Source organism: Cibotium barometz, chromosome 1 (genome assembly GCF_041138505.1).
Source record: "Cibotium barometz isolate CiBa-2024 chromosome 1, ASM4113850v1, whole genome shotgun sequence".
NCBI lineage: Eukaryota > Viridiplantae > Streptophyta > Polypodiopsida > Cyatheales > Cibotiaceae > Cibotium > Cibotium barometz.
Genome location: NC_141046.1, coordinates 17,361,302 through 17,433,390, shown reverse-complemented (window position 1 = coordinate 17,433,390; position 72,089 = coordinate 17,361,302). Strand labels below are relative to the sequence as shown.

The following is a 72,089-nucleotide window of genomic DNA, read 5'->3' as shown; positions in this document are numbered from 1 at the left end:
CTTATTTCTTCATGACCTTGAAAAGACAGCTGGCTTGAGAATGGATGAATGCTTGGGCATTATATGCACGTGATGTGAGGTGGACCTTGATACATCCAACCTCAGTCCTCACCTAGATAGTGCTATATTACTCCTTGGAGAATCTATCGCAGAGACAGTTGCTTTGGTCAAGGAAACTGTGGTTGAGACCACGGAGCAAGCCCTAGTTCCAGAGGAGGAATTCACAACCTTACAAGACAAGCTAGAGGCTGAAAAGGATACCGCTGGAGTAATGGAGGAGACCAAAGCACCAAAAAAGGATGAGGCTAAGTCCTCGTTTGACCTCTCCGCCCCCACCAGCACTTTGGCAAAAGAAGACATTGAGCAAGAAGTAATAATCGACCTTTTACAACCTAGAAACATTTGTAATTATGTATAGGAAAATATTTTGATTTTTCCTTTGATTGCAGAGGGTGGTTGAAATTGACGCATTTGCTGGGAGAGGCAGCGACAGCAAAACAGAGACCATGCCAAGGTCCATGGACATGATGCTGCGTTGGCGCACTATCTTGGTCGACTTCCTGTATGGATGGCATCGCTATTATCCACAGGGTCTACACCCCTCAATCTGCCTTCACTCTCTTCTTTTTGAAAGCCCTCTCTAAGGTGCTCTGTGTAGCCTCTGTGGCACAGAGCACCAAATGTATAGTTCTGATTAAAAAATCCCTTGCCTTCGATGTTTTTGGTTCTGGATTTAGGGGTAAGCTTCTTACTCGTATAGGTATAGCCAAAAGCATAGGCATAGAGGATCCTCAAGAAATAGCCCAATCACTCCTTGAGCACACTCTGCCCAATAACAAGAGAAGGAAGCTCAATATTGTAAGAAAGCTTTTGTAAAGATGATGTATCATTTCTTATTATGAATACAATACAATTTTTGCAAACTTATTTTCATCAAGTATATCATTGTTTTTTCTAGTTTGTACCATCAATGTTTTTGTAAATGCATCAGAAAAGACAAATGGAAAAGGTATACATAAGGTTGGTTCTATTGGGAAGGATGCCTCGAAAAGTCCCAAGACAGGGAAGAAGCAACAAGAAGATGCAATAGATCCAACCGAGTCAACTCATGATGAAGATGAGAAACAACCAAATGCAAGATGGGTGGAAGGTGTCATGTCTCGTGATATGCTAGGAGAACCAAACAGGAATTCAAATTGGAGCCCCATCATTAATTTTCCACTAAAGAATATTCACTTTTGCACACTTCATGCATTCATGAGAATCTTTTATCGATTGCTTAAGTGCCATATCGATTATGCATTGACAATGCCTACACAAGAGAGGAAAGTTGCAGCCCTTGGTAAATTAGAGCATCTTTTGAATTCTCTGGACTGCCATGGCGGAAACGTGAAAATTGGAGTGAATAAGCAGGCCTCTGGTATGTCATACGAGGTTGCTCAAAAGGTCTCCCATGACTGGATCAAAGGCAAGGAGGTTTTTGGAGAAGCCAGCAAACATAGAGAATTCAAAGAAGACTTGGGGACTCTGGAGAGACCTGTGTGCAATCATCACAAATGTAAATTGTCCAATGCCAGCTCTTGTAAATATGCGCAAATAGCTGTGGATAAATTTCAATAACATGGTTTCATATTATGAATCAAAGTAGCATAACTGCCCAAGAACGAGCATCATTCCAACAACATATCATAGAATTCACCAAAAGTGTGCTAGGTGCTTGGGGAGAGAGTAAAGTAACACACTATATGGTAAGTTGTATAGTAAAAAAATAAACTAGTGTTTTAACCTTGAATTTTTCTAATTAAATTCTGTTGTCATGTATTCAGCACATAGTTTATGCGCATGGTGCATATTTCATGAACAAGTATGGATCGCTCGACATGTAGAGTACCCAAGGGATGGAGAAATCACATTATAAAGCAAGAGGGGTTTATTTCAAAAATACAAGACATGGAGGTGGAGCTTCTGTAGGAGAAACACGTACAAACTATCTACAAGAGATGTTCAATTGGTTTTATCGCACAACCTTTGGAAGGGTATTGGTTAGGGAGCGGGCCCAACAATCTAAGCTTGCGCGAGAGGCACGCAAGGCTGCAAAAAGTCATGCTCGGCTTGACCCTGGGAACCTGGGGGAGTAGTGCCAGAACAGTGCAAATTTTGAGCCTGCACCGCTGCTATAGAGCCCAAATTCGCACTGTTTTGGCACAGCTTCCCCAGCCCTTCAGGAGTAATTTTGATGCATTGGATCATAAAAAATATATTTTTACACATGATTAAAGGTATTTTTACACATGATAAAAAAATGTATTTTTACACATGATTAAAGGTATTTTTATCTTGTAAATTACTGTTTCTCATAATCAATGTACTCAACTTGATTATAAATGCATCAAAAATGATTCTGAGTGGCTGGGGGAGTAGTGTCAGAATAGTGCGAATTTTGAGCCTGCACCGTTGCTGTAGAGTCCAAATTCTCACTGTTCTGGCATAGCTTCCCCAACCCTCCAAGAGTAATTTTGATGCATTTGATGAAAAATAATGTAATTTTACACATGATTAAAGTTATTTTTATCTTATAAACTATTAATTCTCATAATTAGTGTACTCAACTTCATAATAAATGCATCAGAAATGATCTTGAGTGGTTGGGGGAGCAGTGCCAGAACAGGGCGAATTTTGAGCCTGCACCGCCGCTGTAGAGCCTAAATTCGCACTGTTCTGGCATAGCTTCCCCAGTCCTCCAGGAGCAATTCTGATGTATTGGATGATAAACACTATATTTTTACACATGATTAAAGCTGTTTTTATCTTACAAACTATTGTTTCTCACAATTTGTGTACTCAACTTCATTATAAATGCATCAGAAATGATCCTGAGTGGCTGGGGGAGCAGTGCCAGAACAGTGCAAATTTTGAGCTTGCACCGCCGCTGTAGAGCCTAAATTCGCACTGTTCTGGTATAGCTTTCCCAGTCCTCCAGGAGTAATTATGATGCATTAGATGATAAACACTATATTTTTACACATGATTAAAGGTGTTTTTATCTTTTAAACTTCACAATTAGTGTGCTCAACTTCATTAATGCATCAAAAATGATTAAAGATATTTTTATCTTATAAACTTCACAATTAGTGTGCTCAACTTCATTATAAATGCATCAAAAATGATCCTGAGTGGTTGGGGGAGTAGTAGAGCCAGAACAGTGCGAATTCTGAGCCTGCACCGCCGCTATAGAGCCTAAATTCGCACTATTCTGGCATAGCTTCCCCAGTCCTCCAGGAGTAATTTTGATGCATTAGATGATAAACACTATATTTTTATACATAATTAAAGGTGTTTTTATCTTATAAACTACTATTTCTCACAATTAGTGTGCTCAACTTCATTATAATGCATCAGAAATGATCTTGATGAGTGGCTGGGGGAGCAGTGCCAGAACAGTGTGAATTTTGAGCCTGCACCGCCGATGTAGAGCCTAAATTCGCATTGTTCTGGCATAACTTGCCTAGTCCTCTAGGAGCAATTCTGATGTATTGGATGATAAACACTATATTTTTACACATGATTAAAGGTGTTTTTATCTTATAAACTACTGTTTCTCACAATTAGTGTGCTCAACTTCATTATAAATGCATCAAAAATGATCCTGAGTGGCTAGGGGAGAAGCCAGAACAGTGTGAATTTTGAGCCTACATTGCCATTGCAGAGGCCATGCAGAGGCCAAATTCGCACTGTTCTGGCACAGCTTCCTCAGTCCTCCAAGAGTATTTCTGATGCCTTGGGTGACAAACTGGCACATGATAGACACTCCATGTTAAACAAACATGATGACACCGAGACATTGTAAGAGAAACTTAAAATTTTAATTATCAAAAGGTTACAAATGAAATCCAGATAGGCTTGTTACAAAAAGGGGGGTTTGAAACAAAAGAGTTGCTTCAAAAAAAAGGTTAACATCTAAGATCTCTAGATCATGTCTCGCTCGCCTCGAATACGCTGAGCTAGTTGCATGTTCTTGGCAGATATGGTAATCCTCTTTGCATGTATTGCAAGGAGGTTGGTGTCTTCAAAAAGCCCAACAATGTAAGCCTCGGAGGCTTCTTGCAATGCTTCAAGGGCAATCCCCTGCACACGGAACTGTGTTCTATATTGTTGGAGAATCTCCTTCACTGTGTGAGCAAAAGGGGCTCTTCTTATCAGCAACTCAGTGTTCCTCTGATAAAACTTGATTTCTTGTAGAGCCCTATGCCCTTGGCGCATCCTTCTCCTTAGAGCTCTCTGTGTTGTGTTAGTGCACTGGCGAGGTTGGGACTTCCTTGGCTTGAAGAGCTTGACTTTTCTACGCTTCCGCGCACTTGCAGGAACCTCCTCTTAGTCTCTCTCATAGTCTGAATCCTCCTCCTCCTGTTGCTGTGGTACCTGTGTATCAAGTTCCTTCCAGGTAGGTAGGGCACCCTATCCTGGTAGTAGGGTCTTGCCACCTATGGTGCTGTGCAATGTAGGAAAGTTTTCACCAACCCAGTCGAACTGCTCATCATTGGCCTCTCTATCTTGATCTCTGGGGTGGCTGCATTGTGGGGTCTTCTTCTTCACACGCTTGCTCCCACTAGAAGGGCTTGCATATGTGTGCGCTGGTGTTGCTGTGGGAGGAGGGTTGGACTCTGGTGATCCCATTGGGCATGTCCTAGAACCCAAGGGGTCACTCTCTTCTGTGGTGTTGCCAGTATGTGGTCGTTGGGTGCCTTGCACTGTGTTTTGTGAAGGCATGCGGTAACACGTGCAGGGTTCTTGGTGCGTGCCATATCCATGTATGACTATGCTAACATGGTGATGTGCTGGTGTCCTTACGTGGGTGTCTGCGTAGATCTTGAGCTCAAGCTCTCTAAAAAAGTGAAATGAAAATGAAGTGAGAGAAGGATCTATTAATAGTTTTTTTTAGGAGGAAAAAAAAACCTAACTAAACTTATTTTTTTAGCCTTATTACATCTAGATTTATGCTGTGTTTCCTATGTTTTCTACATCTAAAAGTTGACCATCAATTTGCTTTTTGATTACATCTGTTATCCAGGGAGTCCTTTCAAACATCCATGTCAATACCTCATGTGTCTCCTTCGGTACCTCGAATGCACCAAGCCACCAGACCTCTTTCTCAGATTGCACACTAAAACTTGTTTTGGTAGTCTTTTCCCATGCACAAATCATAGCCTCATTCTTGAGTGTAATGCTCATACGTTCTAGCTTCCGACCTTTCACAATTTGGCACTCAACTAGCTTGAGCACAAATGAAAGCGTGCTCCCCAAAACTGTAAATAAACGATAATTTACAATATTCAAAACAAAATAATTGTCTTCATTTTCTACTGAAAAACATGAATAGTAGAAGCAATTGCAAGTTCTCACCTTCTGGTGAAAGACCATAGAACTTCACCATAGCTTGTTGTAGTCTCTCAATATGAACAAAGATGTTATTGTAAACATCATATTGAAATTCTGTACTTGTTGTCTTGATTTTCTTTCTGCTCGACCCTGTGTCTAATGTTAGTGTGCCCTCGGTGTGATAAAACTGTCCTATAGCTCACTGCACATCATCATTATTGATACGCTTGACATTGTGAATCCCCTTGAGTGTAGGAAATAAAGTGCCAATGATTCCTTGTCTTAGAAATGCATCTTTTATAACCTCACGGATTGCTTGGTACCCTTTCATGCTGATTCCAGCCGCATCACAAGCATGTTGAATTAATGAAGAATCGATGGAGGTGGTAATCTCGCTCACTATATTGCTGACAAACAGCTTGGCGTATTTTAGGATGATGAGGGTCAGTAATAATTGAGAGAATATCCTTGGTATTCAGAATGGCTTTGACCAAATCCTTCCATCCCTCTTCATTAGAACCACACACCTCTTGTGCAGAAAATTCTTGGCAGAACACAAATCATGACTATTTTGTCTAAATCACTGAGTGCATAATGAAATTTTATGTTACACTTACTTTGTTGTACAAATCCTTTTCTTCTGTGCTCCACCTTTAAACGCAAGAGATTCTATACCAGCCAATGTCTTTTTGCGTTCACGAGCACCATTTGGCGTTTCTTTGAGTCGTTTGATAAGTTCCTCTAGCCTTTGAATCTTTGCATCCTTCTCCACATTCTCTGCGAGGATCTCTTTCATTTTATCTGATGATGTTTTAAGTCCTTCTTGACATTGTAAAAGGCTGAATTGTGATGCTTGCAATTGAGATTGGAGAATATGGGTTTGCCAAGCTCCACTTGTAGTCAATCTTTTGCAGTATCCTAACAAGCCAAAGCTCTCCTTCACCAACAAATTGCATAAAAGATGATGAATTGTGAAAAGGAGGGTTTGCTCTTAATGGAGGGTCAATTGGATAGAGATGCCCATCAACCCAAAGATCTACATTTTTCTCCTTAGCTATCCTACGAGCTTGGACAGATTGTGCATCAGTAGGATGGGTTTTTTTAGAGCTGCCATACTCTTCAGGAATACGAATGTGTAAATCAACCTTCCGTTTTCTAGCTTCACAAGGGGCTATACACACAGCTTGCAAAGGCTCCATAACTAAGCAGAGGAAGAAGCTAAAGCAGAGAGAGAGAGAGAGAGAGAGAGACAGAGAGAGAGAGACAGAGAGAGAGAGAGAGAGAGAGAGAGAGAGAGAGAGAGAGAGAGGGAGTGAGTGAGAGAGACTGTTAAAACTTTGCTATTGCAGGTTTAACACAAATCCATTTTTCTAAGTAGAAAATGATATTTTTGATATACAAATATACTAACATGGAGTTTTTCATCAATAAATTACATTTATGAGAAAAATTAAAAAATAATAATTTTTGGGGTCCCCACAATTTCGGGATCTAACAGTTAGTTATGTTTATGGGGTTGTGGGGACCTGACATTTAGTTATGGATGTATTGGCTCCTGACAGGCTTCTGACGTGATCCTTGAATTACAAGCTTTTTGGAGGAAAATTTTTATTTTCATCATACATATTGGTTGGGTGGTGTTTTTTCCACCTCAAAATGTAAAAAAATAAAAAATAAAAAATTTTCACTTTTTGGGGCCCACCTAAATACGAGAATGTTTTGCTGATGTTGTGTGGAAGGGAGATATGGCGGGAGTTAATGAGAAAGGAGATTTCAAACTGACAAGAAAGATTCAATTTATAGAGTGAAGATAAAACATTCAAAAAGTAAGAGAGAAAGTATGAGAAAAGTCAAAAAGTAAGAGAGAGAGTATGAGAATATTCCCTTTAAAAAGTGAAACTAGGGGGGTATGGCTGATGTGGCAAGGCAAAAATAGGGGTCATCATAGCCTTTGTCTCCCTTAAGCCCAGCTTTTTAAGCTCTAATCCCTTAAAATTAGGAATCCTTAGGAGGCCCTTTTTGGGTCCAAAAAATTCCTAAAAGTACAACCATGAAATGAACAAAAATACTATGATGAAATGTAAACTCCCTATCATGATCTAGGTCCTAGTCATTTTTAGCACCCTCTCTAGCTCTCAACTACTCCAAAATGTGCTCATGGTTATCCACTCAAAGCCGAAAACACAGTCGAGATCCATGGTTTTTACTCTTCTATGCTCGATCAAGAGTGTGCCTAATTGCAAGCATTAGCTGAGAGTACTAAAATGCCTCTAACTTCCACTGCCATTGCTGGAACTTGAGACTCCCCCGATGCCGATCTGCTCGTAGAACCGGCCTACCTTAATTATGCTATGGGCATTAAAGGAAAACCCATGAGCATCTGTCATATCCTAGTGGAGGATGGACTTTGGCCTAGTGCAACTCATGAGATAGTAGTGTACTTCCTCACTATTGCCCTCATTGGCAATAAAGGCAAATACATCACTCTCTTGTAGTAAATCTGTCAGCTCATTCATAGTTGGCTATGAACACATGACCAACGTGCTCATCGGATAACACTGGATGTGAAAGACACTCAAGAGAGAGCATTGTCTGTATCCATGCATCTATCCATCCTCTCGAGGATAATCTCACCAATCACTATCCATACATGCTCCACAAAAGCATGCAAACCATGGTATGTGTATCATGGGGGCCACTATGCATGTGCTTCTGATGGAACGCAAACCCAAGGTTCCTGATACTATGTCACAATTAGGTCATATAAGGCCATCATCCACAAAAAATCTCATGATAATCCTAGCATTAGTGGAGGGATAGGATGAGGCTGCACTCCCATACAAATATTAGGAACACCACTCGACCACATGGCATACATCTATGAACCGCTTAGTATCTTGTCGCTTGCAAACTAATGATGTCTCAAAGTGCATGTCACACACATGCCCACACCATCATGGTCACCCTTCCCTTGACCAATCTCTAAGAAGCTCCAAATCACTGGGATATTGGATTGCATATGCCACCTATATACCCATAAAAACAAGTTATTATTTTCCTTAAGTGAATTTAGGTTATTTATGGATCCTTGAGAACTGTAAGTGCCACTTTAGAGCTAATAGAACTATTGTGCCGACTTGAATTGTGCACCATAACCAATCTATCAAACCCTCACTGTCACTTTGTGACCTTGTGATCTTGAAAAAAATTATCATAGAGATGGAAACAGTGTTGCACAAAATGTGCATCATGTGAGTGATCATCATCGATGATGTAAAAATGATACTCTTGAACAATGGCATGGGGGTGCTCACTTCTCCATCTACATGTGCCTCTACATGTATATGCTGATAGCTAATGTGGACCATAATAGCAACACGGTGAGGAGGGGGAAATGTGATTGGTTACAAAAATCAATTATGTAATATAGCTTAAATATGAAACAAATAATATGAAATATAACCATTACCTGCTCTGAGAAGTAATATTGGGATTGTATCTCTGAAAAGGCGTGAATGTGTAGTTCTCTATAAAATCGACCATAATTATGTAATATAGCTTAAATATGAAAGAAATAATATGAAATATAACCATTATCTACTCCAAGAAGTAATACTCGGATTGTATCTCTTGAAAAGGTATGAATGTGTAGTTCTCTGCAAAATTGACCATAGAGATAACCACAGCAATAGGGAATTCTGCCATGCATGCTTGGAACTGATGATCCTACCACTTGGCACAATGAGTGTGCTATATGTAAGGGTAGATTTGTTCCCTAGGTGTCACTGTGAAGTGATAATGTGGTGTATATTTGTCCACAAGCTACAACTTCCTTTACTACCCCCACCACTCTAAAGCTGATGTGACATACTTATAGGGCCACCATGCAATAAAATGGAGTTGCTGAGCGGAAAAACAGACACATTACAAAGATAGCATGAGCATTTATGATAGAGAAGAATATGTCGCATAGCTATTGGGTTGAAGCTGTTTTTACAACAGTTTATATCATGAACAAGAATCCTATTGCAACCATACATGATGTAACACCAGAGAAGAAATTCGCTGGCAAGAAACCTGATTTGTCTCACTTAAAAGTTTTTGGATGCATTGCCTATGTGCATGTGTCATATGAGTTGCGTGTACGAAGATGGATCCAAAGGTAGAAAAATGTGTGTTTATTGGATATTCCCTTAAGAAAAAGGGATATAGATGTTATAACCCTACTACACGTGAGTTGATGGTAAGCATAGATGTTATGTTTGATAAAATGGATAGCTTGTATGATGCTAAGGAAGATGCCGTTAGGGTTGATGTAACTGAAAATGTGATTGCACAAAATGCAAGTAAGCACAATCATAGTCATTCAGTGGACCTGGAGAGTCCTCTTGTGTTGGGTCTATTGATAGACCATGGAGTGGTTAGGCTGCGCCAAAATACCAGTCCTAAAAATGCAGTTGGGGTACATCACGTAAAGGCAAAGAGAACATTGGTGAGCCTCTTGGTATGCCTGACATTTCTGCATAGCATTCTTTTGTTGATGGAGAGTCTAGCACTTGGCTCATAGCAGAGTCTTGATGATGAGCTTGGGATTCTAGCTATCAGAACACACCTGGTGTAAGAAAGGCAAGAGAAGCTACAAAAATGCAAGTAGTGATCATGGATAATGCAGGTCAGGGAGATTTCGAAGAGCTGTTGATAGGTTGACATATGATTGTTATGTGGCTCATCATTATACATATATAGCTAAAGTTGTGCAAGATGTTGAAACCACATGTCTTGAAGAAGTTGTTGGGAATGTCAATTGGGAGAAATCCATGGATGAAGAAATGGTTGCATTGGATGCAAATGAGACTTGGGACTTGGTGCCATTGCTTGAGAACAAGAATGCTATTGGATGCAAGTGGGTGTACAAAATAAAGCACAACTCACATGGAAGTATTAGCAGGTATAAAGCAAGATTTGTTGCCAAAGGTTATGCTCAAACTTATGGCATTGATTATTATGAGGAGACATTCAGTCTCATTGCCAAGATGGCAACTGTGAGAGCTGTTATTGCGGTGGTGGCTGCATCAAAAGGATGGGTTTTACATCAAATGGATGTTAAGAATGTATTCTTGCATAGTGAATTGCAAGAAGAAGTGTATATGGAGGATTAGCCACTAGGTTATGACGATGTGGGTCACCCTTATTTTGTATGCAAGTTGTGTCAAGCCTTATATGACTTGAAACAGGCACCGAGAGCATGGCATGATAAGATGGCACAATATCTTATCACCATTGGCTTTCATGTGCAGATGCTGATCATTCACTCTATGTGCTGAAGAGTGATAATAAGGGCCTTGTGTTTATCACAATCTATGTGGATGACTTAATTATTAGGGGTGACAGTGGAGAGGAAGTAGAGAGTGTGAAATGTCTTCTCAAGCAGAAATTTGACATGAAGGATTTGGGTAAGTTGAGATGCTTTCTTGGCATTGAGGTTATTAGGATAACCAAGGGCATATGGCTGTCACACAGAGGTAGTATGCATTGGACATGTTGTCGAAATATAGTATGGCTGGTTGTAAGCCAATTTCTATGCCATTAGATTCAAATGGCAAGTTGAGTATAGTTGGGGTGAGATTTTGGAGAACCCCACTATGTACAGGAAGATAGTAGGTAGCTTGATCTACATGATGATCACCAGGCAAGATTTAAACTATACAGTTGGATTGGAGAGTCAACTTATGTAGGTTCCTCGGAAGCCACACTTGGATGGTGTGAGGCGCACATTGTGCTATGTGAAGTCTACATTAGACTATGGTCTCTTTTATGAGGCTGGTACGGAGTTGCAGGTGTTTGGATACACTGATGTAGATTGGGCTGGTAGTATTAGAGATAGGAGATCTACTAGTGGATTTATGTTCTCCTTTTGGATTGGTTCTATGACATGGAGCAGTAAGAAGCAGCCATAGTTGCCTTGTCGAGTACAAAGGCGGAGTATAGGGGTGTTGTAATGGCAGCATGTGAGGTAGCTTAGTTGCACAAGTTACTTGGTGATTTGGGGCTACATATTTATAGGCAAGTTGTTATCTATTGTGACAATCTTAGCAGCATAAAGTTGGTGAGGAACCCAATTTTTCATGCGCGGACCAAACACATAGAGGTCCACTATCACTTCATCAAAGAGAGGGTCTTAGCAGAGACATTGATCTCGTGTATGTTAGCACACAGAGAAGTAAGTAGCTGACATCTTCACAAAAGTATTGGGAGTAGAGAAGCTTCGCAGATTTCAGATTATGCTTGGAGTCTTAGAGATGGAGTTGAGCTTGAGGGGGAGTGTTGAGATGTCAAGCTCAACATGAGCTAACACTTATGATATACCAGGGTGACCATTTCCGCCAGCTACATCACTAGCGTGTTTGGTAGGATGCTGACATGATAGATCTTCGCCAGTGATTCTACAGCTGTGGACATGTACAACTTATGTTGTATTTCCCTTCTCTCTTTAATAGAACTTTGTTGTTGTTGTGAAGAATAAGAAGAAAATTTCAACCTCTCATCTTGTGTGTTCTCTTCTAGGATTTGGGTGAGTGTGTGTGCTTGTAAGAGTTGAATCTCTCTTCCTCCCTACATCTTTTCAAGGCATACCTATCTCATCCTACAATATTTAAATAGTTCTTCTAGGATTGACAAGGTTTGTTAAGTGGATACCCCACACCTTGAAGGTTTGGCTGGATACTCTCTTTGATTATATAATGATAGAATGGGTCTGGGAGGATTTGGGTGAGTGTGTGTGCTTGTAAGAGTTGAATCTCTCTTCCTCCCTACATCTTTTCAAGGCATACCTATCTCATCCTACAATATTTGAATAGTTCTTCTAGGATTGACAAGGTTTATTGTTAAGTGGATACCCCACACCTTGAAGGTTTGGCTGGATACTCTATTTAATTATATAATGATAGAATGGGTCTGGGAGGATTACCAATGGCAAGATGGAAAGTCCTTTTGGTTTCATAAGAGGGACCTCATTATCAACAATTCCCTTCTCAAAGACATGACATTTGTTAGAGAGTTAGGGAGACTAAAAAGTTATGATGTTATAATGGGTTTGGGAGGATTACCAATGGTAAGATGGAAAGTCCTTTTGGTTTCATATGAGGGACCTCATTATCAACAATTCCCTTCTCACAAAGACATGATGTGTGTTAGGAAGTTAGGGTGACTGTTAAACTACTTTTGTGACAATGAAGTGATGATCTGGATGATGGACTAGCATACCCTCATGAGAAGTTGCCTTTGTGGCTCTTCAAAAAAGTTTCCAATAACACATGATTTAGCAAGGCTAGGTAAGCCACTAAACATATATGGCTCCTCGATGCTAAGGGCTAGCCTTAGCTTGGCACTACCCTTGTCCAAATTTGATCTATTTCAAGCTATTGGCATCACCCAATATGGTGTAGTGTCTATTAGGAGGTTATATTCCAAAAGGCATATAGTAATGAAGCATTGGTCGAATGTAAGTGATGTGTTGTTTTTCATGTTTTTACATAATATGGTTTTAGGAACATTAATTTGCAAGTTTTGGAAGGGTGAAACCCCTAGTTTTCTTGTTGACTTGCATGCTTTTTTGGCTCAAAAGCTTTGATTTCCTTGCATTGAGTTCAGGGATTGCTTGACATAGGTAAATAGGAGTGAGAGACACTTTGAAAACCTTGGTTTGAAGTTCCAAACTTGTAGATTGAATTTAGTGTGGAGTTAGATTTTTCTTGTTGATTTACATTGCCTTAGGCAGGAGAAAAACGTAAAAATCAAACCAAGATCTTTTTATTTCTTGCATAAAATCCTCCTGTAGGATTAGGAGTCATAAAGACCCCCATTCAAAAGACCAAGAAAAATTAGAAAAAACCAGGTGCAAACCTACAAAACAACTCTTTGAATGCACAACCACACTTAGTCATGATAAAAAAAATTCAACCCACCATGAGCATAGTTCAACGCATGGTGGTTACAGCTAATTCCATGGTGGTCACAACTAGTTTTGTCATTTGGGTAATGAAGCATGTCTTTAAACCGTGTCCAAGCCTCACCTATTTGTGTCCTGGAAACGATATTCACACCTCAAAATCTATCTTAGTCTCATTTTTATCATGGAAATTCTTTTCCTTGGAAATTAGGAGCACTCAAGGCTGAATAATTCTTTTCGTTGGAAAATAGGAGCACTCAAGGCCAAACAATTGCTCAATAATTTCCCACCAAAAACGTGAGGCATGTAAAGCTATGGAAAAATATCACTCACACCATGAGCCTAATTCCATCAAAACTATTGGGTTTAATAAAAGTTTAACTTGTCATGAGCTGAAAATGGTTGATTAGCAGTTTCAGATAGTTCCAAACCGTGTGACTAGTCTAGTACAAAGTCATCCATTTACTGTGGTCAAACCCATGGTATAGCTAGTTCTATCATACCTATGTATAAGTAATGCCTTCAAACTATCAATTTTTTTTAAAAAAAACATCAAACCCACTAGGGTTAACCTTCAAACTTGTGATCCCTTGAAACCATTGATTTAGTTTTCTCACATTGATCATCCTAACCTATCATTGAGTTCACATTGGCTAGTCTACCTTTGATTGAGCTTGAATTTTTTGGTTTTAAACTCAACCCTATGTATTCAAATCTATCCAAACCATATACAAGCACCCTATCAAGATTAAACTTGAACTTGCCAATCTTAAACATGTCATACGACTAGACCCAGTGTCCTACCTTCCTACCTTGAGTGAAAACTCATTCATGCCATGAACTGAAAAATTTATAGGTTTAGTCTGAGATTTTCTAGATTGAATCCACTTGTTCTGTTGTACATCATCTAATGATTATAAAAGGCCACTTTACTCGAGAAAATCTCTTATTACACCTCCAATCCAGGAGAATTGTTGAAAACAATAGTCTGACCCATGAGCTGTTGTAGCACATCAAACCACACTTTTTCAAACCCACCTAGCCTTCAACCACACCAAATAACCAAAATTCAACAAAGTGCAAATCACAATTGAGAATGTAAGCTTCTTGCCAAGAAAACCTCAAGAAATAATCTTGGGAAGATATGAGCCAAATAAGCCTAGAGTTAGGTGGAGGGCTTAATGAGAGTACCTCAAAACACAGTCTACACACATGATAATCCCAAATAGTGCTATAAACTTCATGAAAAGGGTTTTGTAAGATTCCTCCTCAGCCTGAATAATGAATAAGCTTTTACCTCAATCCCCTGTAATCATTCCCTATTTCTGAATGCAAAAAAAAATTATTTTTCCTTGTTTTTATAGAGAGAAGAAAAATTCTAGGGAGAGGTAATTCAATATTGAGATATCTTTAGATATAAAAATTCTCTTAATATCTAAAATATAACAGTTGTTCAAAATAAATTCTCCAATGTGCATTAGGAATCAATTAAAAATGATATAAGGGACCTTAGCCTAAGGGTCTAGATTTTCATAAATTTCTAGATTATGGTCCGATTAAGGTTCCTATGGGCCAATAGGATTAATCCAAGTGTTGGGATGATATAAGTCCAAAGAATAAAATAAAATATCCAAAAATTAGTAAATGCTCACATAAGATGAAGAGTTGATTGAGTACAAGGTTTATTAGTTAAAAATTAAGAGATATTACTAAAAAAATGAGATATTTTGAAAAAATGATGAATTTTTGACACCTTGGTAAGGAAAGGGGGACCTTTGAGGTAGGCACCTCCTTCAAATGTGTGGAAGGGTTTTTAATTCAAAAAAATTGTAATATTTTTATTTCTCCTCTCTCCTGGATCAAACTGGATCAAAAGGGGACCCAAACTGGTCCAAATCTTGTCCAAATTGAGTCAAACTGAAGCTAGAAAATTCTAGAACCTAGTTGGACTCAGTTAGTGGCCTCCCTCACCTATAAATAGACCCTCATTCTTTTGTATTCTCATCTGTGAGCTATACCATGCTAGTATTACATTAAAACAATCATATTTTCTATTATCCCGTAAATTTTCTCTACTTTTGGGGAGCTTGGAGCTTCTCTCTCTCTCTTCAACAACTATTGGATTTCTCTTCTCCACTTGCTAAACCAATTGATTGGTTGGGGGCTTCACTTCTAGAAAAAGAAGCAAGCTAATCCTTGAGGTAAGAATGAATTTTATGGTTTTTTGTTGATTTTCTCAAATGACTTCTCTTCTCAACCCCTCTCAAGCTTGAGAAGTTTTCTAAATGCAAGTTTTAAATTCAAATCAAGCTTTCCCTAAGAATCTTAATGTGTAATCAAGAAAAAGTTAATCTTTATGCTTATTTAGAATGCTTTCTTATGTATAGCTCTCTCTCAAAAAAGAATAGTCATTTCTATGACTAATTCTTTAGCAAAAGAATGCTTTTCTTTGATGATTTCTTATTCCAAAACCAAACTCTAGGCTTGTTAAGCTAAAGAATAAGAAAATGGTATTTTTATGATTTTGTGTTAACAAAATAATGGTTAATTCTTTTAGATTATTTATAAGTAGTTAAAAACTACTTTGATTAATTCTAAATGAGAAATAGATTATCCTATCAATTTTGGAAAAGAGAAATAATGAAATTAGCTTACTCTAGTGGAATAATCATAATTAAGTTTATAATTATGGTTAAAATTATGATTTAAATCCATAGTTTAGATTTAAGCTTAAAAATAGATCTTCTATCATATTTTTATTATAATGTTTTAAAAAAATAAAAATTATCAGTAATAACAGTGAAGCTATGGTAAAATTTTCAGAAAATAATACATATCTTATTTTTATGCATAATGCTAAAAGAGGACTTCCTACCATATTCTAGGATTGGACATCCTATCCAAAAAGAATGATTTTCATCATATTCATGGGAAATAATTTTTTAGTATTTATGCATAAATATTTAATTTAAAAAAAAGAATTTTTTTTTGGTAAATTTATTTTATGCATAAGAAATTTTTAAATGATAAAAGAGGAATTCCCATGACATTTGGAATTCAATCATTTAAATACAAAAAGAGGAATTTTTGGCATATTTAAAATAATGGATATTTTTATTTAATTTAAAAAAGAAAAATTTTAGATAAATTTATTTTATGATAAAGAGGAATTCCCATGACATTTGGAATTCAATCATTTAAATGCAAAAAGAGGAATTTTAAGCATATACAAAAAAATAGATATTTGTATTTAATTAAAAGAAGAATTTTTATGGTATTTTAAGAAGAGAAAGGTTTAAATTAAATTTTGGTGACAAAAGAGAAATTTTCACCATAATTTCACCTAGAAATTTAGGGTTGATAATTAAATTGGTAGAAAGAATATTCTTTGATATTTTAGATGGATAAATCACCAAATTGATATTTACCCAAAATTATATTAATGGAAGAAGAGTATTTTTATAAAAACTTGATATTCTCATATAGAACCATTTCTTAATCTATTATGGTTAGGAAGGAATGAAATTCATAAAGTTGGATTTTTCCTTACGGTTATAGAAGTTTAGTAGATTTTTATTTGGAAGAAAATCTTTAGGAATTAAAGTTAGAAGTAAACTGAATAATTTTGGTTAGACCACGACTGTGAGAGGGACGGCCAATAAACTACTTGCCTATCTCTCGAATCTGAGTCAAGCAAAAACCTCATGACCAATTCCGATTCTTGACACAAAGAATAAACTACCATTGAATTAGCATAGTTTTCTCTTAATTGAAATACAGAGTTATGGGCATGGTCGAGCATGCATCAAGTTGTGGTCATGAGCACGAATCAAGAGATATTAAGTCTCGTGGTGCGGGATGTCAAATGTGGCTGAGACGAAGCTGGATGTCCAGCTATCAGGCTATCATGGACTTCTCTCAGAATTCTTCCCTTTATTCCCTCATCATTGGGGATACATAGCCAATTATTATAATACATGCATCCTTCATCCAATGTGTACCCAAGAACTCGACTCATTTTATGAGGAGTCTTGCTTTCCTGCATTAGAAGGGTAGCAATAGGGGCAAAGAATTTGTCCTGCATGATTTTCTCCTTTGCTTCATTGATCAATGGATTTGACACCACTGTAATTGCAAGCAAGGAGGCTTTTCTGCTGAGTGCATCTGTAACCACATTTTCTTTCCCCGGTCGATACTTTATTTCAAAATCAAATTCCTACAGGGTCTGCACTTTACTGGCCTCTATATCCCGCGGCTTGTTACAGAGGTTTTTCGACGACCTCTCCCTCAGGATGCACCATCATTCCTTCGTGATTCCTGCTGCGCTCTCTGTCTCGAGGACATTAACAGTACTAGTGGATATGCTCTGGGATGTGGACATTTTTTCCATTTGTCTTGCATCACCCAGGAGCTACTACTCTTCTCAGCACGTTTCTGTTGCTGCGCACGCGTCCACCTAGCGACATACAGAGTTTTGGGCATTGACGATCTTCACCCAGGCTTCGCTCGAGTAGATGCTAGGACTAGTAGGCCTCTTGATTTTACCTCAGCCTACTGACTTGGCTATCCCAAAATTGCAAAATTGCTCTTGAGTTTCTGTTTTGCATGTCATAGGATATAATCCCACATTCTAAGCATGGAGTTGATTCCACGAGTTGTTCATCAAAGAAATCTTGTCCCTATTACACTAGTTAAATTCTAACTTAACATTATGCCATGGAACTAAATCCCATGCCATGGATCTCAATTCCATACGCATTTGTTGCGAAGCTTCAATGAAAATTGTGCCACAAAATTCAATTGAAAACTACACTATAAATTGAAACTAAAAATTGTATCGTAAACTAAACTGAAATCCACGCAAAAAACTAGAGAATTTTGCCACAAAACTGAAAAATTGCAATGTGAAATGGAACTGAAAATCATGTGTTGGAATTAAATAAAAATTTGTGCTGTGGGATCGGATATAAAATCAGGCTATGGAATTGGATAAAAAATTTGCACTATGGAATTAGATTGTAAATTGTACCATGGTAGAGACTAAAATTATTCCATAGAACTAAATTTTAAGCTACACCACAAAAACTCATTTTATGTTGCTCATCTAATTCTATGATGGCAAATTTGACCCAATTTGTAATGTAGCCATGGACAATAATTGTGGGCATGTACATATTATTAATATTAGGCATAGACATAAGCTTATGGGCCCATAAGTGAGATTGGGCATGGCTAAAGTTTAATGTAGTGTGGGTGTGTATGCAAAGTTTGAATACAATAGCATAAAGCATGTAGCCATGAAGTTGTCTTGGTTTATGTTTATGTGAGCAGATGTCAGCCTACAGCTATGTGGGCTATTGGTTTTGCAAAATCAAGGTGCAAACAACTTCACATGTTCTTACAAGAGCAACAGGAAATGTCGCAGGCACTTTGAAGCTTGCTAAGAAGGCACAACATAGGGTACAACTGAGTTTTATGTCGATGAGAAGTGTTCACATAGAAAGTTTGGCGTTGGTCAAGTGGTTTTCCTTAGAATCTCAAAGGATCTTGAGCTTATAAAAATTGAAAGAGTTTACAAGCTTTTTTTTTCGAGCCGAGGTTAGAGACGAGCAGACTCGTTCCTAGAGTTTAAAAGCTTACTCCTCAGTTTACAGAGCAGGTCTTATTTAATAAATAAGGTGATTATAAGGTCATACCTAGGTGTGTAACCAGCCTAACTATTGAGGACTTAAAGTTGCCTGGCCATGAGAACCGTGGGGGCCCTCGGGGGGATGTTTTACATTTACATGGGGTCTTTACTGGCAGGGAACGTTAGTAGCTAGTGGACATTTGAATTTCGAATTTGAAATTAACGACAGATAATTCGAATTTGGAGTCCGCCATGGGAGTATAAGCTTGGTGTGCCTTACAAGGTCCTCAGTGCGAGGGGAGAGAGAGAGAGAGAGAGAAGGGTAGCATCATCCCCATGGCTTATTAGGGTTTTTCTAGCATTTTCTTGAACAGGACTAAGAAGGCTGTTGTTGCATTTGCTGAGTTTTTCTCCATGATCTGAAAGATTCGCCTGTTTTTGCTGCCGAGGGCAAGATTGCACACTTTGCTTAACGATTCTGATCCGCATAGGTTGGGAATCTCTTCTGAATAGGGTTAGATCGCAGCAAAAGAAGAAAATAAACAGGAAAAAGCGTCAGGAGAAGCGGTTGATTTGCCATGGACACCGTCCTCATCGACCAGGAAAACGTCGGCGTTGCTCCCAAGAAGGTATGTCTGGCTAGCTTTAATTAAAGTTCTCTCCCTTTCCTTTCCTGTTTGCTGCATGGTTTCAGAAGAAAAGAATAAGATGAGCTTTGTCTGTCCTTCATCCACACTGCATCGTTAAATTTTCCCTGCTGACTTATTTATCTGCTTTTTCACGGTATTTCAACTGGTTGGTTAATATGTATCCTCCTAGGGTTATCGGTGTCACAAGATCTTGACTTACATTTGTTTTAAAAATGCACGATTCGACATGTGGTTTTGGCTTTCATGTGTTAGTTTTATGAACTGGATGGTTGTTGTTTTGTATCTAGGGTATCTCCTCTAAGCTTCTGTGCCCCTCTCTTGTTCAGAAGATCCAGAGTAAATCAGAAATGATGATTTACTCGTTTCTATGGTGCTCAGGATCATAGGCATCTTGCTAGCACACTGGTGTCGAGACTTTGGATGCGCTCCATGACAAGCATAACATCAAGTAGCGCTTCTCTTTCTAAATCATGATTTTATGTCTTTTCCAGGGTTCCAAAGCTAAGGCTGTGAGAGACAATGTGCCTTCAGCAAAGCTTCCCACTAAACCCCTTCAATCCAGTTCTGGTGCCAATATTGGAGCAGGAAGGCAAGAAAAGACCATTGAGGAAACATATCAGAAAAAGACTCAGCTGGAACACATCTTGCTCAGACCAGACACTTATGTGGGATCCATTGAGAAGCACACTCAGAACCTATGGGTGTACGAGGGGCAAACCTTGGTGTTTAGGAGCATAAGCTATGTTCCAGGTCTGTACAAGATATTTGATGAAATCCTTGTAAATGCTGCTGACAATAAGCAACGGGACCCTTCCATGGATTCTGTGAAAGTAGAGATAAATGTTGAACAGAACCTGATTAGTGTGTATAACAATGGAGATGGTGTGCCTGTTGAAATTCATGGAGAGGAAGGGATGTATGTGCCAGAGATGATTTTTGGGCATCTGTTGACAAGTAGCAACTATGATGACACTCAAAAGAAGACAACAGGTGGCCGCAATGGCTATGGAGCAAAACTGGCAAACATTTTTTCAACAGAGTTCATCATAGAGACAGCTGACGGGAAGCGGTTAAGGCGTTACAAACAGGTAAACATGTCTGCTTTTGATATGCAAATGTAAGGACCTACATGCTTCACTCCTCAGGTGTTCTGATTCACATTACTTTTGGTACAGGTCTTCAAGAACAATATGAGCACTAAGACTGATCCTATCATCACAGCTTGCAAATCTAGTGAGAACTGGACAAAAGTCACATTCAAGCCAGACCTTGCCAAGTTTCGCATGGCAACACTTGAATATGATGTTGTGGCCCTCATGAGCAAGAGAGTGCTCGACATTGCAGGTTGCCTTGGAAAGACAGTGAAGGTAGAGCTAAATGGTCAAAGGTTACCAGTAAAGTCATTCCAAGATTATGTTGGCCTCTACCTTGACACTGTCAACGTAAAAAGAGAAGAGCCACTTCCCAGGTTAGAAGCTCTTGTTTGATCACTATTTCATGTCATCTTTAAAGGGACACTGATTCCATGTGCAAATTTCTTTCTATGTATGCAAAAGCATTCCCCTCTTGCGAAGTAGTGTCAATGTTGTTTGCCTCATCAGTACAGAAGTATGGAAATGTTGGCAAAAGAATGACTTTCTAGACTGGCAATCATATATGATGTTGAAAAATGAAACCGAATAAAAGCTGCAGTTCAATGAGACAGCCATAGAATCAACATAGAATTTGGTCAACTGTTGGCTCTTCCACCAGTACATTGCCTTCGCAATGTCTCTGGATGTACGGAATGAGTAGCCTCCATTTTTGGTTCTGACGTATAGCAAAATCATTAATTGAATAACTGAGAACGTAACATGTGCTGCAATTGTAGTGTGAATGAACCTTAAGTAACACCAAGCAAGCAGCAAGTTTGTAGAATTTCTGTCAGGTGTAAAAAAAATGGATTGTTTGGAGTCTAAAAATGCCAATAAACACAGCACTGGTTTATTTTTATGTTGCGAAATACAAATATATCAATCTATTTTTTTAAAAACTACAATCACACATTGATTCTTGTGGATTCAGGATTTGTGAGCGTGTCAATGATCGTTGGGAAGTATGTGTCAGCTTAAGCGATGGACAATTCCAACAGGTATGTTGTTAAACTGGGATACTACTCGTTAAATAATAAGTACCTTACAAGTAACTGATTATACCTTTTATGAAATTTACAGGTTAGCTTTGTCAACTCAATCGCCACCATCAAGGGGGGTAGTCATGTACAATATGTGACGGATCAGATCGTGAACCATGTCATGGGTATTGTAAATAAGAAAAACAAAAATGCAGGGGTGAAAGCATTCCAGATCAAGAATCATATGTGGGTCTTTGTTAACTCCCTCATTGACAATCCTGCTTTCGACTCTCAAACAAAAGAAACACTGACCACACGGCAAAGCAGCTTTGGCTCAAAGTGTGAGCTCTCTCAGGAGTTCATGAAAAAAGGTATTGATATTAGCTCTTTTGAAGTGTATAAAGATAATTAACTGGTAAGGGAGATTCCCAAAATGCAACAGGAGTTCATGAAAAAAAGGTATTGATCTTAGCTCTTTTGAAGTGAATAAAGATAGTATAATTGGTAAGGGAGACTGCCAAAATGCAACAGGTCCCTAAGGATTTGATGCTGTTGTATCAGTGGCAAAGTGCGGAGTAGTTGAGAATGTCTTGACCTGGGCTGATTTCAAGCAAAGCAAAGAACTAAAGAAAAATGATGGGACAAAGAGACAAAGGTTGACTGGTATTACCAAGCTTGATGATGCAAATGATGCTGGTGGGAGATACTCTGAAGACTGCACCCTGATTTTAACAGAGGGAGACTCAGCAAAAGCTCTTGCTGTAAGTGTGTGCATCATGCTCATTTGTTGTATGAAGAAAGCCTCCTGATCATATGGTGAAAGCATTGATGGATGTGTCAATATGCAGATGAGTGGTATCAGTGTTGTTGGTCGTAATCGATATGGTGTTTTTCCACTTCGAGGAAAGCTCCTGAATGTACGTGAGGCTAACCACAAGCAAATCTTGGAGAACCAAGAAATAAATCACATCAAGCAGATCCTTGGCCTGCAGCATGGGAAACAATACAGTGATGTAAAGACTCTCCGATATGGCCACCTGATGATAATGACAGATCAGGTACGTGATCGCAAGTGTTGTCAACTTTTTTATGTGGATTATGCCTCCTAGCTTTCTCACCAGTCTAAAAATATGCAGGATCATGATGGATCTCACATCAAAGGCTTGCTCATCAACTTTATTCATACCTTCTGGCCATCTCTATTGCAAGTTCCAACTTTTCTTATGGAGTTCATCACTCCCATTGTGAAGGTTTGTTTAGAAGACCCATCTTGCAACTCCACTCCAACACTTTGTGCTTGCAACTTGGGCTAAGCTCTTGGGTAAGCTTTTATTACCAGCTACGCAATGTTAATGTTCCAACCTTTGTCCAGGCTACCCATAAAAATGGCAGGGTTTTGTCCTTCTACACAATGCCGGAGTATGAAGCCTGGAAACAGTCTCTGGATGGGCATACAACTGGCTGGAGTATCAAGTACTATAAGGTTGAACTTAACATTTTGGAGTGTACGTTTTAAATTGAGTGGTGAGCTTCTGGTTCTGATAGTTGCTTGTCACTACACTTTTTAGGGTCTGGGTACCAGTACTGCAAAAGAAGGCAAAGAGTACTTCAGAGACCTAGAGAAAAACAAGAAAGATTTCTCGTGGGAGACTGAGGAAGATGGGGATGCTATTGAGATGGCATTCAGCAAGAAGAAAGTTGATGCTCGCAAGAACTGGCTTCGTCATTATGAAGTATGAGATTCACTCTGTTTGCATGCACTGTAAACAATATTGCTGTGCAGTATTTTTTGGTGTTAGCCCAATGATAGCTGAAGAATGGAATTTTGATCATGTCAGCCTGGAACCTACCTTGATCAGTCGGTGAAGGTCATCAAATACAGTGATTTTGTCAACAAAGAATTGATCCTGTTTTCCATGGCTGATTTGTCGAGGTCCATCCCATCAATGGTAGATGGGTTGAAACCAGGCCAACGAAAGATCCTTTTCTGTTCTTTCAAACGTAATTTTGTCACACAGGCAAAGGTAAGATTGGCATATAATACTTCAATGTTTGGATCTTTAGTGCATAATGTATGTACCAATGCTTATGCTGTATTACTTCTTTTCAGGTTGCACAGTTTTCAGGTTATGTCTCAGAGCACTCTGCTTACCACCATGGTGAGCAAAGTCTTGTAAGCACCATCATAGGTATGGCACAGAATTATGTAGGAAGCAATAATATCAACTTGCTATCTCCACTTGGACAGTTTGGAACAAGAAGTCAGGTGAAATTCCCTTTTGCAAAGCTAGTAGTAGGCAATGGGCACATAGTTGGTGGATGTGCCAAAGAGTATCCAATACTGTTTTGTGATTTTTCTTCGCACACAGGGTGGTAAAGATCATGCAAGTGGACGATACATTTTCACATGCTTGTCTCCCATGACACGATTCCTCTTTCCAAAAGATGATGACATCCTCCTGGAATATCTTAAAGAAGACGGTCAATTGATTGAACCCATCTGGTAAGTAACTCCTGCTATGGTAGTCAACCGTTCAATGCTTCAAACATGGGCAAATGCTTCTTCTCCATTTGCCAGGGTTTTGACCATCTTGAACTTGTGGTTCAGGTACTGTCCTATATTACCTATGGTGCTTGTCAATGGAAGTGAAGGAATTGGAACTGGCTGGAGCACATTTGTTCCGAACTACAATCCAAGGGACATTGTGGCCAACATACACTGCCTACTTAATGATCAACCAATGGAGCCAATGCATCCATGGTACAAAGGATTTCAGGTATCTCACCATGTACTTAATATTGAAGAATCAAACTTTCTTGACATAGGTTTGTGCTTACGCAAATGTTGCAAGGCTAAGAGTTATTTCATTTATGCTAAGTAGGGTACCATTGAACACACTGTCACAAAAGAATCAGGGAGGACCTACACAATGACCGGTGTGTATGAACAAGTGGATGAGTCAACAATAAGGATTACAGAGCTTCCTGTCAGGAAATGGACTCAGGATTACAAGGAGTTTCTTGAAGGCATGATGAATCCCTCTGATAAAATAAAGGAGCCATTTATTAAGGTCCATTTCTCTTCCATGTTTGTCTAATCCATACCGCTTCCAGTTGAGTACATTTTAGGGAGCTTACGTTGCCTGTGTCACCATTATAGGATTACCGAGAGCACAACACCGATACCCGTGTGAACTTCGAAGTGCAGCTATCAGAGAATAACATGGCTGTTGCCCTTGCTGAGGGAATTCTAAAGAAATTTAAGCTAACGACTTCCATAAGTACCAGCAACATGCACCTTTTTGATGCCGGAGGCCATATTCAAAAATTTGAAACGCCAGAGCAGAGTATCCAGCAACCTTGCTGTGGTCCTTAAATCTAATTAATGTTCAATTGAGATAATTTCTTTTCTTTTATTTTGTGGATTTGTGGATGTTTTACATGGTTGGTTCCTTGACCACAGCACAGTCCTGGAGGCATTTTTCTCCATTCGCTTTGAGTTGTATGTCAAAAGGAAGGTAAGTTTCTCTCGACTGCAAAGTAGGTACAATTTAGGGATTTCTGCATCATTGTGGTCATGACTTCAACCTAAGCTTCCATCCATGTCTCAATGTGCAGGAAGTTCAACTCGAAAACTTACAATTGGAGCTCCTTAAACTTGACAACAAGGTTCGGTTTGTCCTTGGTGTTGTTAAAGGAGAGATAATTGTCAATAACAGAAAGCGAGCAGAACTTCTGGTGGAGTTGAAGGTCAAAGGGTTCACTCCCTTTCCCAAAAAATCAAAAACGGCTGAACCTTCGGTTGCTGGAAGTGAACACCCTGAAGGAGAGGAGGGCAGTGAGCTAGAGGAGCCAGTGAAAGGGGTGAAAGCTGGGGATTACGAGTACTTACTATCCATGCCAATTGGAAGCCTAACTTTGGAGAAAGTGCAGAGTCTATGCAGTGACCGGGACAAGTTGGAAGGAGATGTGGAAGAGCTAAAAAAAGCAACGCCTAAATCATTGTGGATCAAAGACCTTGAGGCTTTCCTTCAGCAATTGGATGTACGTTTCTTGTGAAGCCCACAAAATGCGTTCTCTTCTTTTTTCCTTAGAGGGATTTGTCTATATTCAAGTTGCTGCTTCTAAGAATATGCATGCTGCCGTCTGAATTAGGCCCAAGAGTTGGAGGAAGCTAAGGAAGAGGAGTACGAGATGAAGCACATGTCAAAAGAGGGAGGGCGGCAAACCAAACGTGGTCCTGCCAGAAAACCTCCAGCCGTATCAGGGGAAGCAAAGAGTGAGCAACTATTAACACATCAAATTTTATTCAGATTGTTGTACATGCTAAGCTTCTCTCTGTAACTTAATGCGAATGTCCTAGGTGATTCTGCAGAAAAGCTTGCATAATACTGCATGTTTTCTCAGCATTAGTCATCAGTTCATGGGATTTGCAGCAAAAGCTTCCCTAACCATAAAACCATTTCTTAGCACTAACCATTTTTGTGTTGTGCGTTGTGTAGCAAAAGCTTTGAGTGGAAATGCAGCAGCCCAGGCTAAGGCACCACCAAAAAAGGCAGCACCAGCTAGAGTTCCAGCTCCGGTGATTAACCTTTTCTTTTGGTTTTGAAACTTTAAGTGAAGTGCAGATACAAGGTTACTAATGTTTGCTATTTATTATAGCAGGCTGCCGTAGAAAGTGATGATGATGATCTTGGAATGAGCCTTAGGGAGCGCTTGGCTGCCTATTCCAAGGCTGGAGATGGTAATCAATAGCGACAAAACTTTTGATTTAGTTGATTTGATGGTCATTAGTCCTGAATTGGAGCTCTCTGTTAATTGCAGTATCTGTACCAGCTCAAGCCATAGCTGAGAAGCGAGAGACAGTACAGCGTGCGGCTGCTGCAAAATTGTCTGTTGTGGACATGTCAGATACAGATGAAGCTATGAGTGAAGAAGAGACGTTTAAACCCAAAAAGGGGGCTGCCGGAGGCAGGGCAAGAAAGATAGTAATAGAGAGCGAGAGTGAGGAAGATTATGATTCGGCAGATAACTCTGATTGGGACTCTGACAAGGCCACAAAAGGGAAGAAGAAGGCAGCTGGAGGTGCTGCTAAAAAGAGGGGTGTGGGAGCTGGTGCAGCAGGGCAGAAGACGAAGTTGCCAGCAGTTCAAAAGGAGTCAGCAAAGCCTGAAGGTATAGTAGCAGGTGCTGGTAGGAAACGGGGGAACAACAACAGCAGCAAGGCCAAGGGGCAGAAGCTGATTGATGAGATGCTGATGCAGGCCCCTCCCGGTACGACCACCACCGCCCAACAGCAGCAGCCAGAAGGCTCTCCCGCTCACAAGTCCCCTGCTCAGAAGGTGAGGCGCATGCGCCCTTCCCCTTTCCACAAGAAGAGCGGCTCTGCCATGACGAAGCTCGCAGATGAAGAGGCTGGCGAAGAAGAGGGCGTTTCTCTTGCTGCCATGGAAGCTCCTGCTGCAGCGCGGCCCAAGAGAGCCAATCGCACCGTTGTGCAGTACACCATCAGCGATGATGAGGAGGAAAGCGGAGGTGATGACCAATCTGACTTCGATGGTGAGAAGTCTGAATGAGAAGAGGCTTCAACGCACTCTTTTTTGAAGTTCTTCTAATCTCTCGACTGTCATCAACTTGACGACATTTTTACGTTTTGCACAACCTGCTTAATTGTTTGCCCACCAAACAATTTATCTACGTTACACACGTCGATCGCCAGGTCTAATCTGTTGGCTTCCTATCTCGTTAGATTGCCTTCAAGCAAATTCATGATAATTCAAGCAAATTCATGAAACGTCCACTTTTTAATATTAGAGGTGTTTTTGATGTTCGAAGGTATTTCTAACAAAGTTTTAAAATTTTCAAGTTACATGATGCAGCAACTAGTGGTTATTGTTTTGGCATGTATAAATGTGGCTATTTTAGGATGCTGTGGTAAGCTTTGTCTTGTTTATTTTGGGCCTAAGCTTGGACTCAATTAAATAGTTGATGCATGTGGTGGATGTGGGCTCACACAACCATAACGAATGACCGCTTAAAAACCAAGCTACTTAAATTTGTCGCCAGTCGTTGCACCCCTCTACTTTGTTAGGCTCCTAGTGATCATTGTATGAACATGAGTGAGCTCTGAGTCCAAGGTATTTATAGAGAGCCCAATATTCACTTAGATTCTTAGCCAAAATTTCCAATATTATTTGTGTTTAAGTTTTCAATTTTCTAAATTTAGCTTAATCAAGAAACACAAGTAGTATGATGGATAGCTAAATCAAGAAACACAAGTAATTTAGTACTTTGGAGAGGTCATATGGTAGATCGGTCCATGTTGATTGATCTACATTGAGTTCGATTACATTGGTCTACATTTGCCAACCTACATTAAGTCCAATTAGATCAATTTGTTGGCCAATCTACTTCTTAGGCTATACAAGATATTGCAGTTCTTGTTGAGACTTATCCCAAGTCATTTAAATAATCTAAGGATAATTTGTTCCAAGAAGATCTACTGTCTATTATTCACTTAGTCACATTGGGTTTTGTTGGACATTCATGATGCTCAAACACAAAGAGACTCCTTGACTCCCTCCTCATCTAATAGGAGGGCTTGCAAAATAGAGCTAGTTGTGGCACTTGCATAGTTACATAGTTGAGGGTAATGAATTGAATTTCAACACCTTTCCTCAATGAAGTAGAGCATAGAGCTTTGTACTTAGCCTTGAAAATTAAAGAGTCAAGGTAGCTTGTTTTTATTTAGTTATCTCCAAATCCAAAAGAGAAACAATAACATGTCATTTACCTCTTGCTATCACAATTACTTGGCCTTGTTCAAGGTCTTGTCATAGATTGATGTACTCCTATATTACTGCGTGTGTATTCTTGTTGATGTATTTTAACAATTGTTTCCTTGCCTCCAATGGTTCTTTTTGAAGGCTTGGCCAATTGAAGAGTTGATTTCTCAAAGTCTCATGTGATGAATCATTCACCAATGGGGGAGAATCTTTTGTCGAGAGCTTCCATAAAGTTTCAAAAGGGTGCCAATTGATTTGCACCAAATCATACCAAATGTCATAGGATCTCACGAACATATGTTTGTTGAGAGAGTCAGCTCCAAACATTAATCTCCAAATAAAATTGCATGACCCCAAGGTCTATTACTTTAAATTGTTTGCTTGATATCTCCTTAGTCAAATTAAACATCAAGTTTAAGAAAAAAACGATGATTGACAAGAGTCATGCTCTTACCTAACATCAATCTTCAAACATCAAGTTTTAAAAAAGTGATGATGAATAAGAGCCATGCTCTTACCAAACATCAATCTTCAAACAAAATTAAATTACACCAAGGTTTTTTATTTTAAACTTTGCCCAATACCTCCTTAGTTTGAGATATCTTCTTTTGATGGTTCGTTATTAATGTGGTAGTCCACATAGGACGATAATCATGTATCTGCCTTGCTCAAAGAAAACATAAAAAGTTACATAGCTGATAGGATTTTTGAAAGAATAATACTACCAATTATTTTGTTGATATGCTCAAAGGGCTTGTTTAGCATGTATAACATCACTTGGAGCCTACAAACTTTGGTTTTTGAAATGGTGATCACATGTCTTGATGGTTGCTTGTCGACACCTCTGTTTAAAAAAGTTGATTTTGCATTAATTTGCATGACTGGCCACCCTGTTGCATAACTAAGGCCAAGATTGTGTGAATTATAGTCAATTCGACCATGGGAGAGAATGCCTCTTAAAAGTCAAATCCCTCAGCTTGTGCAAATCCTTTTCCCATTAGCTAGGTTTTGTACTTCTCCTCTATGGATCCATTAGGTATGTACTTGGCTTTAATGCTAATAACATTGCTTTTTTGTTGATACTCCATAATGTTGTGGTTATTCTCATCACCAACATTCAAATTGCATATGGCTCATCAAGACTTGTGATCTCCCATTCCTTAACGATCTCTTCCATGATTGCATCATTGACGAGGTTTTCTTGGGCCCTCTTTTTCTCCTCTATCTTGTTTATAGGTCTACAAGATGGCTGAATGCCTTTTATTCCAAAGTTTGCAAATGAAGGTTTGCAAACATCCAAGTTTTAAGAGAAATTTATCCTCTACTTTAGCACGATAAGAATTCGATTTAGAAACACTGCTTTGATCTAGCAATTATGTACTTGAGAATATCACATAGAAGAAAAAAGCAACCCTACAATGGCTCACTTTAATTCCGTGGATCAATTTCAATGGTGGATGCATGTGAGGTATTATTGTGCAAATAAGTTTATAATATTGACACTTTAATGACCTTAAATCTTTAATAACATTGAGCATTCACTCGACATTTTTTTTTTCAACACATTGATTGATTGATTCTTCCATATTAGAAGAGTCCATAAGAAGATAACATAAAGTTTACAACACAATGTGTGATTATTAGAACATTGCAAAGACTCCCCTCATGTGAAAATCGTGACAAACCTTGCATACTCTTCCTATTGTAGCTCACCCAATAAAAGGCTTAGAATTCTTGTGATTCTTTTTAAGGGCTAGATTGAGCATGTGAAGAGTACTTCTCTATAGATTGCTAACATGGAAGGATTTGCATGCTTGTAAGGCACCTCAATCCAAAGGAAGTGTATGGTAGGAGGCCTAACAAAATTAGAAACCTTCTTCTAAACCTTTTGTTCTTATCATGGAATTCCCACATCTTTAAGGTTTGATTTTGGGGATGTACTTCTTGATTTAGGTTCTTGATTTTGGGGGTGTGCTTAACTTATGCATGGTCCAAGTGCATTTGGTTGGCAACTTGCAACGTGAATTACAATGCTAGGTGCTACATTGTTCACAAAGAGGTGGACTTTGTCTTTTCCAGAATTTTTGAATATTAACATGTGATAGTAGCTTAATAGTATGGTGACATGGTTTCATCTGGCACAAAGGGCTTTGATTTGCCACCATGACTCGACCTTTTGAGTGTGTGCATTGTCATTATATATCGCCATGCTAAATGTGTGCTCATTCGGTTGAGAAATATGGTGTCATGGAGCACAAGGTAGGGAGTGAGTGTCAGTCTAGCAAACAGCCACATGAGCAAGTATGAAATATCCCACATGAGCTAACAAAGCCAATTTGTACCCACCTCATATAAAAGGAGTCATTTTCAAGCAATCAAATCAAGCAAGCTCTTAAGTCTTTCTATGAGTACAAGTCTCAATTTTGTAACCTAATTAAACTTGAGTCTAAGCATCATTAGTGTTGATCTTTCATCATTATGAGTGTACTTAGGTTCCATCCACCTTAGCTTAGTGTTTTGCATTATCACATTTATTCACAACTTCCATGACACAAGTACTCACGTTTTTCAACATCATATTAGAGCAAACTTAGCTCTTATTAGGAGATTGAGTGTTTAGAAATTATTAGAGCCTTAGGGGCTAGCCATAGCAAGTGATTTGGGTTTATAGATTTTATATTATGTTTTATTAATATTAGAGCTTCCTCTATCTCAAGATTTAGCCTAGGAAACCTTGTTTAGCTTAGGAATTTCATCCAAATGTTGTTATTAATATTATGTTTTATTAATATTAGAGCTTAATCTATCTTAGGATTTAGCCTAGGAAACCTTGTTTAGCTTACGAATTTCATCCAAATCTTCTTCTATCAATGCCTCCACTAGAAAAGGAAAGGGTTGCAACTCTCTCTGAATCTGTTCATTTCTCTATAGTAAACTCTACTAGTAGTAAGCTCGATTCAGTAAGCAACTAAAGCTCTAAGCGGCCATCATAGTAGCCATCATTCTATTAAGCTACTCAACATAGGTGCATTGCTTATAGGGCTCTTTGAAGAAATTTTTTGAAGCAACATATTAATAGAGGGAACCTTGGCACATCAACAGTAAAGCAAGCAATGAATTTTGAAATCTAGAGAGAAAACAAAACTACAATAGTCAGCATCAAGAGCGCATAGCAAGAACAATTGCCGTTGCAGCTCTTGAGCTTGGTGGTAGACTCCCTAACAAAACCATGTGCAATCTATAGGTGACTCTAGCATAAGTACAACTGAGGTCTCAAAAATGCATAACACATGCAGCAATCGACGACTACAAATGACTGCAAACAAGTGTATAGTATATCTGACAGTAGCAAAGAGAGAAGGAAGATCTTCAATTGTAGAAACTTGGTTTGGTGATTGTGAGAGTTGAAGCAGCTTGCCGCCGTTGCCAATGCCAAGAGCAAGGGGAGTCAACCATCCAATCTTCTAGGTAAGGTTAAAGGTCACCTTTTAGGGCCTTGATGTAAAGGGTCCTCCTTAAGAGATAGTTTACATGACAAACAGAAGACATGGCAAGATCATCATGGAAGGAGTAACACCTAGGCAATGCACCTCATCATCAAAGCAACATTCATTAATCAAATCAATGTTCAAACAAGCCAAAGAAGTAGACAACGACAAAGAAGACTCCACGCAACAACAAGAAGAAGAACTATGTGGACAAGAAGAGAAGCTAGGAATCAACATCGACATGAGGAAGAAGTCTTCATCAAGAAAAGGAGAGGAGACCACATGGCACCTCACTTATCTAAGCAATTAATAAAAATAAAACCTCACTACCCAAGCCTATCTTTCAGCGTACATGTTGTAAAAAGGGATACCATATGAGTAGACACCCATCTCATCTCATTTCTATTGTTTCCACCACACCTTACCACCTTAAGTAGCTATGTTAGCACTAAGAAGGGGTGATGACATGTTGTAGCCAAGACTTACCACATGAGAGTACCAAATTAAGTACATGTGGGGGTATTGGAGTTATAAAACCTCACATCTAACCACCTTGCAGTAGCCTAATAATATGGCACCAAAAGGGGGTGTTTAGAAATATGGTGCCATGGAGCACAAGGAAGGTAGGGAGTGAGTCCCAGTCTAGTAAAGATCCACATGAGCAAGTATGAAATATCTTACATGAGCTGAAAAAAGCTAAGTTGTACCCATCTCATATAAAAGGGATCATTTTCAAGCAATCAAATCAAGTAAGCTCTCAAGTCTTTCTATGAGTACAAGTCTTAATCTTGTAATCTAATTGAACTTGAGTCTAAGCTTTATTAGTGTTAATCTTTCATCATTATGAGTGTACTTAGGCTGCATCCACCTTAGCTTAATGTTTTGCATTATCACATTTGTTCACAACTTCCATAGTCACAGGTACTAATCTTTTTCTTGACACTTCAACTTAATTGAGAGTTAGTTTTTTATGATAGGTTTCGTCCATGTCCATTGTGAATTTGTTGTTGTTGTGTCTATTATCTTACTTCAAAGACAAAATAAGATTAACCTTAACATCGTGAAAAATCTTTAACTAAATGTAACTGCTCATGGACGGGGACAAGGATACCCCTAGGTTATTCCATCATCTTTAAAGGCCTCTTCTTGTGTGGTTTAGCAGTGGTGCCTCATTGATATTGGGTTGTTCCTCATGGAATGGTTCAATAATGGTTGGGGCTCATGCATCTAGGTGATGAGGTGGTCAAGGTGAGTGAGAAGCTTTAAAATGAGGGGAGGGGGTGGGATTGTTGAAATATGGTCTACATAAATGTGTTGTATGGTCATATATAAATCCTTTGTGGTAGATTACATCAAATTATAGGCTAAGGGCAAAGGTTTACATAATTATGGTTACTTTGTGTGGTACCATGGACAGATAGGTCAATCTAACATTCATGGCACCTCTATTTGGTGGAAGGCACATGGCCAAGTTGGTTAGGCAAGTGGCTCTAGGTGCCCCCTTCTTGAGAGCCTATATATTTGAGGGAATCACACTATATAGAACATATGTGTGAGAGCTCTAGTATTTGTCATCTCTCTTTGTGAGTAATATTAAGTGGTTCTTTGTGGGAATCTTGGTTTCTGCATAGTGTTAAGTTTTAAGTCTTGTTATGTGAGTAATGTTTTGTGTTAATCTTGTGTATGTGCTTAGTTCTTTAGTAGATGGCATCTCTTTAACAAATCTTCATCAAGGGTTGTTAACGACTCATGATCAATCTATAATTGGGTCATCTAGCATATGATAATCTTAGTGATTTTATTTTTGTTACGGGAATCCTTTTTGTACTTCTTGAAGAAGTAGTTAAATACTCACAAAATACATCAATTATTAAAACAAAGACTTGAAATTAAATTAAAATCAAATAACGTAACATATCATCAAACAAAGAAAATAAAGCATCATCATCATCATCAAAAGATAAGATAGAGAGTACCACACAAAGGAAACAGATTGGGTGCAATCTTCCCCCCTCAAGCATGTAGCTCCCTTTCCCCACGACTTGAGTATTTTAAGAATTTTATAATAAAAATAGCCCCCTCAAGCATGTAGCTCCCTTTCCACGACTTGAGTATTTTAAGAATTTTATAATAAAAATAGCCCCCTCAAGTATGTAGCTCCCTTTCCATGACTTGAGTATTTTAAGAATTTTATAATAAAAATAGCCCAAGGATCTAAGAATAGATGAGCGTACATATTGGGCTTCCTTCTCCCACTTTTGGGGTATTTCTTTACACATTTTTAACTATATGAAATCTCCTAAGGTTTGTACATATACAAACTTTTGCCTAAATAAAATAGCTAGTGGGCCTTGTTACAAAAAATGACTGTGCACATTTACACCTATACATTAATTTTGTGCCAACTTGCACTTTCCATTAAACTGAATCTTGCACAAATTAAATTAAACATATTTTGGTATAATTATTAATTCATAAAAAATATGATAAAATATATACTTGTAACAGTCCTCCTGTTTGAAGAAGCAATTGTCCTCAATTGCATAAGAAAATGCCAAGAGAACAAGATTGTTGATGTTATAACCTGCAAGGTAAACTCAGAGGTCCGAACATGGCGCAAAGGCATAGCTCAGAGGTTCTCATGGACATGGAATACCAATCAAGAAAACTCGTGCGACACCAAAGTTGGTGATCATGACAGTGATTATCAAATCAAGATAACATGTACAAAAGTTTAATACAAAAGAAAAATGATCATCATCTTCACACCACTGCACAATCCACCAGCCATACAACACCTCAATCGGTACTCTCGCACACCTCATGCAGTGCAACACCTCAATCGGTATCCTCGCACTTCTCGTTGCTATACACAGACGGTATCCACGTTGTCCAGAGATATAGACAACCCATAAATAATCAAATAACAGCCATACACATGTTTGCCGGGCGTAAGTACCCAAGGAATCACCTCTCCATACGAACCAACTAAAACAAACAGTGAAGGCATCCACACATGTTTTCCAGGCGTAAATACCCACGGAATCACCCTTCTATACGAACCAACTGAAACAAACAGTGAGGACACAAAAGCATGCCATATACGGGCGTCCCCGATATACGATAGCATAAACGCATGAGAGGATGGCTTTATGATTGATGTGGAAGACTAGATCTACACTAAATGCATATGCAGTGAACCAATCAAATGAACGTATGTAAGATGAGTCTATGTGTCCCATACCACAAAGGCACGTTGTACATGCACACATAGGATGGTAGAAAGATAGAAGATATAAATGTGTCTGGAGTAAGTATATAAAACCAATCTGATGTCCCATACCACCATATCAATTTCATACATTACTTCCTTTAGAATAAAAGTTTGAGGGCAGAGTGGCTAGCTCCCTCTGAAACTTAAATTCCGACGTAAATTTTCTCTATTTAAGAAATTTTATTTAATATGGTATGAGAGCTTCCTTTCATGGGAGTGTCCTTAATCAATTGTTGAGAGAGAGGGCATCTTTCTCTTTGTGTGTTATGCTTTATGAGTTTGTGTTTAGTAAGAGTCATCATTGAGTCTCATTTCTTAGTGGAGAGTGAGTTTCACATCATCTTATGAGCTTAGTGAAGTCCTAAACACTTCATGTAGATTGATCTACATCCCTTGATTCATTATTATTGGAGTGAGGGAGAGGAGACATTCTTCGTGGAGTCTTTGTGGAAAGTATTCTATGTGGGAATGTGGGTGAGTTTTGCAATGTCTCATTCATCCTCTTTGTGAGTTTCTAAATATCTCCTTTATCCTCTTTGTAAGATAGAAACAGATAGCTCTTGTATCTCTACTTTGTGAGCACTAGGCTCTAAGCCCTGTGTGAGTGAGAGAAAGGTTGAAAGAGATGAGAAGAGAACGATGTCTACTATGATTTCAAGCCTTAGTTAACAACCATTCAGGCTCTTCATGATTTCTATTTGAAGATTTGAGTCCAGCCCTCCTATGAAAATCTGCACCTTAGATCAAAGACGGTCAAGTCACGAAGCAAGGTGGTGCAGAAAAGCGGCCACTTCACCTTTAAGCTCTATGTGGGCGCATGAGAAGCAATAACTGAAGTGCAGATCTGTGTGTCAACTTCTCATTTATGTGTCAATTTTTTATCCACTTTTTAATTATAGAAGCTTTACATTTATTCATAATGTGGCTTCGTGTCCCTTTATATGTCACTCAAGTGTGGGCGTTCACACAAGCATCAATTCTAACATTACTCCTTAATGTGAAATCTCAGCATTGGGTATGTGAGAGCAACTATTAGTTTTTGCTTCATAAGAGTGACAATTAAAATGATGAGAAGAGGATGTAGTAGATGCCAAATGTATTGTTGATGTTGTCCATATAGATTTGTCAAAGTTGATCTTTTTCTTGACAACCACAAGACACATGTTCCAATTTGATGTTGAAACATTGGACTTGATGGTAACCGCAACACCTGTTCCAATATGATGTCGAAACACGTATTCTTCCACTCTCAGACTTGCCATCTGTATTCTCCCCCTCAAGTTGAGTAGTGGAATTCCACGTATTACAATGGTACATGTCAAAAAATAGAGTGTGTATGAGTTCATATGATCAATGAATATCAAATGAGATGGGATGTTATTTACAAATGTGTATGTATAATTAAGTTAAAATGTCATGCTCAGTGGCTGATTTGTTTTAGCTTGTCAAAGATAATGGATGTGTTTATTATTGTTATTTTTGCTTAAAGGAAAAAAAGTTGTAGGTTATGTTCCACTTTTGATTTGGCCATGATTATTATGTTCTTGATTCTTTTGTTTTTGGGTGGTCATTGATGTCACTTGAGTGGTTAATGTTTTCACCCTTTTAATTCCAATTGGGATTGTTGGGACGGTGCTTGTCATCATCCCTATGTGTTTTTTTAAAATATTTTCCATCATGCCTCATTGGGCTGAAACAGTTTCTTCTCGGAATAAGCTTTTGCTTGGACTCAAAGTTGCTCAAACACTCATTTTATGATTCCAACTACACATTGATGCCCTTTTATAGGCTCTCAATTCTCCTAAAACAGTTGTGAGTACAGCTTTTTAAAAGCTATTTTAAAAGTTTCTAGAAAACTCTACGAAACGCTTGCCCGTGGGAAAGCTTCCTTTTACACACACACACACACAAAATTGGTGTCGACTGCATACAAATCATTTATGATGAAAATCACTCTTTTTTAATGTTTCCAAGAATAATTGCGAGTGCGTGCTGAACATTTCTCTCTTCTGCTTCGCCCTCAAACTCTCTCTCCTCTACTCGCGAGATCTCCTTTCTCTCTCTCGATGGAGTTCTGTGCGCTGCTTCCTTTTCTCACCTCTAATAAAGTTTTTTAAAACTTCTTGGGCGGCCAAAGTTGCTTAAGTGGGCGGCCTTAGCTTCAAATTGGACGGCCGATCACATCCCCTATGGTGGTCAGCCATGACTTTTGTGAGGGAAGGCCTTTCCCCTCCTCTCATCTCCCCATTCGATGCCCCTTCCCGTGCGCTACTAGTTTGAAACCTGCACCATCGTTTCCATGAAAATCTCTGCAAGGAAAGTTTCCATGGGAGCGACCTGTGTTCAATATTGTAATACTTTCTCCCCCACTCCCCCCACTAATCTTGGGCGCGACTCAGCTCTAAGCTCTTTGGGGTTTCCGCACAATCTGAACCGCGCCTGCTAGGCCAAAAATATGAACTTGTAGCCTGTAGGCTTCAGCTGTAATAGGGGGTAATCGAATTCCTCCCAATATTCTTCTCTCTCTCTCTCTCTCTCTCTCTCTCTTCAAATTTTTATATGTGCATTAGGGTTTTTATTGCTGTTTCTCTGTAAGCAAAGGGTGTTCGTGGAGACGCAGATGTTGGTCGTATGTGTGTTGCGGTTTGTTTGGGTGGACGTCATGCTGGCGTGAAGGGATACTTTATTAGCAGCAAAATGATCACGGCTTTGTCTGTCTTGTAGATCTATGTGTCGTGGAGGACAAGCTGGGAAATGGAAGAAAAAAGGGGAAAGGGAGCCTGAGCCCTCCCCGGCAACGCTGGTTATGAATGAAGTGCATGTGGGTAGAACAAAGGCATTGAAATATTAGCTCAAATGCGGGTATGTGGAAATATGCTACCGGCAAGGCAGTTTTCTAGCGATGAGACACCACTTCGAGCTCACTTGTCCGATGTTATCATCCAGAGGAGCCCCTCGGAATACCCAATTCGGGTGGTCGATGTGGTCGAGACACTCAGGAATCGCAGAACGGTTGTATTCAAGAAGCCGGATGCATGGCAAGATTTCCATATCATATCCCATACCTGGAGCCAGATGGTTCGTGACTTATCCATCGAAATCGGAGCATCAATAGCGCTTACAGCCAGCACTGGCAATTGTGGCCCCATCGATTCATATGCAGCGGCGTTCCAAGAAGCTGATCTAAGCAGGAACAGGTGCTATGTGGAACTGAGCAAGCTGCTGGGGTGGCTGGCCAGGGATGGCGTGAAGGGCGTTTGGATGGACGCTCTGTGCATCAACCAAAAAGACATAGATGAGAAGAGCTTGGAAATTGCCCGAATGGGAGACTACTATGGCAAGTGCCAGGGATGCTACGTGATCCCCAATGGCATTGGGCAACCGTATGGCCGCCTCTGTGCCCAACCATTGCCCTTTGAAATAGAGCAAAAAGAGCGCCGGCCAGTTCAAGTGCTTCCTCGATGGTTCTATCGCGTCTGGACCTTACAGGAGTATCTGCTCCCTAGCCGTATCATATTCCTTGTCGGAGACCTTCACCCTGCCTTCATTCGCCTGATCAATGCCTTCATCAGCTCCAGATCAAAATCAGCTGTCGGATTCTGTAAGTGCTGCTGCCAAACGGAGGACTGCTTGGGCTTGCTCTACCGCAATATGAATCCTCATCATCGCCACCCCGATCCTGTTCAGGCTGAGAAGGATGCTCTGGTGTCTGAGGCTTTCATGAATCATGTTGAGAAGCTAATGGATGCTGGTGATCAGTCGATGAGCAGTGTGGAAAGTCTGGCTATGTCACCTGCATTAGAGGCCATAGATTGCTCACAAATCCTGGTGAAATCAGAGGAAGTCTGTGGTGAATGTGGAAGCAGGCCCCACCTCATTAGAAGAGTTGCTAATTGTAGCACCATGTATTTTGTGGAGGCTCCAGCGTACGATGTTCTGCTTTGCTTAAGCGCTGGATCTAAGTGGTCAACGGAAGTAGATGTTTCTTCGTCGAAAGTGCGAAGCACAAAAGAAGCAGCTAGTGCAAGAGAAAAGAAGTTCGATAGCTTGGAAGTTTTCTGGCTGACAGCGGTGCGAGACTGCAGCCATGAGGAGGACCGGGTGCTGGGGATTCTGGGTCTGCTTGATGGTTTCCATGAAGTGCCAGATCAGCTGAGGGCAGACAAGTCATTGGAAGAGCAGGTGCTCTTCGTGGCTAGGCACAACTTTGAATTTGCCTTCTCCTTAGTCATTTACAGTTCGGATTATTTCTTACAGGTGCCAGGATTATCCTGGGCTGCTGATCTCAGAGACAATGGCTCCAACCCCAGTGGTGGTGGTGGCTTGATTCCCTCTGGCATTTTCAACTCGAGATCAGGAAAGTACGCTTATGGCTGCGTGCGCTTGGCCCAAATCACCAAGGTTACTGAACAAGGCTTCCTCCATGTGTCTGCTAGAGTTGCTCGAGGACGGCTCAGATACCTTGCTCAGAAATCTAGCTGGCGGCTGCATAATGTGGAAGGATGCCCTAGTATAGATGGGGCAGGAATTCCAGATACAAGAGATCTCCTATCCACAACCCTGAAGGTGGGCCAAATCAGAGATGATAGAGGCTGCCCTCTCTCCTTGCTAGAGTTTGATGTCCACCTTATTATCTTGGAATCATTCATCAAACCAGGCCGTGGCGTAGGTGGACCTGGACACCCATGCGTCCGAATCATGGTTTGTTGCGGACAAAGCCCACGATCCAATCTCCACAATCTGTGCAATACTTACGTTTCTGCAACTGAAATACTAGCTGACTCTGCATCTACACCCATTGATTGCCAAGTTGGTGGATATGGAAAGGATATACCTGGGGAGGCCCTCACCAATAGACGCATTGAGTTCAAATGAGGGGAAAATCTGTAACTAAGGTTTGCCTTGTTTTGATGATTGTAACTAATTGTCAGGGCAGTTAGCCTACTTGTAAGTTTTACCCTTGATGGATGCACAATGAATGCATCTACAAATGAACTTGCAAAATACAGTTATGCCACGGTCTATAAACATCACTTTTTTTCATCTTAAGGCTTGTCTGCAAGGCAACTGCTTTTGTGCAAGGATTTCATGTTTGTGCATGATTGTATGTCATTTTAGCTCTATCGGTGTTTGAGAAGCTTTAGCTGCAAAGTATGGTTTGAATATATTGGCTTGCTCTTGGACAGAGGCTTGAAGCAAGCAGAACAAATGAGACTTTGGCTTGGATACTGCAACAGATGAGACTTTGGCTTGGATATGGTGTTGGGCGTATCTTGGAAATCTCGATTTTTGTAAATTAGTGACAAAAAAGTGTGTGGGCTTTTTTTTTTTGTGGGCTTCATAAGTTGCTTTAGCAAGCACATGTACATACAAGGCAAGCCGCTTGACTAGCACCACTTGTCGGGTTACCTTCAGTGCCTGTTTGTGTGTTTTTTGAGGTGCTACTTGTATATAACTTAAAGTCATGTAAAAACTAAGTGAAGTTCAATTTTTTGCAGGTTTTTGGTCGTTGAGCTTCTTCCATGGTTTTATCTTGCAGTTTTTGCCCTCGACTAGCCCTGTCTACGTGTAGCTCTGCCTGGACAACACCCTGTTCGCCTCAATTTTACATGTAGATGCATAAATTTTCAGAATTTGTGATGTTCAGAGCTTTTGTTGCAGAAATTGCAGAGAATTTTTGAGGCTTTAAAGCATTCCTTTTGGAGTTGGGATTTGGGAGTTATGGTCAGTTTCTCGCAGTGCACAGTCTATGACAACCTGCAGGCAGTGTTGTGTAGAATGACCTGTGGTGGCTTACAAGTGTTGTAGGCTATGTATGTTTGAAAATTGTGGTTTGAGGAATGTTTTTGTGAAGGGGGAGGTTTCTTTTCTCTAGCACAATGACTGACGTATACCGTAAATCCATATCTGGACAGGTGCTTCTTTGCTTTGGTGGTGGTCTTTTGGGTAGACGCTAGCTTGTAAATTCGCAAGAGGTTGTGTTTCCTTTGGTATGGTGGTTTTCTTAAAGTTGTTTGCAGAGGTTTTGGTGCTCTTTATTTGAAGATTTAACACTCTTGGGATACATTGCTATAGAGGTGTCCCTTCTTTTGTTTTCCCGACAGTGTTTTGGTGCCCTCCATTGAGGAGTGTTGTCTTGAGTTACCTTAGTTTTGGTCATTTATACAAAGAAGTGCAACCATGGTGAAGATAAGTGATGTTTTATTTAGGATGAATGATGTGATGAAGCAATTGAAGCTAAGCACATTAGAAGAGTTGGATATGTATTACAAGAGGTTTTGCTCTCTAAAGCAAGAGCTAGAGGTGCTTGAGGATATGGTTTTGGATGCCAAACAAGAGAGGTTCTTATTCATTGGCACTCTTCCAGAGTGCTTGGACTCTTCCAGAGTGCTTGGGCATTGAGGTTGCTTGTACAGACTTGTTAGGTGTGAGGAGCATAGTCAATTTCCTGAAGCAAGATAGATGTTTTGAGTATGTAAATGAATCTTGTGCTTTTTCGTGGCTTACACATGAGAAATCCTCTGTCAACAATGATGATTGTAGCACTGATACAAAGGTTGAGTCACATGCATATGATGATGTTTTATCTTTTGATGGTGCAAATCTTAATGAGGAGTTATGTACAAGCACTAATGTGATAGAGATCTTGGAGTGTATGTATGACAAAGAGAAAAACGATATGGCTAGTTTGGATGCATGTGCGTATGCTTGTAAAGATGTGGTCTTGTCTAGCCCTATGTGCTTGAGTTATATACCTATGGATGCTCCAATTTGCTATACAAATGATATGCATGTTGACACTATGGATGATATTTTCTCTCCTCCATCTTATGAGTTGATATGGTATCCTGATGAGTTGTGGGCATGTGGATCCATTTGGGATGCTGATATGGATGTTGAGAATGATGTTGATGCGGTCTTGGGTGATATCGGTGTACATGCTAGTTATACTCTTCGTTGCAATCAAGAGATGATATGTAGTCAAGATGGTAGTTCTGAGGTCTTTGTGGATGATGATACATCTTTTGATTGGGGTTTTGATGATCCTGAAGTGGAAATGGATGAGAAAATGCAAACCAATGTGTTATGTACAATGTCACGATTGCAGAAGCTGAGAGAGACCTCACATGCTTGTGTGGCTATTGAATAAGAGTGTGACTTGGAAAGTTGGGACAATCATGGTGATGTAGATGCATTGTATGTTATGCCTTGGCTTGAGAGGAGTGTCATGCACATGTATCATGATGGTGGGAATGGTGATGCATTGCCTTCTTCTTTGTATGACATGAATGTTTATGGTTGGAGCTTACCAAGGCTATGGGATTGGCCTCTTGACATAGAAGGATGCCATTATGTGTGCCCATTGGATGTAAGGGATTCTACTTTTTCATTTGATCGTGGAAAGAGTCTATGATGCTTATGTCTTTCTCTATGATGTACATGTGTACATATAGCTCGTGGATAAGCTACTACTGAGCATGAATGCTCCAGCAGACTTGAGGATTGGCAAACTATGTTGGGCGTATTTTGGAAACCCCAATTTTTGTAAATTTGTACATATACGCGTGACAAAAAAGTGTGTGGGCTTTATAAGTTGCTTTAGCAAGCACATGTACATATAAGGCAAGTCGCTTGACTAGCACCACCTGTCGGGTTACCTTCAGTGCCCGTTGACTAGCACCACCTGTCGGGTTACCTTCAGTGCCCGTTTGTGTTTTTTTTTGAGGTGCTACTCGTATATAACTTGAAGTCATGTAAAAACTAAGGAAAGTTCAAGAAAAAATCAGTTTTTTGCAGGTTTTTGGTCGTTGAGCTTCCTCCATGGTTTTGCCTTGCAGTTTTTGCCCTCGACTAGCCTTGTCTACGCGTAGCTGTGCCGGGACAGCACCCTGTTCGCCTCAATTTTACGTGTAGATGCATGAATTTTCAGAATTTGTGATATTCAGAGCTTTTGTTGCAAAAATTGTAGAGAATTTTTGAGGCTTTAAAGCACTCCTTTTAGAGTTGGGGTTTGGGAGTTATGGTCAGTTTCCCGCAGTGCATAGTCTATGGCAGCCTGCAGGCAATTTTGTGTAGGGTGACCTGTGGCGGCCTACAAGTGTTGTATAGGCTATGTATGTTTGAAAATTGTGGTTTGAGGAATGTTTTTGTGAAGGGGGAGGCTTCTTTCCTCTAGCACAATGGTTGACGTATGCCGTAAATCCATGTCTGGACAGGTGCTTCCTTGCTTTGGTGGTGGTCTCTTGGGTAGACGCTAGCTTGTAAATTCGCAAGAGGTCGTGTTTCGTTTGGTATGGTGGTTTTCCTAAAGTCGTTTGCAGAGGTTTTGGTGCTCTTTATTTGAAGATTTAACACTCTTGGGATACATTGCTATAGAGGTGCCCCTTCTTTTGTTCCCCAACAACAACGGCAACAGATGAGTGATAGACACAGAGTTACATGAGCAGCTGAAGAAATCTGGGTCTCCGTGGAAATAGCTCCTTTCCCATGACCAGGCATGTTCTCACAGGGTTGAACCTCCTGCTGCCTGCCACCGAATGCCATTCTCAAGAGATGGACGCAGGTTCCATTCAGCGGCTGACTACTATGACAAGAGGTAGATGAAGGTTCCATTCAAGAGATAGATGAAGGTTCCATTCAGCTACGTCGAGAATGGCCATACTGAGGAAGCACAATAGTGTTTTGAGATTAGCAGGTTTTAGAATGAGGTTCACGATGATTACAATAAAACTAATGGTTAATGACTCAATGCCAAAATGTATTTAAGAGAGTGAGGTACTACATAAATATTGAGGCTTTAAATGGGCATGTGCAGGAATGTGAGAGAAAGCCCTAGAACGTATGTTTCCACCCATGGATGTGGGAAACGGTGTAGGCTAATGTGGGAATGATTGGTGGGTGGCTTGACATCAAACAAGTAGGATATGGTAGGACGATTGAGAGATTATAGCTTAGGTAAACTTCTCATGTAGTTTCCTTGGTACAGATGATGTATAAGATGATGTTGGGGGATAAGAGGAGTTGCCCATAAACGTGAAAGTCATCTCGACTACATTCTCCCTTCATATCTGTTGAAAACAACCTAGAGTTTCCTTGTTGCAACCCATGTTGGGCATACCATCCTTTTGCATGCAACCCAAGGAGCGTTGCACCGCTGCGCAAAACCTATGCTCAGCAAACTCTCCAATCAAGGAATTTCATAAAAACACATCATGATCAAATATGTTGCTGAACACACCTGTTGTGCCTTTGCAACCACTCAATTGTGCATACATGTCAACCAAAGCTTTGCCGGCTTTTAAATCTCTTTCAAGCTCCTCAATAGCAACCTCTACTTGTAACTCTTGACCCATTTTATATATCATCAATTAGTGACCCTTGGCTACTACATGTCGTCAACCTGCATACGAAAGTCATGACATTTGGACAAATGCGCTCCCTTTGGATCTGCTTCAAATAGCTAAAGGCCTGCTTAGAAAGCCCATGTGCCCAATGTAGTCTCTAGTAATATTTGTCCTTGCTACAAGAAGTTGAAATATTACATATTGGGCCTCTTATAGAGAACCACATGTTTCGCAACCACTATGCATCCCAACTGGATATCAGTCTCCTAAGCGATGTGATATTGATATCTTGTAACTCTTGACCTTTTGAAAAAAAATTTAAACTACAACAAGCTATCAAGCTATATGCTGCAAAGATCACAGAGGCTCGTCAAGCGCGCTTCTATAAGGAAGCCCAACTATGCACACATAGTGCAAACATGTAAATTTCATTCCCATGCATCCTTGGAAATCTCAACATGTCCTTTCCGGCCTGTGCCACATCTATGAGCTTTCAAGCTACACACATAAGAAACCACATTGACTAGCATACCATCCGTTTGCATGTGATTCAAGCAGCCAGCTTGTGCCTCCTCACAAAAACCATTCGCCGCATGGCTACCATTCTCAACATACCCTCCAACATCAAACCACATCACAATCTACCAGGTTATCAAATTATCATTATTTATCCATTCATAATAAAAATACTCGCCTTTGACAAAATATTCTCTTACAAAGACCTCATTCAAGCTATATAAGTCAAAAGTTTCAAGGTTTTCTTTATGCAAAGTTATTGTATGCAAATGGCTCTAAGTTTGAGCAGAGGAATTCACCAACTCCCTTATGGGTAGGGCTTACCCTTCCAATCCTCAACACAAAGTTGAATCTCTCTCTCTCTCTCTCTCTCTCTCTCTCTCTCTCTATATATATATATATATATATATATATATATATATATATATATATATATATATATATATATATATATATCTTCTTCTCTCTATATCTATTTATTTGCACTTCAAACAACTCTTGATGAAGAATTGTTGGAGGATAAAAGCACAGAACAAGGACTCAAAACAGATTAGAAAGAGGTTGAGGAAGCGGTTTCCTTGCTTACACAAAGAGGCAAAAGTGAAGGGACAAGAGGTTGAGGAAGCGGTTTCCTTGCTTGCAAAGAGGCAAAAGTGAAGGGAAAAGATGATTGTGGCTACAACTGTTTCAACTCCTACTACAATAACACAAACAAGTAAGCCGACTATTGTGAATCCTAAAGTTGAAGATTCTGTTGGGAACGAGTTAATGTAAGGTATGCGAGAGTTGCAATTGAAGATAGCAAAATTTGAAGACAAAGGACAACCCTCTGAGCAAAGGCCACAAACTCGTGGAGGTTCTGTCTCTAGGTGCATATGGTGTGATGGCACAAATCACTTTTGAAAGGATTGTGATACATTCAAAGATGCATTAGGTAAAGGTATTGTCTTCTTTAAAGATAGTAAAATTCACTTGCGAGAGACTGGTTTGCCTCTTGGTACCAACTTTGAGAAAGGTGGCATGAGAAAACTTTTGGATGATATGGTAGCTAAACATGCTTTTGCAGTTTTGGAAGTTGCTACATATGGGGTGCAGGTTGAACGTGTGATAAAGAAGGGAGTTCAAATTAAAGAGAAGTTTGAACAGGATGATGAGATTTGGCCATATGCAATGAGGACAACAGGAGGAGGAAAGATTACTAGAGATGCTTTGCATCAAGTTGGCAATTGTATTCAAGAAACAATAGGTTGGGATGATCCTGTTGACTCTCTTTCCGTGTATCCGTATATTGCAAGAAGTCAAAAAATGAAGCTATTGTTGAAGAAAAGCGCAAGACGGAAGATGATGAAGAATCTGATGTCGTGCATAGAAGTCACTATTCAAGGAATCATTGGGCCAGAGCTACAATAGAGACTCTAGTTAAGGTGGGAGATCTTGAGAAGAGCCATGTGTTGCACTAATAGATCACGGTTTAGAAATCAATCTTATGTTAGAGAGTCTTTATTTAAAAGGCGGGTGGCCGATTGACATGGACCATGGATGGAGAATTTGGGCTTCAAGAAATTCATCAGGAGATTTGTGGGATGAGCAAAATTTCTTTGTACAAGATATGTCTACTTACCCTTTGATTCTTAGACAGCCATACATTACTGCAGTTTGCATGGAGACTAAGGTGATAGATGACGGCTCTGCTTATACTAGAATAAGAAGTTGTGATGAAAAGAGTGCTGTCCAGTTCTTAACGATATGTGTGAATCATTAAAGGAATCGAGATAGTCTTTGTGAGTATCCTTTACCAAAGATTAGCAAAGAGTTCAAAGAGCATCGAGATATGGTGGGTTTTCAATGTGTACCATTATAAAGCGAGATTATGATGGTACTACTAGAAAATGGTTCTCTCCTAATCTACAAGATAAAGAAGTTTTTTCTACAAGATTCCTAGGATTGGCAGCATAAGGTTTCATATGTTATAGGAAGTTTTAGGGTTTACAAAGGAGGGAACGACAGTATGTTTGTGATGTTCAAAAGGGTTTGAAAGAAAGTGGTGTGATTGAAGATGATGAAGGTGTTTCAAGTGTTTTTGAAGAGGTTTCTTTTATTGATACTATTGGTGAACTTACATCCATAGTTGATTCTTGTTTGGAGAGTGGCAGTGAAGTTGTCAAAGTATGTTCTATGGACATGTACCAAGTAATTGAAGACTTCAAAGGCAATTTGTTTGCCAAAGTGGAAACAAAGTATAAAACTGTCGCCAAAAAGGTAAAACTTGTCGCTCAATCTTTACCTTCTGATAGCAAAGAGAAGATGGAGCAAGCTACAAAACAACCAAACCATCAAGATCCAAGAAAGATTGGGCATACATTTACGCCGGAATCTTTAAAAGAATTGAAGATTGAATGCAAAGGATTCCTTACACAAGAGGAGAAAAAGTGCTTTGAGGAGATGCTATCAAAACATAGTATGGCCTTTGCTTTTCAACCCCATGAGATTGGATGTGTGGATCCTAATGTTATTTCTCCAATGGTTATTTTTACTATGCCTCATGTACCTTGGAACTTGAGACCTATTTCGATTCCCAAGGCTCATTTGCCAAAGTTGATTGAATAATTGAATGAAAAGATTAGCCTGGGTATTTTGGAGCCTTCTTGTGCTCCATATTCAAACATGTGGTTACAGTGCGAAATAAAAATGGAGCTTTAAGGTTCATACAGGATATGAAACTGCTGGTGAATAGAGTGACTATCATGAATGTTGGTACAGGTCCAATTGTGGATGAATTTGCATAAGCTTTTGCAAGAAGAACCATTTATTCTATGGGTGATCTCTACTCTTGATATGATCAATTTCAATTGGATATTGGTAGCAGGGATTTAACAACTATGAGGACATCTTTGGGTTTGTTAAGGATGTGTATCTTACCTCAGGGAGCAACCAACTCGATTGCGCATATGATGAACGGGATGAACAAAGTCCTTTGTGACTTTATACCACGTGTCACTATGCCTTTTCTTGATGATGTGGTGCCTACAAAAGGGTGCGAAGAAGACGCTAGGGATGAGACAATGGATTCAAGAGGGTTTGTTTTTGCAGATCATATTACCAATTGTGAAAAGATCTTATCCAGGTTAGAAGAGGTAAATCTTACTCTTTCTGAGCCAAAATCAGTTTTTGGAGTCAAGGAAGTTTTGATTGTTGGCCATATGGTGGGTCTTATGGTCAGAGGCCTTCTCCAACAAAAGTGGAAGCTATACAAAAGATAAAGGAGACTTGTACTTCTCTTATAGAGGTAAGAAGGTTTTTGGGTACATGTGTTTTCTATCTCATATGGATTCCACACTTTGCACATGTAGCAGATGCACTATAATACCAGTTGCTCATAAAAGGTCAAAAATTTCACTGGGATAATTCACATACAAAAGCAATGAAGAGGTTAAAACATTTGTTGCTGTTTGCTCCTACATTGAGAAAAATAAAATATGCATGTGGAAGACCTATCGTCGTTACAGTGGTCCAATAGGAATTGGATGGGCAATTGGGCAAGAAGATGAAGAAGGAAACATGTATGCATTAAGGTCAGGAGCCAAAGTTTTGAGTCCTCATGAATGAGGCTATCCATGGGGAGTAGTCACTGCATTGAAGTGTGATAAAGAATATTTTATTGGTGCTACAGTGGTTATAGAGATAGATTGCCTACCTCTACTTGGGATGATTGCTAGTTGCTCAACTCCTGATATTGCTATGTTGCGGTGGATTGCTTACATCAAGTCTTTAAACCTAGAGTTTTGGCATATAGAGCCTTGAGAACTAAAGCCACAAGTGCTGTATGCAGGTTTTTGCTTGATGATGTTATTTGTAGGTATGGCTGTGTTGGTAAGATCATTGCTGACAAGGGTGAATTAGATTTAGATGAGGCTAGAGATTTCTTTGCTCGTATGGGCATAAAACTAGCTCTTACTACTGTTTATAATCCTGAAGGTAATGGTAAAAGTGAAAGAGGACATCCACCTATCATTAAAGCTTTAGAAAAAGCATGTAATGGGAAAATTGGAGAATGGCCTAGACTTCTACCTTATGCATTGTGGGCTGATCATACTACAGATAGTACTGTGACAGGTTATATGCCATCGGAGCTAATGTATGGTCAAAAGCCGCGGTCATGTCTACAGAAGAAGCGATTTTGACATGGAACATTTTGTCTTGGGAAACAGGTTTGAACTGGGAAGATTTGTTGGCCTTAAGGATTCAGCAGCTTGAGTGGCGTAATAAAGATATTGAGGTTGCTAAGATTAAATTGAAGCAAGGTTGAAGAACAAAGGTGTGTTTGATAAAAAGCATAGATTGCGTGCTACACAAATCAAAGAGGGAGATTGGGTAATGGTGTTGATGTGGGGTTTGGGATATTCCATTAAAAGACATTCTTTGGTTATATAATGAAATCATAGAAATGTAAGATACTTTAGGTATTACATTGATAGCTATATAGCACCAATTTACCTCTCCAGCCAAGAGCATGTCTGTAGACTGAAATCAATATACTTTTCTATTCCAGAGTGTTGAAATTGATGTTTATTGGTCCTCAAGGCTACGTCGGCAACGTTTTCAGCCTTGCGTTAGTGGTCAGATTTGCTCCATTTTGACGTTTTAGATCTGCGTTTTCGCAGCCAGGTTTCAGCCCTTGTTCCCTCTCACATCGGGAGCACAATTCAGCCCCCTATAGTCCCTTGAAGGCCATCTGCAATCCCACATCGAGATCGGATAACAAGGTGCATTCAGATCAGCCCATGAGAGGTGCTTCGTTTCGAAGAGTTACCGCGGCGACAATCCCCATCGAGTCAGAGTGTTGCATTTAGAGGTATTGCATTTGTATTGCAGTCCATTTTACGTAATCAAAAGCAAATACCACATCGGAAACGGTGTGACAAGTGCAGCAAGGAAGGTAAAGAAGATTTGCAAGTGTGAAATCTAGACCCTGTCAGCATTCTCTTCCCGTTGTGCCTGACACCGCAAGGGCTGCATTGCGAAGGCATGATCATGGCGGCAGGCTCGCTTGTTGCCTTCTAACCGCGAACCCGATCTCCACCGGTTGCCTCGGCTACGACAGATTATTTCTCTTTAGGCTCCTTCTGAAGTAGCAAGCTTGACTCCTCGTCGCCATAGCTTCAGCAAACGATCCTGGAAAGCTCTGATACCAATGTTATGTGCGGAAGCGGTTTGCGCGCCAAGATCATCATCCTCTGCATCTACTACGTATATACGCCTCAACTCTGCAAGATCTCATAACACACGGCTGCTGGCTATTGCCCTTTTATGACAGCTTAGAGGCTGGTCCAGCGACTGTGCACATGACACCTATTTTATTCTATCCGGGGATTGTAATGAGCGAGTCGCTAATTTTCCGATAGATCGACCCATATAAAGCACTGCAGTGAATCAGAAACCAACACCTACCACCTACAACGCCTATCATTGGGCACACTCACTACAACACATGTGATCTGCATGCAACCCTAATACCCTACTGTCCCACTACACATTAGCTTGCCAAATTACGAGCCATTAAGAAAAAATCCAAAAATATAAATATTGAAAATTACAAGACTTAGAGTATCGTACCTAGGTTCCATAATGAAACTTTGTTTCTGCAATTGGTGAGCAATTGGTACATGGTACATGGTACTTGGTACTAGATATAATGCTTGGTACTTGACTTGGGATCACTCTCAGTAATGAAACTTCGTACTTTCAATCTATACATGGTACATGGTACCAATCGGCCGGTCTAACTTTTGCGGAATCTCAAACATGGAAACAAAGATAACTTTTCAGTGTTAGATTTGGTATTTGTACTTGATACTTGATTTGGTATCAGGTTCCATAATGAAACTTAGTTTTTGCAATTGGTACATGGTACATGGTACTTGGTACTAGATTTGGTGCTTGGTACTTGATTTCATATCAGGTTCCATAATGAAACTTCGTACTTACAATCTAGCCAATAAACCAATAAACATGAAAACAAAGAAAACTTTTTAGTGTTAGATTTGGTACTTCGTACTTGGTACTTGTTTTGGTATCAGGTTCCACAACGAGACCTTGGCCGTATTAGCTTATGACGAGTTTTATAATTTGAAATCACGTGCTTTGAAACTTCATAGTTCGGATCTTTGAACTTGAAAGTTAGCTTGAGTCGATACGTAGTGTAGAATCTGGTAACTCTGCAAAAACTATGGAAATCAAAAGCTTGTTAATGTTAGAGCATAACATACGAAAACAGTCACTGAACTGCGATTTCGCTCTATCTAGCTTTCCAAGAGCTTTTGAGAAATTGTTGATGCCGTATGCACATCTGTGATAATTATTGAATTTCATGCACATTTGTAATGCTAAAATATAAAGACAAATAAATAACGTTCTGGCAGATACTTTGACTAGTTAACTTATCGACAAATAATTAATTCTTTGACAATATAAAAACTCAATATTGATGCAACAAACACACGTCAATATATATCATCAGTAAATACATGTACATGTGGATCCAGAGTGTGTGGCGATCAATCCTCAAGTATACAAAACAAGTCTCATCCTCACATATGTCTATACAGTGAACAATGATGAATCCTCGCATATACAAAACAAGTCTGATCCTCACATATGTCTATACAATGAACAATGCTGAGTCCTCGCATATACAAAACAAGTCTGATCCTCACATATGTCTATACAATAAACAATAATGAATCCTCACATATCTAATACAAATCTCATCCTCAAAAATATATAGCAGATCCCTAGGTATGATCGCTATGTGAGCTAGAGCTAGACGAGTCACTCCCGTCGCTCTCGTGACCACGGCCACCCGCACCACCTCTGTCCCCACCGTCGCTCCTCTCAGCCTCTCGGCGTCGCCCCTCGGCCTCCTGTCGAGCCACCTCTGTCATGTCGGACTCGCCGTGCTGCTCCTGCATTAGTAAGTGAAATCAAATAAGAATATATTACAGTTAACATCAAAATAAACTACAAAACAAAACAATGATACTCACAAGTGGGTCTAGCCGGTCAGTAAGTGTCGCCTGCAGAGCGCGGTAGCCGTAGTATGTAGCATACTCCATCTCCTGCGCAGTAGGTGCACGACCATAGTCCTTGGTCTGTATCGAGACAGAACCAAAGACTTGTCAGTAGCTTCATACAATAATATTACCTTTGAAAGTTAAAATTTGAACAGTCTATACTCACGAATGTAGCCACAAATCCATCTCGTCCCATCCGGCCTAGTCTAGACGTGTGACCAGCCTGCACTCTCTTTCGGGCCGCCTCCTGTATAAATTTGATCAAGCAAAATAACATAGATAAGAGAATAGTTAGAATCAATCTAGCAAAGTTGATATTAATTCTAATATGCGTTAGCAAAGGCACACACCTTCTGCTGAGGGAAAGTGGTGCGCAGACGTCTCTCCTTGCGGAAGTACTGCCATGTCTCCATGCACATATCGAGCCTCCTCTTGTTTGTTTCTACCATACAGTAGCGTCTGTTTAATTTTCATATTACAACAAGCGTTAGAATATATCATAAAACTTGTTAGATTTCAATGTTTTACTGCTCTTATTAATTTTTTTAACTTTGATCATTTTATGAATGTCTCATGTTTTCTTGGTACTTGAAAATCAGATTCGGAGTCAATTTCAGACCGATCAGAGGGCACACCGCCACCTCCTACCCGTGGTGATTTTGGTGCAGGAAGTTCCAATACTACACATGGACCCGTTTAGGATGATTTCTACTACGATGAGACTATTATATGCTAGTGCGATCGTTGTCGTGGCACATATCGGAGGCCACGACGAGAGTGCTTTTCGCATCAGACGACCACCACCTGACGAGCGACATCGACCTATGGTATGTGTTTGCTCTCTCTTAGTTTTATTATTGGAAATTTTGTAAAACAAATGCTCATATATATAATGCAACCATATTATATATGTAGGTATCTTCGCTTGACGACGAGGATGACTTCACTATCAGTGGTGCACATGTCCCTCGCACACGGCACGGACAGGTCATTCTTCAATTGCAGCTCGAGGTTTCTCGATATCCTCTACCTCCTGCTTTGGAGGCTGAGATGGGTGGAGATCATCCGTCGCCTGATCATTTGCATTCTCTAGTACAGACGTATGATCAAAGAAGATACGGAGGATGGCAGAGAGGATCACTACCATTAGATGGAGTGGTTTTTAGCTTCTGGGGCAATCGCTACATGATTGCTCTATCGACTATCAGTGGAGCAGGACGAGGCCTCTTTATTGCACAGGATTTGCATGTGCCCCCTCGTTCAGAGGTCACCCTGATGTCTTTTTGTGGACCTATATATAGATGGGGTACATGGCATCAACTTACTCGCTACATACAAAGCATGAGCACTTATGGGCTATATCTCAATGCAGCCTCTCTTTCTGATAGAGGGATTAGACATGCAGAAGGACAAAGACTCTATGTTGATGGAAGACCTTATTCTCACAGAAACATAGCAGGTTTAATCAATAGTAGTCGCGGGATGAGTGCAAGGACCAATTGCACGTTTGTGGAGTGTGAGAATAACCATGAACCAGGACATATGAGCAAGGATGTTGAAAGATACATAGTTGTCAATGCTATTAGATCATTACGTGCTGGTGATGAATTGCTAGTCAATTATGGATGGTGTAGACCACCACGGGTGCCCTTAATAGATGAGGGTTGAGAGCTATATTGCATACAATTCCTAATGTTATTTTGGTCTCTTGTACCCTAATTCTACACCTTAATTTGCACCACGTTCTCTATTGTCTCTAATGTAATTTGATAATCCTCTTTCATTGTCTCAAAATGTTTTGTATCTGTGATAATTATTGAATTTCATGCACATCTCTCTCCTCTTTTATATAGAAGCATGCTACTGATACAATCTTCTTTACCTTTAAATATGTAGATTCCGGAATATGATGTTGATGATGTTGCAAATCAGCGTTCGCATGATGTATATCATATGTCAACAGAGTGCATGAGGGTCCTACGTAGGAGTGATCATGATGCATATGCAAGACTAAAGGAACAATATTCAAAGGACTTTAATGGACGTGATGATATCTTTGATAACGACGATGGTATGTCTGATTTTATCGAAGATTGGTATCAAAATGATGAAGGAGTGATATTCCCGCCAACGAGAAGTATCTTCGAGAAGAAGCTCTAAAGCGTATCTACGAGGGAAGCCAGCTGTGACACGGCTAAGTGCAAGCTTACTTATTCTTAATCTTCAAAACCGTTTTGGATGGAGTAATCTATCCGTTTTAGCACTATTGAAGTATGTAACAATCTAACATATTTTTTCTACATTCTAAACATGTTTGCTTGTCATTGATCATATCTTTAATGAACTTGCAGGCTACTCTCTCAGAAGTTCTTGCCGACAAGCAATTCCCTTCCTACATCACATGATGAGGTGAAGAAGATGATAAGTAGTCTTGGGCTTGACTACTCTTCTATACATGCATGTCCCAACGATTGTATTTTATATAGAGGTCAGTACGAGGACAGTGTGATGTGTCCTTGGAAAATGTCAGACACCTCATTACAAAGAGGAGAAAGGTAAGGTCCCTAGAAAGGTATTGAGGCATTTTCCCTTGGCTCCGCGTATAAAACATATGTTCCAAAGCCCCGAATTAGCTAAGCTTATGACATGGACGGCGGATCACAAGAGCAAAGATGGAGTAATGCGAATTCCGTTGGATAGTCCTGCATTTGAGCATATTGATTTGCGATGGCCAGATTTTCAGAAGAACCACGCAATTTAAAGATGGGTGTAGCATTAGATGGTGTGAACCCATTTTCTATGAAATCAAGTAAATGGTCTACATGGCCCGTGGTATTGATTAACTATAATCTACCCCCATATCTTAGCATTAAGAAGGAGCATCTAATCCTCTCACTCTTAATTCCGAGAAAACGACAAGTTAAAGATCTAAATGTTTATTTGGCCCCTCATCGACGATCTTCAAGAGCTGTGGAGAGGGATTGATGCCATAGACATGTCCAGAAGCATTGGTCAAAGACAGATCACTGTTGTGGAATTTTAGCATGGACTATCCACGACTATCCATGATATGGTTTTTGCTCAGGTAAATGGTTTAAATATGTATATTATCTCATATGTTTGCATGACTTTTATTGTGATCTAATCACCTTTGTTATGTTTTCCATGCAGGGATATGTACCAAGGGTTATAAAGCTTGTCCAATTTGTGGTGATTGGTTAAGATCGACGTATAGCAAGAACCTCGGCAAAAATATATATCTTCAGCATAGACGATTTTTATCTGACGATCATTATCTACGAGACAGAAGGCAAGCCATATATTTCAATGGAAAGCTAGAAGAAGGGAGATGTCCAATACCAATGACACCGAAGGATTGGTATCTAAAGTGGATTGTTGGACCTGCTATCGATCCGCAGTCGGAGATCATAAGCGGCGATGATGACGACGCTGAGAAGAAGCGAGCGAGAGGAAAACGTGCTCTAGCTTCAAGCCCTTCGATATGGTATACGTTGGAATATTGGAAGGATCTGAAGATATGTCATCTTCTTGATCCTATGCATATATTCAAGAACGTTGGTCATTCGTTATGGCAACACCTCGTTGGCTTGAAAGACACAGTGTGACGGCAAGAAACGACTTAAAGGATCGAAACTCAAAACCCAATCTATAGTCGCTTTATGATGAAACTCGACGTGAGACAACCTACGAGCCTGCCCCATGGGTACTTACGACAGAAGAGCTTCAGACTATCAACAGGAACATTCAGTTGATTTGTACGCCTATAGGATATGGAGCATCTTGTCGAAACATGTTCACTCTAGATGAAAAGAGCTTGTCTGGCTTAAAAACGCATGATTGGCACAATTTCATGAAGGTAAATCTATCTATTTTGTGAAGTCAGTATCTATTTGGTGTAAGTATCTATTTTATGGCATGTTTTGTTGATCGGATTAATCGTGTATGCAGCATGTTCTACCCCTTGTTATTGATGGATGTACTACAAGAGGAGTCCGAGATGTAATATATCGCCTTGGATTGCTTTATTTATTGCTCGTTAATTTTTAGGGTAAAATTTAATTTGATATGTTCTCAATTTAAAGACATCACTAATATCTTCTTCCTTTTACTGATAGATGGATTACATCTAAAGAGATTGACAAAGGGTCAATTCCACAAAAGAAGCGTGAATGCATAGAGCTTGTTTGTTTAATGGAAAAGGAACTTCCAACCTCCTTTTTTGATATCCAGGTTCATCTTCTAATCCATCTAGTGGATGAGATAGAGCTCGCTGGTGTTGTGAGCACTCGATGGATGTTTTGGGCCGAGAGATTTATGGGAGTATTGAAAGGTTATGTACGTCAAAAGGCAAGACCAGAGGGCTCTATGGCGGAGGGATGGATGCTTGAAGAGTGCATGTATTACATTTGTGAATACCTTGAACGAACCGATTCTGAAGCTCCACGTGTATGGAAAAATGAGGCATCTTCTACCATGTCAGACGAGGTATTGTCCGGTAAAGGAGTCCCTTTTCGACTTAAGGTCCAAGATAAATTGGATATTTCTACTTTCATTGCCTATAACAGCGAATGCATGCAACAATTCGTTGAAGAGTACGAGGAGGAACTTGCAAGCCCCCCACGAGTTGGTAGACGTAAGAAGAGGAGATCTAGACGTCAAACCAATGTAAATATCAACGAGGACGTACCTACTTTCATGGATTGGTTATACACCCATATGCAACGGGAAGTTAGTGATCATGAACCACTCTCAACGGAACAGAGAGAGTTTATGATTGGGTGTGAAAGACAGGTAACTTTTTGGGTTTTGAAGACTCTGAACTAAACAAGCGAATTTCATTCTTTTTAATAATGTTTTTATTGGTCCAGGCTCGAATGTATACCAACATGTGGGCTTATGGACAACATCTTCGGATAAAAGCCATTGACGACTCACGTCTAACTCAGGATTCTTGCGTTGTTGCCTCTTTCAAGCAATTATCACGTGCCAGTTCAAGAGACACGAATCTTGTCGACAGTGATCTTGGTTATGTGGGAACCATAGTCGGCATTTATGAAGTATCGTATCGTGTCTTCAAGCAGGTAAATGAAATCTCTCTTCATAAGCCAATGACATGGAGAATTTTTTAAGTTGTACATAATTCTAAAGTTTTGATTCGTGTGTTTTGATAGGTGGTTTTGAAGGTGGATTGGTTTCGTGCCGAGTATAAAGGCAATAATGCAACAATGAAAAGAGAACGGTCCGGATTTTGGTCTGTCGACTCGTCAAAGTTATTGCGTGCAACAAAAGAGCCTTACATTCTACCAACTCATTAAACAAGCGTTCTTTTACAAGAATATCGATGCTCATCCATGGTGGCAAATTGTGCATGTCCAGCCTAGAGGTCGATACTTGTTTGATAGCGTTGACCCTAAGGAAGGGAATCAGGATGAGATGATTACGTCCTCGAGCCTAGACACATCGACGTCAGAGAGGTGTAGAATTCTTCTCGTCGATCATGATGACATTGTAGACGATGAGAACGACAACGATCCAGACTCTGACGCCACAGACACTGAAGAGGAAGAAATAATGGATGTCGAGCCGGAGAAGGAAATGAACGTCAACACAGATTTAACGACGGAGGAGTTCGAAGAAGTCAACAAGGATGATGAAGATGAGATTTTATTGATGGTTAATCTCAGAGATAACGATGAGGACTATTAGTCTTACCTATCAACTCACGGATCAACCTATGCTAGGTAAGATTTAATCTCAATGTAATTCATTGTGAGGTCATGATTTTTACTCTTTCAAAAAGTTACTAACAAGGGTGGGTGGTGGGGAATCTCGTGGGGGTGATAGCCCCATATGGCTAGTGTCGGGGTTCGATTCCCCTCAGACTCGTTTTTCTTTCTCTAGTTGAGTGCAGGGCAAACTTGACTGAACCGTTCCCAGTGGTGACAGATTACAGATTTCTTTACACTGATCGTGATCCACCTCAACCTGATCATTTGGATTGCTACATTCAGAGTTGCGATTTGCAGACAGTTCATAAGCAAATCAATCCCAGTTCGACAACCATTCATCGCCAACAGACCTGCGTTTTCAATAGTATATAACTTTTCACCATGTGTAACTTTTGGTCTCATAGGTCATTTTAGCCTTTTGAAGACGTAAATATAACATTTCATTTCATTTTGGCCTTTTGAACCACCGAGGTGGCGAGTAACGCCACTGAATGTGCCCACTGACAAAACTGAAGAACAACTGAGAGTGTGCCCAGCGTCTGATAAAACCAAGCCTGCGCTCCCCGGCTGCCCTCGAGGAGCCTGCTGCTGAATCCCACTGGCTACGTAGCGTGTGGATAATATCCACCCAGATGTCTGCAGTAGATGAAGGTGCAGCGCTGAGATTGTGACGGCAACGAGCTCGCCAAACATTCCACAAAGCAATGATGACCAGTATGCAGAAGACCTCATCTCGGTACTGAGGAGCATCATGCTGCGCATCAGCTCTCCGTATCATGCTCAAGCTCCCTACAAGATACGCTGAATCTGTGAGCATGAATACTGTATCTGTAGCATCCCCGTCATGGAACAAATGACTGCCTGGAAAATGCATCAACCACAAGACTGCTCCCCAAGTAAGAAAGCCAAACTGAATCCCTGCTCTGGATAGAAATGGATCCGTATGTGGGCAGAGGAGTCCTGCTCTATATCGATGATGAATGACAAGAATGCATACTTGACAATAATGCATGTGCCGGACTCATCAAAATAACCCCACCAACCCTGATGCTGTGGCAGTAGAGTATCACCTCGCATGACCGGATCCCACAAATCCGGAATGGCAGACTCAATCTCAACTATCCTGGGCTGAATACCCCGGCAGATATCATACCCCTCTGCGAGCATATCTGCTGGCAATAGTCTATCACGACACCAAGTGCGCATAGATCTCGCTGGACCTGCATCCCAAATCGCCCAGTCTACATGCAATCTCTGCCCAAGCTGCTGGGGTCTCTCTCCTGAATCATGACTTGCTGGAATGGCGACCAAGGCATTCCATACAAGAGACTGTCGCTCGATCTCCTCTCTCGAGCGAAGAGAGCATCGGAGTAAGCACTCTCGAAGAGAACTCCAAATCTGTAACAATGAACGCCCAAAAGGTGCCAGATGATCTCTATGCAAAGGTGCATCTGTAAACAAATAACGGATCCCTGGAGTCCATGTGTGCATGTCTCTGACACCAAAGCTAGGAGTGACTGTAGTACTGAGCAGGCTAGTACAAGTCAGCCGAGGAGGTCTCAGAGAGCCTCGCATCTGCCAGACCACTTTGTTCCTGTCGTGGATTTTGTTTTGCTGACAGACAGTGGTGAGTCTTCTTGCTACAAAGAGGCCATGCTAGCAAAGATAAGACTCAGTGGGAGCTTGAGATGAAGAGTGAGTTTTCTAGCATTGAGAAGAAAAGGCCATTTTTTGTTACTGGAGGCCCACCCCGCTGAGCCACACACGCCTCCTCCCTTCGCATCTGCATGAGACTTTGGAGTCACCCACATGTGAGCACCCTCCTCAATTAAAAAGGCCTTGTTTTTTATTTGTCAACAACGAATGTGGGACCCCTTTACCATCAGGCGGGTGGCCAAGAGACAGCGCCAAAGTGACATAGGGCACCATCCAACTCCAACAACTTCCACCACGGTGGGTAACAGCTATCGGCAAAATTCACCTCTCTCAGCGTCCCCATCGGGAGGGAGTTGAAACACTATAGTCAAGAGCGCCAACGCTCTCTCTGAATTCTTAAAACCTCACAAGACGCCTTCTTTTAGCTTAAATACCCTTCAAAAGTCACGCAAAGCATGGCATATGGGTTTTATTAGAAGCCACGTGTCATCCGAAGAAGGGCCTCCTTCCTTAGAACTTCAAAAAACACTTCAAAAAGGCCCTTTTTCCCCTTCCTTCAAATGCACCTTAATTTTTTACCACAATATGCTATCGAGGAACAGTAACGTCGTGCAAGAAGACCCCCTTTCCAGCTACATATTACAAAATCATGTCCATCTTTCGAGCTTTCAAGGCCATTTTTTCAGCTATGGCAAAATTGATTTGATACAAGACAAAAGAAAACCCACTTTTTGAAGGTCATTTTCAAATCATTATAACTGCTTATCACTATTCAAACTCTGATTTGTAAAGCACATACTATAGATTATACACCTCTCTTCAAAATACCTAATCTTGTCCACTTGATGAGCTGCAAACACACTCGTATCACCAAAAACAATGACTACCAATCTACAACATGTAGTTTTCTAGCTTCAAACTAGCATATCTTGAACTCAAGAACTCCAATGGCTAAGCTATAAAGCTAAGCCTGGAAAGCACACTTAGGATTGCAAATAAACTTATAAACCAATGTTTTTTGCCAATCTCAACTCTTCCCACTAGCAAGCACCAAATGGACTATATTGGCCCCAAAAAACCACATATGGCATACATATCCCATCCATAGCTTCTTAGACTTGTATCCAGCACTTGCACTAGCATTGCCCCATCATCTGGCCAACACATAAGCATGTGTTTTTAGCACTTCCTTGGGTCGGTAGGGTTTCGATATACCAACATATATATACACATGTAAAAACGACAGGGGAATCATACACTCTAGCATATCAGATGATAGGATGTATATTCCAAGCACTTGTTTTGATAGGCAAAATGACCGTTGATAGGAAGAATAGACATCAATTTTAGGCGCTGATACTAGACACATTGTCCTTATTATGTAAGTCCACCAACCTTTTCAATCGCAAGTTGACAAACAGCTGGCAAGCAGCAGCTCTTGTGAACATTTTAAAACCACACTGCATAGAAGTTATCAAAATCACATTTGGAATCAATTTCAAATCCTCTGAATACAAGAATTAGGGTCAGAGTATCACTTGTGTGTCGTTGCAAACTCTCTTCCAACCTCTGGAAATAGAAGTTAACAACAAGCTAAGCTCTTTCGATGCCTAAAACCACCATTGACCGAACCTCTATCTCACCCTCTTGCCCATACATACCCTACCAAAGGGCCTCTTCTCCCTTTACCCAACAAGGCACCCTTCCATCCCCCAAAAGCTTCCCTACCTAACCATAAGACTAACCTTGGACCTCCCAAATCTAATCATACCTCGCACTCTTGCTGCCTCTTTAATCAACCATTAGGAAAATTTTGGACTCAATTTTGGGCCTTTTAAGCCTCTAGGTGTTATATGGAATATTCCATATAGGCCAATGGGAGTAAGGCTTCTGTAATGGACCTTTTGAGGTCAAATTTTTAGTGGTAAGCCCATAACTTTTACATATGAACTCCAAATTTGTCGAAATTCGACGTGTTTGAATCCTCTTATTGAGATCTTTCCAATGATATGTTACATGGTATAGTTTTGAGAAACACAAAGGGTAGTTATCCAAAATCCCCATTTTTGAATTGATTGATGTCTAGGCATTTCTTACAAGGCCCAAATTTGAGTTCAAATTTTTCCTAATGCGCCCCACCAACCCTACCCCTCCTTGCTTCCTGCTTCACAATCAACCCTTCCGCCAAGCTCTCCCCCTTCCAAGAAACCTAAAATTCTTTCCTCCCCATCCACTCAACCACCCACTCCTACTCTATCATCCAAATACCCTCTTAACCGCATCCATAACCTCTTCTCACCAAAATTCTCACTTAGCTCGGGCTTCAAATCTACCGCCAATTTGGAACAACCTTACCATAAAAACCATAATGAAGGCAAGGCAAGAAAAGGGAAAGAGAGGAGGGACTAGGGCTTTCACAACCCACCTCTTGGGTGTACCTACTTTCCAAAAAGTCCCCCCCCAACCTATGGTCACATACTAGATCTTACCCTACTTCCACCTCAAACTTGGCAGTCAACTTCCTCGCTTGGCGGAAACCATAGAAGAAGACACAAATTTTGGCTTCCACTCACCAACCCGCACGCCTACAAACTCTTGATTTTTGGTAAGCAACTGGTCCACACTTTTGATAGAGCTATGTTTAATCTCTTTGTGCACAATCTCACTTCACAAACCCCCATACACAATGAAAATAAATGTTTAGGCTTGGGCCTCAAGTATATTACCCCCCCCCTCTCCAAATCCCTTACCCGTAGACCTCTTAGAAGCCCATGATGCAATGGATAGAAGCCTTCAACTTCACAAATCCTTCAAAACTCACAAGACAAGCTCACCTTCACCATATAAAACACATAATCCCTCTTAGATGCCTCCATCTCTAGACCCTTGCCAACTAGCTATATCACTCAACAAACCCGGCTCAACCTTGAAAACTCGTTAAACCTTTACAAACCCTCCCAATCCAAGACTCCTAAACTCATACATTTAGCCCTCTAATCACTCTCCCAATCCAAGACTCCTAAATTCATACATTTATAGCCCTCCTAAGGACAACTCCATTAACATCAAACAAGCTGATAAAACCCTCGAGCTAACCTTTCTATCTTCAGAGTGGTATACCAAGGAAGGTCTTAGGCAACTCAATGACACCACTACATACCTACCCATCTCCTTGCAATCCTCAAGCTATCTTTCCTCTCTCCTTTGCTATCCTCAAGCTATCTTGCCTCTCTCCTTTGCTCCATCCTTCAAAGATTTACCCTTCTTCCATGCATGGATAGATCCTCTCACTACTCTCTAAAACCTGTAAGCCCTGGCCTATCTACTTTCTTCCCAAACTTCACAAACCCTCCCTTTCTTCCTGTCCTATTTCCTCCGATCAAGGCTACATTTTTTAAAATGCCTCTAAATGGCTTCACCAAACGAACTATACCCCGTCCTTCTTACACATCAACAAAACCTTAAAGACTTGCTTTCCTTTATTCAGGATCTCCAAAACAAATATTTCCCTTCCTCTTGCCTTCTTTTTACCTTTGATGTATGCTCCCTATACCCTAGCATCCCAATGAACCAAGGCCATGAAGCCCTAAAACTCTTCATTTGCACCCACTTTATGCCTTCTAAAGTTGAGTTTATCATCTCACTTGCAACCTTAATCCTCTCACACCACTATATCTCTTTCAAAAATGGAGTGTGGAGGCAAATTAAAGGAACATCAATGGGATCCAACTTTGCAGTGATGTACCCTTGTCTATTCCTATGTCACTTGGAAAAGAAATCCACGCTCCTCCACCATACACACTTCGCGTATTTCAAGAGATACATAGATGATGCCTTTGGGTTTTGGAAAGGCTCTTCAAAATCTCTCTCCCTAGCTCTTGAAACTTATGCGGGACCTCTTCATAAACATATCAAAATAACCCCGTCCATCTCAAACTTTGAAGCCACCATCTTGGATATTTATTTCTTTAAGGGAAATTCCTTCCAGACCTATGGGATACTAGACTTCAACTACCACCAAAAAACTCTCAACGCCTACCAATACATCCATTGGATCTCCTGGCACCCTACCCATAAAAAAAGTGCCTTTATCAAGTCCAACCTCAAGATATTCATTCTAAGAGAGAGCTCTCTTCACTCCTACCTTCACATCAGAAGTATCTCCTTTTCTTACACTAAGAAAGCAGGATATCCTAGGAACTTCCTCCATAGAATCTTTAGCTCTATCTCCTACCAAGATAGAGATATACTAATTGCCATGAAATCTACCCCCAAAAACAATCTCCCCACTCTCTGGCCATGAAAGCAGCACAGAGCTTTGCTTCTGCTAGATGAAGCGTAGCGTACATGATAAAAGGTAGGTGTGTGTGTGTGTGTGTGTGTGTGTGTGTGAGAGAGAGAGAGAGAGAGAGAGAGAGTTGAAGCTGCCAATTCCTCTGTGCTCTTCTTTTTTTGGCAATTAAGAGAGAGTCATGCACAAAGACAACCATCTTAAGGCTCAACTTCTCCTTACTTACCCAATTTAACTCATATAATTTGATTTTTTTTCAACCGTGGTGACCTACTAGAAGAGAAGAACATTGTGATCCTCCAACACTAGAGGAGAAAACAAGTATACGAGGGAAAGACACATTCCATACAATTTATAAAACACCGTGAAGACGGTGCCACCTCACCACTGTACGTATGTATGGTTTTCTCTTTCTTTTTGGGCACCAACCCTTGAGCAAGTATTGCATTTCTCATGCTCTTTAAAAAATCGTGCTTATAAATTCTTGTTACTATTGACATATGCTAACTTCCACATTTTCTAATCTTGCAAGGTTTGGACATTTGAAAGAGTCTATACGAGTGCTTAAGATCAACCTTTGACACAAAATGTAGGTACATTACTTAACTTTTATATAAGGTTAGATTTCTATTGTGAAATGCGCATATAATATGTTTCCATAGTGATTGGTGTTGTGTGCTTAGGATGACTTGTCGCCCAGTCCAAGCCTGTTTGTCACTAATATGTACCACAAGTATCCTCAACAAAACATTAACTACAATCAAAGTGGGTTGCAACATTGGTTATCGTACAGGATACACTAGATTCTTGATGAGTGATCTAAGAAAATTTCTTACTGTACAAAAATCATCACAATAGCTATACAAAATCATCACAATAAGAGGAGTTGGGGGAGCTCACATTTTGACTAAATATGCCACCTTCACACCATTACTTATACTGCTCGAATCTATGAGTTACTTTGAACTATCCATGCAAAGTAACCATGGCACACTGGTTAATACCGATCCTATACTCCCGAATATAACAAATGTTTTGGCTCCTTCACCTTCCTCTCAATCCAACATCTTGTGCTCTAGAGGCCTCAGTGTAAGAGAAAGGGAGGGGAAGAGATGCCTAGATGAAACCAGGATAAGCCCAAATACACCTTTAATGGAAAGTGCAAGGTATGGATTTGTGGTAGTGGGATAAAAGCTATGTACAAATTTTTCATGTCTCAATGTACATCAAATAGATACTAATGGTAAGGCACATTTGCTTTCCCAATTACTAGCCTTGTCCCATTAAAGTGCATCATTTTTGCCTAGAAAATTGGCATAAACAAATGCTCTTACCAATCCTACGACGAAAAGAAACACCCATAGGGGGGCAAACAATTCCCATCATGATGGTCAATATAGCCCGAAACCACATTCCAGAGCAAGGAAAACTGGTGTCTAATCTAGACAAAGTGATTTGTATCAAATCAAAGCTTCAAAGACAAATTTGAGTTTAACTTGATGCAATTCATTGTGCAAGTTGTATACAAATCACTGAGAAAGGTACAAGAGGCATTGCTAAACAAGTACCCTACCTGCCAAAATGAAATATTTGTTCTTACAGTAATTTTGCATGTTGGCGTTCATTGAAGGTGATCTGTCGATGCACCTTCTCCAATGGCATGATCAATCGTCCCCCTATCAAGGGTTGTCAAATTGACCACCTGCTCATAGATTTAAATGGTTTCGGCTCTTCTCAAGGGGGGAATGAAGAATGAGCCTTCTGATCAACAAACCGTTTGGGAGAATAGGTTCCCAAGCTCCAATCCGTTTTTATTTGATGATAAAGTCTCTTTGAATCTTCCATATTTGTAAGTCATATCCTAGACGAATCAAGCCAGCTCAATAAGCATGTGAACTATGCTCAAAGGCTTCACTTTGGAGCCCCGTGTTTCTGTCCGGGTCATGATAGGAATGCGAAGCTTTTTGTAGAGGTAAACAAGCTCCACATCAAGGCAACACCTGCATGTAAATATAAGTATTGGCCTAAATTGATGGGAACAGTAGAAATTTTTAGGCACGTACTTTTCCAAGTCCCCTTCCACATGCTTTAAACTAAGCGGTATGTGTGCATACATATAGAAAGACAACGATATAGTTCACATACACATACACACTTGTATATATATACACATGAAAAAAATGACAGGGGAACCATACATTCTAGCATGTCAGATGACAGGATTTATATTCCAAGCACTTATTCTGATAGACAAAATGTCCCTTGATAGAAAGAACAACCGTCAATTTTAGGCCCTGGTATGAGACACATTGACCTTATTATGCAAGTCCACCAACCTTTCAATCGCAAGTTGACAAACAGCTCGCGAGCAATAGCTTGTGAAACCACACTGCATAGAATTTATTGAAATCATATTTGGAAACAATTTCAGATCCTCTAAATATGAAAATTGGTCAAAGTATCACTTGTGTGTCATGAACTCCTCTCCCAGCTTCTGGAAATAGAAGTTAACAAGAAGCTAAGCTCTCTTTCAATGCCTAAAACCACCATCAACAAAACCTCTATCATTAACACCCATCCTCACCAACTTGCCCGCACATAGACTACCAAAGGGCCTCTTCCCTCTTTACCCAACAAGGCACCCTTCCATCTCCCAGGAGCCTACCTACCCAACCATAAGACTAACCTGGGCCCTCCCAAATCTAATCATACCCCGCACTCTCGCCGCCTCTTTAATCAATCCCCCGCCAACCCTACCCCTCCTAGCTTCCCGCTTCACAAACCAACCCCTCCACCAAGCTCTCCCCCATCCAAGAAACCTAAAATTCTTTCCTCCCCTTCCACTAAGCCACTCACTCCTACTCTATCACCCAAATACCCTCTTCACCGCATCCATAACCTCTTGTCACTAAATTCCCACTTAGCTCGGGCTCCAAATCTACCGTCAATTTGGAACAACCTTACCATAAAAACCATAATGAAAGCAAGGTGGGAAAAGGGAAAAGGAGAGACTAGGGCTTTCACACCCCACCTCTTGGGTGCACCTACTTTCCAAAAAGCCCCCCCTCCTCCCTAACCTATGGTCACATACTTTGTCTTACCCTACTTCCACCTCAAACTCAAGTCACCTTTACTTCCTCGCTTGGCGGAAACCATAGAAGGACCTTCCAATCACCCACCTGCACGCCTACAACTTTTGATTTTTGGTAAACACCCGATCCACACTTTTGATAATGCTATGTCTATTCCATTTGTGCACAATCTCACCTTATGAACCCTCACACACAATGAAAATAATTGGCTAGGCTTGAGTCTCAAGTATATTCCCCCACCCCCAAATCCCTTACCCCTAGACCTCTTAGAAGCCCATGATGCAACGAACAGAAGCCTTCAACTTCCCGAATACTTCAAAGCTCATGAGACAAGCTCACCTTCACCATATAAAACACCTAACCAACCTTTAAACCGTGCCCTATCTACTTTCTTCTCAAACTTCACAAACCCTCCCTTTCTTCCCGTGCTATTTGCTCCTATCAAGGCTACATTTTTTAGAATGTCTCTACATGGCTTCACCACGAATTGTACCCCGTCCTTCTAACACATCAACACCACCTTAAAGACTCGCTTTCCCTTATTAAGGATCTCCAAAACAAATATTTCCCTTCCTCTTGCTTTCTTTTTACCTTTGATGTCTGCTCCCTATACCCTAGCATCCCAATGAACCAAGGACTTGAAGCCCTAATACTCTCCATTTGCACCCACTTTACGCCTCCTAAAGTTGAGTTGACTAAATAAAAAATCGTTAGAATAAGAGGAATCAAGGAGCTCCCATTTTGACCACCTTCACACCATTAGTTATACTGCTCGAATCTATGAGTTACTTTGATCTAGCCATGTAGAGTAATCATGGCACACTCGCTAATATTGATCCTCTACTCCCGAAGACAACAAATGGTTTGGCTCCACCTCCTTCCTCCCTATCCAAGATCTTGTGCTCTAGAGGCTTCGCCGTCAAAGAAAGGGACGGGTAGAGAAAAGGGGAGGAGGGGGGGGGGGCGGCGTCATCGTTTTTCTAGATAAAGTGCCAATGGGATTAATATATACCTAGATGGATTCAGGATAAGCCCAGTTACACCTTTAATGGAAAGTGCAAGGTAAGGACTTGCGGTGGTGGGATAAAAGCTACACACAAATTTTTCATGTCTCAATGTACATCAAATAGATACTAATGGCAAGGCGTGTTTGCTTTCACAATTACTAGCTAAAGTGCATCATTTCTGCCTAGAAAATTGGCATAAACAAATGCTCTTACCAATCCAACGACGAACAGAAATACGCATAGGGGCAAACAATTCCCATCATGATGGTCAATATAGCCCGAAGCCTCATTCCAGAGCAAGAAAAATGGTGTCTAATTTAAACAAAGTGATTTGTATTAAATCAAAGCTTCAAAGATAGATTTGAGTATAACTTGATACAATTCATTGTGCAAGTTGTATACAAATCACTGAGAAAGGTACAAGAGGCATTGCTAAACAGATAACCTGCCTGCCAAAATGAAATATTTGTTCTTACAGTAATTCTGCATGTTGGCGTTCACAGAAGCTGATCTGCCAAAGCACTTTCTCCAATGGCGTGATCAATAGTCCTCCTATCAAGGGTCGTCAAATCGACAAAAAATTGCCAACGTTATGTATAATCATGGATCATTTTTTAGGCTTCTCGGCTGCCTGCTCATAGATTTGAATGATTTCGGCTCTTCTAAGGGGCGGATGAAGAATGAGCCTTCTGATCAACAAACCGTTTGGGAGAATAGAATCCCAAGCTCCAATCCATTTTTATTTGATCATAAAGTCTCTTTGAATCTTCCATATTTGCAAGCCATATCCTAGACGAATCAAAACCAACTCAATGAGCATGTGAACTATGCTCAAAGGCTTCACTTTGGAGCCTGGTATTTCTGTCCAGGTCACAGCTACTTCGCGGACAGGAATGCGAAGCCTTTTGCAGAGGTATACAAGCTCCACATCAAAGCACCACCTGCATGTAAATATATGATCAAATCACATGAAGTACTAGATAGGGCCTAAAATCGATGGGTACAGTAGAATTTTTTTAGACAAGTACTTTTCCAAGTCCCCTTCCACATGCTTTGTACGAATTGGTACGTGTACATACATATACACAAGAAAGACAACCACACACACACGCGCGCGCGTGTCTATATACACATGAAAAAATGACAGGGGAATCATACATTCTAGCATGTCAGATGAGTGGATGTATATTCCAAGCACTTGTTTTGACAGGCAAAATGGCCTTTGATGGGAAGAACGGCCATCAATTTTAGGCCCTGGTACTAGACACATTGACCTTATTATGCAAGTCCACCAACCTTTTCAACCGCAAGTTGACAAACAGCTGGCGAGCAGCAGCTCGTGTGAACATTTTGAAACCACACTGCATAGAATTTATCGAAATCACATTTGGCAACAATTTCAGATCCTTTGAATATGAAAATTAGGGTGAGAGTAGCACTTGTGTGTCACGAACTCCTCTCCCAGCAACCAAAAGCACACAGAAGTGAAATCCTTTCATAAGGAAATTCCGGTACCATTTTCTCTGGAACAAATTTTTGAAACACGGCCCCAAATAAAAGCAAGTTGTAATCAGAGCCATATTAAGTAGCACACTCAGATCTTTTTATTCTAGGTCTTACTGTTGCCAGCGCTTTTTGCTCAAGGTGAGCACGTGATCCAAACACCACAGCAGATGAATCTCCAATCCCTAGTGATGAGCCAGCTTTATTTGCCATCAAACTACTTTGTTGATCTGCCATGTCTTTTACCTGCAAAACATGCAAAAAAAAAGTCCAAGCTCAATGAATGGAACCATGATCACTTTTGCCCTGCTCAAAGGTTTCAGCTCAATTTAAAACATGAACATTACACATGCAAAGAAAACTGGGAGACAACCACCTATCTAAGTCAACATCAGCAGCGAGGAGTGCATTTTAGCAGAGCCTAACTCAGCTAGAGAGTTTTTCTTTTATTTTTTGGCGAGAAAGAGATCCTTCCATTCGTTTTGAAAACTGCCCATTGAGCTACATCTCCCTTAAGAAGCGTACACCGTACAAAAGAGAAGGGAGACTCTCCCATGATGACAAAAGTAAAATGTACCACAGCTAAATTACAAGATGGAAGGAGGGAAAAGCGATACTGGGGGCTGATATGCCACTGCACACCATGGCCCACTGTAAAGAAAGGCCCTAATCGCCACAGCTGTATGAAAGTTTGTCTCTGCCTCACTGCTCTATCCGAGCTACCATGCATCCTGTCATACTGTCCTCTAACCGTATGTATCAGCTCAAGCCAAAAAGTCCACACTATCACTGCAGGTGCCTCCAGCCTACCCTCAAAAGCCCAATGGCAGCGGGCCCTCCAAACAAACCACAGGCCAAGTTGGCTAATCAGCTCCCACCGTAGATCTCTTTCTTGAGTCCCTGTCGCCACCGTGAAGTCCGGCAGCTGGCATAAATGATCCTGAAAGCTAATCCCAGATTCCCAAGGCTGACTTGCTCTGTCTCATACACAAGTGTTGGATTCGAGCTAACCAACCAAGCTGCCACCCTCCAAGTGAAAGTCGTCGACGGGGATGAGGAGGCCAATACTCTTAAGAATCCTGAGCCAGATCTGCCATGCGTGAGGATAATCCCACAATCAATGTCTCTGTGTCTCTAAGGGATGGCCACAGCCTGGGCATGTCACAGGGCGTCCATTGCGTGCCAGCCAAACCTTCACTGCTGTCCCTGTGTGCAACCAACCACTAGAAGGCTATTATCTTGCGGGCCTGGTGGCTGCCCTAGAGTTGGGTCCAAAACTCTGTCAACAACTCATCTGTAAGGCTCTGCTGATGTCAATGCTCCAACGCGGTTGGCTGTGCTGGTCGTCGGGCCATTAGAATGTGTTTGCCAAGCTGGGCGGCGTACTGAAAAACTGGACCCTCGAGTGACCGGGATCTGCAAAGGGGTCCTGCCACTCCCGCTTGCCTGGGTCCCACTGAAGTTGTGCTAGAGGTCGAGCTCCGAAAGCCCATAACCGCCGGCCGCCTCCTATAACCTCCTCTGGATCAAGGTCAAGCCGCCGCTGTCGACCAACCAAAGCCACCGCTTGAATCTGTTGAAAGGTGCACTCAACGATCATAACTCTCTCTCTTTGCACCTGTAGAAGGTGGCCCTCCTCCTGCACCTCAAAGAGAAGACAAGTCCCCTCCTCTGTACAAGCTCTAACTACAATGAGAACCTCTAGACGCATAAAGGCCCCCATCCACACAGGTGCTACCAGCTCCAACTGTACATGCATATGCTGATATCACTGTCTATATATCCCGACATATAGAAGGGCCACCTCTAACAAGACTCATCTATCTGACTGAACATCCTAAAGGAGACTGCAAAACTGCACCCAGCCTCAAAGCTCTGAGTTGGACCCTCCGCCATGGAACCCATGCTACATGTGGCCTGCTATCCAACATGTGGCCATGCGCTAACTGTAGCAGTTCTCCAAATCAACGGCTGCCTCAAACGCTCCTCCATGCAAGCAGGAGGTCTCTGACACAAGCCGGGACGAAGAAACACCCATACCCGCAGAAGACTAGCTGCAAATCACTCACAATGCATCCTGCTAAAGATAACCGAGTTGAGCTCCAGTGAACAAGCTTCCTCCTGATACTCAAAAGTAGCAGGGCAATTTGCTCTTCATGTGTCAAATCTAGACCTACGTGGCACCCCAAGTAGTGCACTATAGTCCTACGGAGATCCATCTAAAGCCATTTGCTGTCTCCCAGATATTATCAAGGATACTACGCTCCTTCACAAAACCTGTCTGTGCGGCATAAACCAAATTCCCAAGGAGTGACTGAACCCTTAGACTGAGAGCCTTCACAAGGATTTTTAGGCTAAGCTGCGTCACTCTCGAATGTCATCCAATGAACCACCCTCCTTGGGGATGAGATAAATCAATCCCTCTATCAAGCTCTAGGGCATGACCCCTGTATCCATAACATGTTGAAAACCTCTGCACAAGCCAGGGCAGGGATGAGATAAATCAATCCCTCCGTTGAGCTCTAGGGCATGCCCCTGTATCCATAACATGCTGAAAACCTCTGCACAAGCCAGGGCCAATCACCTCCCAATAGCGC

At 40.5% G+C, this 72,089-nt stretch overlaps 3 protein-coding genes across 5 annotated transcripts; 2 read left to right on the top strand and 1 right to left on the bottom strand.

The window, feature by feature from the left end:
- Positions 1-19,242: 19,242 nt before the first annotated feature.
- TOPII (topoisomerase II) lies at positions 19,243-27,546 on the top strand. 2 transcript variants are annotated; one of them, XM_086797982.1, is made up of 22 exons: positions 19,243-19,582; positions 20,095-20,691; positions 20,779-21,071; positions 21,668-21,734; positions 21,817-22,087; positions 22,278-22,477; positions 22,565-22,774; positions 22,853-22,966; positions 23,089-23,199; positions 23,285-23,449; positions 23,555-23,740; positions 23,827-23,982; positions 24,086-24,219; positions 24,325-24,493; positions 24,599-24,787; positions 24,877-25,063; positions 25,185-25,234; positions 25,335-25,760; positions 25,872-25,995; positions 26,219-26,298; positions 26,382-26,460; positions 26,541-27,546. In XM_086797982.1, exons 1-22 carry the CDS (start codon positions 19,532-19,534, stop codon positions 27,290-27,292), a joined length of 4,611 nt encoding a protein of 1,536 aa, XP_086654108.1. In that variant the 5' UTR covers positions 19,243-19,531; the 3' UTR covers positions 27,293-27,546. The 2 variants fall into 2 exon arrangements, with proteins under 2 accessions (XP_086654108.1, XP_086654099.1); XM_086797973.1 differs by having other exon boundaries at positions 26,379-26,460.
- Positions 27,547-37,230: 9,684 nt separating this feature from the next.
- On the top strand, positions 37,231-40,312 carry LOC147641664 (uncharacterized). Of its 2 annotated transcripts, none has more exons than XM_086797961.1 (2): positions 37,231-37,746; positions 37,988-40,312. In XM_086797961.1, the coding sequence occupies exon 2, from the start codon at positions 38,120-38,122 to the stop codon at positions 40,136-40,138; it is 2,019 nt and encodes a 672-aa protein (XP_086654087.1). In that variant the 5' UTR covers positions 37,231-37,746; positions 37,988-38,119; the 3' UTR covers positions 40,139-40,312. The 2 variants fall into 2 exon arrangements, with proteins under 2 accessions (XP_086654087.1, XP_086654077.1); XM_086797951.1 differs by having other exon boundaries at positions 37,239-37,756.
- Positions 40,313-51,622: 11,310 nt separating this feature from the next.
- LOC147641663 (uncharacterized) lies at positions 51,623-52,651 on the bottom strand. Its single transcript, XM_086816224.1, has 4 exons — positions 52,544-52,651; positions 52,360-52,440; positions 52,167-52,271; positions 51,623-52,085 (listed from the first exon to the last, which is right to left on the bottom strand). The coding sequence occupies exons 1-4, from the start codon at positions 52,640-52,642 to the stop codon at positions 51,915-51,917; spliced, it is 456 nt and encodes a 151-aa protein (XP_086672350.1). The 5' UTR covers positions 52,643-52,651; the 3' UTR covers positions 51,623-51,914.
- Between the last annotated feature and the right edge of the window lie 19,438 nt (positions 52,652-72,089).

What these genes read in the sequence shown, in the direction of transcription:
- TOPII (XM_086797973.1), top strand. Translation starts at nt 19,532, where the DNA reads ATGGACACCGTCCTCATCGACCAGGAAAACGTCGGCGTTGCTCCCAAG. An exon ending in TCGGCGTTGCTCCCAAGAAG is followed by an intron (nt 19,583 to 20,094) that starts GTATGTCTGGCT and finishes TGTCTTTTCCAG; the next exon opens with GGTTCCAAAGCTAAGGCTGT. An exon ending in TAAAGGAGCCATTTATTAAG is followed by an intron (nt 24,788 to 24,876) that starts GTCCATTTCTCT and finishes TCACCATTATAG; the next exon opens with GATTACCGAGAGCACAACAC.
- LOC147641664 (XM_086797961.1), top strand. Translation starts at nt 38,120, where the DNA reads ATGCGGGTATGTGGAAATATGCTACCGGCAAGGCAGTTTTCTAGCGAT.
- LOC147641663 (XM_086816224.1), bottom strand. Translation starts at nt 52,642, where the DNA reads ATGGTAGAAACAAACAAGAGGAGGCTCGATATGTGCATGGAGACATGG. An exon ending in CCACTTTCCCTCAGCAGAAG is followed by an intron (nt 52,441 to 52,543) that starts GTGTGTGCCTTT and finishes AAATTTATACAG; the next exon opens with GAGGCGGCCCGAAAGAGAGT. An exon ending in ATGGATTTGTGGCTACATTC is followed by an intron (nt 52,272 to 52,359) that starts GTGAGTATAGAC and finishes GTCTCGATACAG; the next exon opens with ACCAAGGACTATGGTCGTGC.